The sequence below is a fragment of the Amblyomma mixtum genome, chromosome 4 (assembly GCF_055824585.1).
Source record: "Amblyomma mixtum isolate Tamu chromosome 4, ASM5582458v1, whole genome shotgun sequence".
Taxonomy (NCBI): Eukaryota; Metazoa; Arthropoda; class Arachnida; order Ixodida; family Ixodidae; genus Amblyomma; species Amblyomma mixtum.
The window spans coordinates 24,339,381-24,411,469 of record NC_143015.1 but is presented as its reverse complement, the minus strand read 5'-3'; the positions used below and the strand labels follow the sequence as shown (position 1 = coordinate 24,411,469).

General features: G+C 47.8%; 1 protein-coding gene across 1 annotated transcript; it reads right to left on the bottom strand.

Annotated features, from left to right (window-relative positions):
- Window positions 1–13,414: 13,414 nt before the first annotated feature.
- On the bottom strand, window positions 13,415–46,211 carry LOC149345907 (uncharacterized). Its single transcript, XM_089541220.1, has 4 exons — window positions 46,016–46,211; window positions 28,689–28,867; window positions 17,044–17,107; window positions 13,415–13,614 (listed from the first exon to the last, which is right to left on the bottom strand). The coding sequence occupies exons 1-4, from the start codon at window positions 46,209–46,211 to the stop codon at window positions 13,415–13,417; spliced, it is 639 nt and encodes a 212-aa protein (XP_089397346.1).
- Window positions 46,212–72,089: the final 25,878 nt, after the last annotated feature.

The window sequence follows — 72,089 nt, the reverse complement described above, 5'->3', positions numbered from 1 at the left end:
TTGTCTTTATACCCCCCACCCTGGCACTGCTAATGGAGGATCGCGAGAGTTCGCTCACCGTTGTCAGCGCTAACGCATGCAGCCCACATTTCTCACTCCTCACCCCACGTACCTAGAAGCGCGATTCAGGCGTTCACTGAGCCAGGGAGCCAGTTATGCGCACTTCATTTCCTTAAAATGGCACAATGCCAAGACACGCAGCACACATCTGTCACTACCGCCACGTAGCTTAAAAGCACGATTGAGGTGTCCACTGTTCCAAGAGAGCAGTTATACGTCTTTCCTTTGCTTTACAAGCTCCCGCTCCATTGGTATGGCAGCTTAAAGCGCGACTAAGGTGTCCACTGCTGGTTACAACGGACAACGGCGAAGCCGCGAAACGCAGAAATGGGCGGAATGGGCGGCTCAGTGGTTGGAGCGCCCGGCTACTGAGCCAGAGCTCCCGGGTTCAACCCCGCCCGCGGCGGCCGCATTTCGATGGAGACGAAAGGCAAAGGCCCCTTTACCTTGCGGCGCTGTTCGGGTGTCCAATGAGACGTGAGACAATTACTGCGCCATTCCCTTTCCTCAAAAACAAAACAAAAACCCAAACCAATTTCAACATAGAATATCACTTCCTTCCTTATCCCTTCCCTTACGCCAGATTAAGGTGCACACCGAGATGCGAGACAGATACTGCAACATTTCTCAAAACCATTTTTCAAAACAGATTGACGGTATTAAGGTGAAAGCCTTTAATGGCTCATACTGTCGTGACCAAGACGTGTTAGCAAATTTGTCCGCGTTTCAGATTGGTCGAAATGGTCGTGACGTCAATGTGCGCGAAATTTTGACGGGTGTCCACCGAAATATGTGAGACAGTTACTGCGCAATTTCCTTTCCTCAAATACAACTTTCATTTTAAGCCGAAAGCCTTTAATGCCTCATACTGTCGTTAGCAGACGCGTCGGCAGCCGTGTCGGCAGATTTGTCCGCCTTTCGGCGTCACTGCTTAAAAAGAAACTGCGCCGAGGGCGGGAAACGAACCAGGACCTTTGGCATTTGAAGCGGAGACGCTACCACTCCGTCACGAAGGCTCATGGTTCGGGCGTGAATAAAGGCGCATCTAGTGAATGCATGCGTTTCATAAATAAAATAAAAGGAACAAAGAATAAAGTCAAGAAAATAAAAAATAAAAATAAGAAAATAAACAAAAATAAAAAAATAGAAATAACATATGAAAATAAAAATAAAGAACTAAAAATGAGAAAATGAGCAAAAATAACATATATGAAAAATATAAAAGTCAATAAAAACGAACAGTGCGCCAGGAAACGCTTTCGCATTGCAGCCATTTAGAGAGCCAAAGTGCCCCCTAAATTTATTCTTCATTACGGCCCCTCTTTTTTCTTTCACTCCACTTCCTCCTTTCCTGTACGGTGCGGTTCAAGTGTCCACCGAGATGACAGAATTACAGCTCCATTTCCTTTCCTCAAAAAGCGTTGCGTTCAAAGGTGGTGGTGTTGAAAAACATTTATCGTGCATTAAATTTTTACATAGAGGTGATTGGGGTAGGCCCTATTGGCCCTTTCCCCTAACAATACTAGGTGGAGCCCCTATTTCGGGGGCCCAATTGGCAAGCAACGCCGCCCGCGTCCAGTGAACCAAGGCCTTTTGGGTCTTTAGGTCCTGACAGCCGAGCAGGGCCGCCTCCCAGTCTTCTCTGGTGGGGTTGGGGTTGGGGGGGGGGGGGGGGATAGATGGGTTTGATTGACACGCCCAAACCATGTGGAAGGTGTCAGCCACCTCCCCACAGAACTGGCACGTGCCATCAAAGGATCTGTTGAAATGTTTAAGCACCGCCGGGCACAGTACAGTGTTAGTAAAAATTTTGATGAGGAGGCTCGTCAGCGCGATCCAGACCCTTACAAGGGGCCGGGTAGCGCCGGTGCTCCTCCTTGTAGTAATCGGTGATGTGTTTGAATGTAAGGGCCAGATTGTCTGATTGGGAGTAGGCTTCCAAGGACAGGGAGATAGCCCGGGGAGAGAGTGCACGGGCGGCCTGATCGGCCTGATCGTTTCCTTGGAGCCCTTGGTGACCGGGGGCCCAAATCAGGTTACGTGGAGTTAGATCTTCGCACGCATCGCGCCGAACGGGTGGTGGCGTTTCGTGGACTCCCTGGCAGTGCTTCAACGCGTTCCACTTCTAAAGGCAAAGATTTAGCGTCATTAATTGGCAGTTAACGCACGAACAGAATGTGAAGTGAACAATCGCGTATCAGAATGCAGCCTTCAGGATTTCGCCTTTCACCACTTGAGCCGCAAAAGTTCCTCATAATTTTTTTAGCTCGTGGACACTAAGTTCTCTCGACGCTAATCGGTTTCTTACCAACAGCAGTGACCGCTCTTTGAAACTGGTAACAAACTCCTTTAGTAATGCAATTGTGTTTCTTTTACACCGTGCGCATTCAGTTTACACACAAGCGTGCGTCAGAAAAAATTTCTTCTCCCGTAATCGATAGTAGAATAAGCATGAAATGTTTACGGGCATAACACATTGGTTGTTGATGGTACTAGTGAAAATCTTGAAATGGGTCTAGTGTTCAACACACCACACCACACATACTGTGTACTGGTCCATGTGGACGTAATCGTTTCCTGTGAGTGCCTGGGCAATCTCTTCCGCCCTGCCTCGTCAGCTGTATCCGGTTTCTATTTGCCTTTCATCTGTGTAATCGTTGTTTTGATTCCTCGGTTATTTGTACCACTTTGCCTATGTCGCGCTGGTGACGTCCCCACTAGATTACGTCACACATAATTGATGGCGAAGTAATGACAAATTACTAATTAGTCACTAATAACTGATTAATGACTCAATTATAATTAACTGCTAATTAGTGATGCTCAAGGTTCGCCTTTACGAGTGGAACGCGACAGCGTGTTGTAGCGCTGCCAGTCAGTCCACGGAACGCCACCACCCGTTCGGCGCGATGCCTTGCCCTTTGAACGCGACGCTTTTTGAGGAAAGGAGATTACGCAGTAATTCTCTGTCATCTCGATGGACACCCGAACCGCACCGTACAGGAAGGGAGGAACACCACGACCGGTTCGGCGCGATGCCTTGCCCTCTGAACGCAAGGCTTCTGAAGCGAAAAGCTTCACTAGGCTAGTCAACATCGAGGCTAGCCTGGGCCCCGTCGTCAGAAAAAGCCACAGGTGCGCATGCGCGAACTGCGTGACGTCATGGTGGACACCGAATCGCGCCGTAAGGGAAGGAAAATGAAAAGAAAATTGGTTTTAAGGAAAGGAAACGACGCCTGTCTCTCTCATATCTCGGTGGATACCTTGAACCGCACCGTAAGGGCCTTAAGGAAAATGAAATGAAATGAAAATTGGCTTGAAGGAAAGGAAATGCCTGTCTCTCATATCTTGATGTACACCCGAAAGGAGTGACGTCACGCGCTGCACAAATACAAAAATAAATAAAAGACAAGCAGTGCGTGAGGAACCTCTCGTATCTCGGTGGACACCCGAACCGCGCCGTAAGGCACTTAAGAAAATTCAAATTAAATGAAAATTGCTTTTAAGGACAGCAAATGCCTGTCTCTCATATCTTGGTGTACACCCGAGAGGAATGCACGCCACAGTACAAGTCTCTAAAGCAATCTTCTAAGACAGCACCGCATTCACTACACGCGCGGCTCCTCCTCCGCCTTGCCGCAGCTTTTCGCTTCGAGATATCCAGGCGTAACCTTAGCTAAGCCACAGCCAATTTTTTGAGGAAAGGAAATGGCGCAGTAATTCTCTGTCATCTCGGTGGACACCCGAACCGCACCGTAAAGAAAAGGAGGAACGCCACCACCCGTTCGACGCGAAGCTACCGGCGCTTGTATGCCGGTACAGTAGGAGGGCTTAGAGACACTCGTTAAATCTCGTAAGGTGTCCGAATGTTCTCGTTTCAGTGCCCGGAAGAGTGGGATTAAGTTCCCGGATGTTGGCTCTTGGTCTCGGCATGACGTCACCACACTGCCGACGATGGGAGCTAAAAGCATTTCATGCTTAAAACGCTCTACCGACCACTCCTGACATTTATGTGCTAAGGGGTTTCGTTGACAGAGGGAAGCACCTGAACGACTGATGGAAAATGAAATTGCCTGCAAATGCCACTGGCGCCGAGGTGAGCGCTTACAAACGCTTCACTGGAGTGACAGATAAAATTCAGAGGGCACTTGGGATTGCTCAAGCGCTGTAGAGACAAGCATCATTGTGCCATCGTGAGCGTTCTACCTTGATGCAGGTTGCGTACTCAGAAATGAAAGCAGCCGCCGCGGTGGCTCAGTGGTTACGGCGCTCGGCTGCTGACCCGAAAGACGCGGGTTCGATCCCAGCTGCGGCGGTTGAATTTCTGTGGTGGCGAAATTCTAGAGGCCCGTGTGCTGTGCGTTGTTAGTGCACGCTAAAGAACCCCAAGTGGTCGCAATTTCCGGAGTCCTTCACTACGGCGTCCCTCATAGCCTGAGTCGCTTTGGGACGTTAAACGCCATAAACCATAAACCAAACCATGATAAATGAAAGCAAAGCGCGCCTCCGAACGCTAATTCCACGAAGGTCCGGGTGCAACACTCGGACACTAGGTTCGAATACCTGTCACGAGCAGGCCTCCAACTTCACAGACGTATGCTATGCGGAGCGAGAAATCAAAATAAAAGAAACGCAAAAGGCCCCCGTGTGCCGGGCGATGACAGTGCACGTCAAGGATCCCGTGGTGGTGGGAATTATTCCGGAGCCCTCCACTGTGGCACTTCTATCTCCGTTTCTGCTTTCAGTCCGTCCTTTATCCCTTCCCTTACGGCGCGGCTCAGGCTGTTTGGTTTGGTTTGGTTTATGGGGTTTAACGTCCCAAAGTGACTCAGGCTATGAGAAACGCCGTAGTGAAGGGCTCCGGTTCTTTAACGTGCACTGACATCACACAGTACACGGGTCTCTAGAATTTCTCCTTCCAAGAAATTCCGCGTCTACAGAGAGGTGAGGCAGTTACTGCGCCATCTCCTTTCCTCAAATGAAGCAAAATTAAGACACTAGCAAAGACGTACAAGAGTGTCACGAAATTCGGCGCCTTTTTGAAACAAGCAAACAAAAGATGGACGGTGGTATATAATTTTGCCCTTTCCGGTATGTTTCGCTGAACGGTGCGGAGCGCCCGCCGAACGCCGCTGCGTGGGGTTAGACGCGTGAGAGCTCGACGCAGTTGCTGGGCGGGGCCCAGCCAAAGATGGCGCTGGCCCAGCCGGCCATGGAGCGTTCGCGGCAGCGTCCGTAGACGAGCTCAGTCGCATTTGTGGCGGGACTACAGAGTACACACTATGCCTCTTCCGTAATCGAGAGTAGAGTAAGCATGAAATATTTACGGGCATAACACATTGATAATCATGGCGGCCTTGTCGCTTTCGGGAGCGGCCGCATAATCATGGCGTTGTCGGCAGGGGCGAGCAGTCTTCTGCTGTGGCGTATCACTCGCAAAGCGATCGCTTTCCGCAAGAAGCTTCCTAGCTCTCCTTTCATCAGGCTCCATTGCTCGGCATAAGCAGCTGTGACGGTGGCGGCATTGAAATGCAGGACGATGCGGAAGCGTACGCGGACACGACGAAACGCAGGCCTGACAAGAACGTATATGCAAGCGTTGAAAACCGTCTAAAGCGTGTAGAGGAGAAAGCGTTTGCCGTAGCACTTTGCCTACGTGACACTGGTGACGTCACCACTGGATTACGTCACACATAATTGATGACGAAGTGATGAGAAATTACTAATTAGTGACTAATTACTTATTGACTAAATACTAATTAACTGCTAATTAATGACGCTTAAGCTTCGCCTTTAGGAGTGGAACGCGACAGCGTATTGTAGCGCTGCCAGGCAGTCCACGGAACGCCACCACCCGTTCGGCGCGCCTTGCCCTTGAACGCTACGCTTTCTGAGGATAGGAAATGGCGCTGTAATTCTCTGTCATCTGGGTGGACACGCGAACCGCACCGTACAGGAAGGGAGCAACGCCACCACCCGTTCGGCGCGATGCCTTGCCCTTTGAACGCAAGGTTTTTTGAGGAAAGGCAATGGGCAGTAATTCTCTGTCATCTCGGTGGACACCCGAACCGCACCGGACAGGAAGGGAGGAACGCCACCACCCGTTCGGCGCGAAGCTACCGGCGCTTGCGTGCCGGTCCTGTGGGAGGGCTTAGAGAGTCTCGTTAAATCTCGTACGGTGCCCGGATGCTCTCGTTTCAGCTCCCGGTTGTGTGGAATTCAATGCCCGGATGTTTGCTCTCGGTCTCGGCATGACGTCACCACTCTGCCGACGACGGGAGCTAAAAGCATTTCATGCTTAAAACCAATTTTGAATTCTCGAAGGGATCGTGGGCTTGTCTTGTCAACTATCGGCCCACTTCATCGGTTTCATCGGCCCACTTCATCGGTTTCTAGCATGCTGAAGCAGCTCGGACTGACCAACTCTAACCACGACAGGGTATAGAAAAATCGAATTCCTAATATTAATTTTGCCACGAGATAACACGTTTAGAGAGAGGCAAACATTTGCTTTCCCAACTGGAAAGACTGTTACGCATCGACCATTCCAAGACAAGGCTCTCATATCTTGCAAGACCAAACTGATGCATTAATCATTTTTTCGACACACCATCAGACAATGGAACTGTCTGCATTCATCCTTATCTGTTGTTGAATGCGCTGATGTCGCTATGTTTGAGCTCTAAGAAAAGACGCTGCTCTTGTAACCACTCCTGCCAGGGCAGCGACTCTTCCTGCAGTTTTGAGAAAAAAAGTAGAGCTGTACCTACCTGTTCGATAATGGGTTGTCGCTGCTGCACCATTCGCAGTCGGGTTATGGAGCTTGGGAACTGCTGCTGCTCGGTCAGCTGAGATCGCAGGCCGAAGCAGGAAGAGTTGCACGCACTGCGGAGGCGCACCTTGGATGTGATCGGGGCAGGGCACGGAGCCATTGCCAGTGACTCCAGGATTAGCAGGCGTCCCGTCGTTTGCTACCCTTTGAAAATGAGACAAAGCAGCCAGCCTGCCTAGCATGGAGACTCGGAAACGAATGGAACACTTATTCGCTCGAGCGCTGACGGCACGTTCATTGCACGCGCAGAGCGAGCTTCCAAGAAACAGTCTTCGTCGTCGTTCGCTCGTGTGCCCAGTCCGCGAGATATAGTGAGACTTGACCGTTGAACCAAATATACGCAGAATCAGTGGAATATTAACAGTATGTTCGAGAAGAAAAGGACAGTGTATGGTTGCAAAAGCCAGCGTCAGCCTAACTATGCCTGCGGCAAGACAAAGTCCTCTAACCTATTAACCCTGCCGTGTCACAGCTGCGGTCAGAATATACACGCGCACTTCCTATGACATCTGCCCACCTAACTTTCTGTCACACCCTTCTGCACTTGTCTTCTTTTGAAATCCAATTCGTTAGAGTTAACGACCATCGGTTATCTTGTTTTTGCAATAAATTTCGGGTCCATGCCCATTTCTCCTTCAGGATTTCGACAAGGATGTCATAGCCTTCCTGCTTGCATACAGTGTTTTAGAAAAACTACGGCTCCTGAAAGACGTCTCTTTCTAAATCATTTAGATGAAATGTTAATTTCGGTAAATAGGGAGCCGTTTTCTGGACCTCGCTGTATTTATGTGCACGCGAAGCGCACACTGTACATCATGGCTGCTGAGGTAGCAGGATTGGCTGCACGATTTCTTATGGTGCGCTTCCGAGGACAAGAATAATACAGCCCTTTTTAAATACCTGGGCTTCTGGGGTAGCTTCAGCAAGAAGAGCAGTGGAAATGCACGTAATCCTACACGTGCTTGACGGCAAGCTTGACGGCATAAGCTTGCCGTCCCGTTTAGCCTTGTGTTTCCCTCTCGAGGATGGTGGAGCTGGGCTTCAACACTTGTTTGTTCACGAGCTTGTTTCAACGTTTTTCTGTTTTAAAAAAAGCAAACCATCTCTTCCTCCCAGGTGTGTTTAACAGACGATTAAGTGCTCATTTGCCTACTCTGTTTGCGCCCACTGGTCATAGGAGTAAGAGGCTCTCGCGGGGTTTTCTTAAAGAAGTTTCCGACGCATTCCATTTCAGCCAAGACAGCAGCTTGGGCATGTTGGTTATTCATTCTTGATGGAACAGCGCAAAACATCGGGACAAGAGACAAGCGCTGACTTACAACTGGTTTTTATTTCGAAGAAACATTGCTTCTTATACCTTCTTCACCCTCTCAAAAAGCACATGCGTCGCAACCATATCGTTCAAGCGTCCACAAAAAAGCATAAGACAAATAATCACAGATATTTATAATCACATTTTTAACATGTCAAATTCTTTCTTAGTCAAAGCAACAGACGGCGTGCTGACACAATCGTCGCGCAGACTCGCTATCGAAGCTGCCTCGATTATTTCCCGGACTAACTGGTCTTTGTGATTAGCCAAAGCTTTGCATTTTTGGAAAACCGGTGCACAACTAGTTGAAGGGCAATCTCTGCAATGGATTCCCAGGTTCCTGCAAGCTTGCTCGAAATTATTTTTGTGTTCTAGCAGCCTTTCATTCATGCACCTGCCAGTCTGCCCAATGTACTGTTTACCGCAAGTCACTGGCAACGAATAAACAAGGCCTTCGGTGCACTCCACAAAGGGGGTTCGATGCTTTATCGTGCATCCCTGCTTCTTTTTGGTCGGATCGGAGTTGACTCGTCTGCACAGACTTTTGAGTTTATTAGGAGCAGTCATCACTACATTCACGCCAGCTTTTCGACCTATGCCTTTCAGGCGATGGGAAATATTGTGAAGATACGGAATTGCTACTACCGGCCTCCTTTCTTTCTGTTTCTGTGCATCATCTTGCTGCTCGGGCCTAGCCTGCATCAGGTGCTTTTTCAACTGCTTGGCAACAGATACCAGCAGGTGCGAGGGGTAACCCGAGTTGCCAAGCCGTTCCGCCTGGCGAAGAAAGCTCACATTCATTTTGTGAACACAGGATTTCCTCAAGGCATTCGTGAAGCACAAGTTCACAATAGCCCTCTTGGTCAGCTTAGAGTGAGCTGATTGGAAGGGCATTGGCGCTTTCTCCGCTCTGGGCTCATAGGCCCAGCAGGCGTGCTCTCTAGTGAACTCAAGTCTCAGGTCTAAAAACCTGAGTGACCCTTGAGCAGGAAGCTCGTGCGTGATAATAAGTGGCTGCAAAGCCTGCGCAAAGCGACCCACCTCCTCCATTACTGCTTCTAGCGTATTCGCCCTTTGGACATCACAAAGAACTAGGTAGTCATCAACGTACCTAAATACCTTTTTAACACTAGTACCAGCAAGGGTTACGTTCAGGAACCTGTCTTTTCGCGCCAAGTACAAATCACTGAGTAGAGGCGCGATACATGAACCAATGCAAACACCGCGTTTCTGGAGATACACTTTTTCCTCCCAACAGACGTAAGTTGACCTGAGGTACACTGCTAATAGCTCCAGGAACCCTCTAATAGACATTCCGCAGGCGTTTTGAAATGCAACAGCACCATGCGTATCTATGCATTCTTCTACAGACACCATCAGCTCGTCATGCGGTATGGAATAATACAGTTGATGTAAAAGATTTGTATTATTCCATACCGCATGACGAGCTGATGGTGTCTGTAGAAGAATGCATAGATACGCATGGTGCTGTTGCATTTCAAAACGCCTGCGGAATGTCTATATTTATAATCACATGTTAAAAATGTGATTATAAATATCTGTGATTTTTGTCTTATGCTTTTTTGTGGACGCTTGAACGATATGGTTGCGACGCATGTGCTTTTTGAGAGGGTGAAGAAGGCATAAGAAGCAATGTTTCTTCGAAATAAAAACCAGTTGTAAGTCAGCGCTTGTCTCTTGTCCCGATGTTTTGCGCTGTTCCATCAAGAAGCATTCCATTTCTTCACTGTACGGTTTTCTTTAGAATTCCTATACTGTCTATCCAGAATACAAATGACAAAAGTTCTGACTGAGAGATTGTTTTCTGTACTGATGTATTTGCAGCCTTACCTCTCCATTATAGACTACAGTGTATTAATAAAGGGGTCAATGAATGTGTGTTCAAGCGGCCGCACACTTTCTTTTAACCTTCACACGTCAACTTTACCTGTGAAAAAGTGGCTTCGTGAAAAAGATACTTTTTGGCGACGACCTGTAAAATGTCGCTGGTGTCAGCAGCGAGAAACTATTGACCATTGCTTTGTGTTTTGTGGTTATGCCGTATTTTTTTTTTTTTTTGTGACATGCTTCAACGGACTCTCATATATGCCTGTGAACCCTTCAGTCGGGCTTGCATTCTCGCGACTCTGCAAAATTTTCTCAAATAACTGAAATATTGCCTTTTCTTGCGCCAGACCGTGCAGGCGTCTCGTGTACTTGCAGCGCTATGGTATCACCTCGCTTGAAACCACTCGGGGTGATGTCTGCATCGGTTGCACAGGTGATCACTACATGCTAGAGCGAGCTGCACAAGATGATGGAAACGAGGCGCGAAACGGCAGCACGTCTTCCAGAGCTTAATCGTGCTACGAAAACTACGGCTTTGGCTACCTCGCTTCCACGATGACAGGCCGTGAAGCTTCCGTTGGATTCAAAACTAAATTACATCGCTTATAAAGCGCACGCTTTCGTCTCTGCTAAGTGCTGAAGCACTCCGTCTTTTTCTGAAGACTAAAGGACAAATGTATTTGAGCATGCTGTGCTGGTCTGAGAAACCGATGCTGGTGCAGGAAAAAGGCACTCAATATCAGATGTTTTTGGTGTTACTAATAATCCGTTGTCTTCAAATATAGGAGTTTTTAAGATGTTAACTTTTAGACTTAGTAACATTATTCACTTCACTTTATTCAAACTAAAGATTCCCTTCAGAGGGTATTACATAAGGAATGGGTTTATATATTCATATATATTAAACACAAATCACTCTCTTCAGCTGTAAACGGTTTCAGCATGTTAAATTGCAAATGGGCGCGTAGTGGCTGCGATGAGCACATGTATGTGGTTCTAAGGCTTAGCAGTTTAGTGATAAATTTCTTAGCTTCCGATTCTTCGTCAAGATATTCTGCCAACAGGTTTTCACTGGCGACCGAACACCATGCATTTTGTGGTGATATCGTTGTTGGATAGGTTCAACCCGCAAAACCTGGCCACAATGCCTGGCTTGTCTGCAGAGAAGAGAGGGCGCACAATTACAACGAGGCTCAGAGGCAGAATAATGTCTCAATCTAAACAAAACTCTATGCCAACGACGAACTTGAGTTTGCCGGTGAAAATTACACCTAAAAATTTATTAGCGTGAATGAAGAAACTAACGAGAAGCGTTAGTGGGAAATGAAGGCGGCAAATAATTAAACGTGCTAGAGCTCACTTTCAACGAATGATAATCGTGGATACACCAAGAATGTTTTCCGAGTTTACTTTATGCCTCCTCCGCATTTATACCACACACTTCTAGGAACATATTACTTAAAGAAACGGAACACACCTAGACGTGAAGCCTTGCAGGCAAGCTCCGCAATGGGCAAGCGCTGGTCTTTGGCTGTCCCGTCTTTTATAAGGAAAGAAGTCATTTAAGTGCAGATCCCGGTGTTCTTTAATGCTCACTATTCGAGCACTAATTTCAGAATTTAAGTGCCCGATCATATATATATTGTGTGGGAATTCTGCGGAAGTAGTTGGGATGCACCACGACTCTAGAGTAAAACATCAATTTGATGTTTTACTCTAAGCCAAGCCTTAATACACGCCACAGAATTCAACTGGAGGGAGACAGTGGGTGAAAGTGGGTCTGTGCGGATGGTTGGTGTGCGGGCGGGCAGCCGCCCCGCCCCTTCTAGAGCGGTGGCCAGTTGAGGTGTTTCTGGAGGGCAGCTGGTTTTCGCAATCGAATTCAAAGAGAATTCGATTTGGCCACCTCTTAAAATGCGACAGCGTTACACTGCACATCATGGGATTTCGCCCTGCGTCTGTCACAAGAGTCGCTGTTAGGTCGGAGGAGGCCACATTATTTTGTGACGTCATCACAACCTGTCCACGAGACTGTGAGCAACCCGTATACCGGGACAGGTGCTACATTATTTCAAAAAAATTCAACACAACAGCCAACTGTCCAACATTGTACTGCACACAATGTGATTGCGGATCACGCCTTAATCACAAAAGTCGCGATTGGTCGAGAGGGCGATGACGTGACATGTTCGCGTGACTTTGTGATGTCAGCACAACCTGTTCAATGCACTATATGGTAGTTAAGGAGGAGGTAAACTTCATTCAAGACAAGGTCTTAGGCGCGGGTTGGGGTGGCATTCCCCTCCCTGCGCTGGGCTCCTCTTCTAGGCCGGACGCCAGGCGGCCGACCGACGATGTCGTTCGGCGCCCTCTTTGGTCCGCTCCAAGACTCCGAGTTGAACCTCCGGGCCCGAGCTGAGCAGCACGGCCTCTTACTGCTATTGGGTAGAGAGCTGCAAACTCTTCGAAGCACATGCGTCTCCCTTTTCCCCCAAGCGCCCAAAAAACTATATGGCAGTTAAATTAATTCAATAACGTTAAATTCGATTCAGAGCGACCCACCGTGGCGCAAAAATTAAAAAATGGCTGAGGCTTAACTTGGTTAAGCCTGGAGAATGCGAAGCATCATCGTGTCGCGTAATTTGGATGCGCACAACCACAGCGACGGCGCGAGGTGGGCCCCCGTTTCTCCGCTGTCGTGACGTCATCGTGTCACGTGTTGTGACGTCTTGTATCACGTGATTTGGAGGCGCACAACCACAGCGACGGCGCGAGGTGGGCCCCCGTTTCTCTACTGTCGTGACGTCATCGTGTCACGTGGTGTGACGTCATGTATCACGTGATTTGGAGGCGCACAACCACAGCGACGGCGCGAGGTGGGCCCCCGTTTCTGTACTGTCGTGACGTCATCGTGTCACGTGGTGCGACGTCATGTATCACGTGATTTGGAGGCGCATAACCACGGTGAAGGGCTGAAGTGGTAGCTAAAGTAGTATGCGTCGCATAAAAAGTGAAAAACAAATGGGAACGCGCCACCGGGAAAGGGAGATACAAGCAGGTTAATAGAAGTTCTTGGGGGACTCAGCGCCTGATTATGTGTGTGCAAATAAAGAAACAATGACAGCGAGAGCATTGCGCATGGTGAGAAAGAACTAACGCATAAACATGTGGCAGGAGACGTTGGTCCCGGCGAGGTGGAGCTGCCCACCAAGAAGTGAGACAGTACCCCAACTTTCATTTCCTGATAACCATCACATTTAGAGCGTAAGCTCTACTACGCGTTGTCTCTCCAAGGTCATTCGTCTGCGGCCCGGCTACCTCGAGCAGGCTCAGAGCGGCGGTGTGTTCCTGAGGTCACGGTGTCACGTGACCCGCCTTGACGCTGTAGCAGCTGCTTCGCGGCTCTGGATCCTCAGTCTCGAGCTCTCGCCGCCGCCGCTAGGGAAGCTGCGTCGGTGCCTGGCCGGTCCGCGCGCTCGCTTCGGCTCAAGTAGCTCAAGCGTCAGGCAGAATCCGATCATCCGGCGGATGTAGCTCGTCCGGAAGCCAGTCTCGCTAGCCACTGAGAACGCAACCGTGGGAGACATGGTGCTAAACCAAACAAGACACAGCGTAAGCTCGATACACTAGGTTCAAGAGTAGTTGAACCCAACCAATTTTTTTGGTCGCATTCCACTCTTTAGGTGATATCAGCGTTCTCATGATTCTATTGCGAAGAGAATACTACTCCCAAGAACGGCCTTTCCTGTAGCGGCGGCCACTTGGCGCGTTTGACTGTTAGAATGACCCCTGACGTCATACCATGCCTAGTGACGTCTCAGTATGACGTCATGCCTGGAGCGAGAGGCGGGCTACCAACTCGGCTCGTCGGGTAAGGCCGGCCGCTTAGCACGGCGCGCCGCGCTCCTTCCGCTAGAGGCGCTAGTGACGTTATGGCGTGACGTCATACAAGGAGCGAGAGCCGGGCTGCCAACTCGGCTCGTCGGGTAACGGCGGCCGCTTGGCACGGCGCGCCACGCTCCATCCGCTAGAGGCGCTGCATATGCAGTATAAAACACCTGCTTCCGCAACCTACCAGGCTTAACCAAAGCTAAGCCCCCGCCAATTTTTTTCGTTCTGTTTCTATGTGGATTTCTAGTAGGTATAGGCGTATGGAGCGTTGGTGGTGAGCGGCGCTAAAGGAGGGTGAAGGTGGGGCGGTGGAGCCACAGTGTTGGTAAGTGGGCGGGCCCGCTTATCGAGAGAAGTGTACGGCCCAAGGGGTTTCTTGTGAGGGCTGCTGCATACCTCGCTATGAATCCTCAGCGGCCATAATCTCTCTAAAGAGGAATGGTTTCGCATCCTAAATCCTTCCAAGTTTTGGACTGCTTGACGTGCTAGCGAGCCACGCTAAACAGCTTGAAAGCAAACCTCTTGGGCTGCTTACTTTTAGAAGGGGTGCACATGGTATGCTCCAGTGAACGCTGGCATGCTTTGCTCACTTCGGTCCTTTTCATCTCGAGTAAAGCGCGGAATTTTTCTTATTCTGTGCGGTAACTTTGCACGTTTTGCTTCTCCTCTTGGTTTTAGAATAAAACATGCGTAGGTCTGTTTGGGCCGCCTATTTCCAGATTTTTCCTACCGACAGACACCTGTGTCACAGGCTACGTACGAAAGACTCCGACGCATGGTGTGAGTTCAAGAACCAGTTGATGGACAAGGCTTTTTGCAGAGAAGCGACCAAATCAGTTCTGCATGTCATAAAATTTAGGAGGCCACTTAAGCCTAGTTATGTGCATTGAATGCGAGAGCATTCTTTTCATTTTTATATCTATTTTTACGCCCACTCATTAGCATACTGTCTCGTAGCGGTGACTGCAGTCCGGCGAGCAGCAAGACCCTGAGAATGGCCTCTAAACAAAACTCTTTATTTGGGCTGACTTGCGCTCGCAAAGAACAGAAAGGCTCAGCGGCGGCCTAGCAACAGGCGTGCTCGGTGGTCATCGAACAGACCGCCTGCTGCATTTAAAGCTGATAGTGAACTTTTGATATACGTGTGCAAAGTTACTACAACATTCTGAAACAACGTAGAATCGGCTAAGCCTCGGTGGGATCAGTAAAGATAAATCTGGTGACGTCTTGCATCAAAAACAAAGCGATAAAGCGGCATGCCGGCAGCTTTGAAGAGTGAACCACAAAGTTTCGCGGCAATACAGGGGTAAGGCAATGCGCATTCTAGGTTCATGTTTGTTCTCCAAGAAGGGACGCGGTTTTGTGGCCTATTGGATGCATGCTCGCCTCCTAATCTGAAAGTATTTCTTTCAATTCACTACCCCTTCGGAGGAAATCTTTTCTTTAATATCATGGAAATTGCATCAGAGATTTTTGGGACAACTTCTGCTGGTCAATGCCAGGCTTCGTTGCAGATGGGCTCAAAACATTGTTTTGAGTACCTAGCTTAGCCACAGCTCCTCAAAAAGTGCCTTCGAGGGCGAAATCTAGATTCAACGACTTCTTTCATCATGTTATCTAGGTGTGCGCACCAAAGAATGCCTTCTTTACATTGCACACGTACGAACTGCCACCTTTTATGCAGTTCTCACTTTATTGATCGCAGTATGGCGGGAGTGAACGTCTTAAAGACACCTGTAATATCAGCAGAGTTCTTTGCAGGGACATTGTTGTGTGATGTGGAGGGTCCTAAAAAGGTATTTACTTGGAAAGATGGAGGACAAATTGCAACTGGAACCCGAGAAGCAATGTGCGAAGAAACTATGCGTAAAAATAACAACGCTACTGAATACATGCGGCATGAATGCTTAAAAATATTGCAGTATATGTTGTTTCTGGACAGCAATGTGTATTTAGATGGTTTGAATATTATGAAATGCCATTATCTCACATTTGGCCCATTCTTGCAAAAGCGAAATAGAAACAGTGGGCTGATTTTTTTTTCACCTTCGTCTGAAAAGTGATCTCAACTTTCATCGGTCGGTTGTCATTAAGTGCTTTACCTGGAAGTTTAACTTTTCCGGAAATGCATATTGCCGGTGAAACAATCGGAAGAAGTGAATCCAACCGGAAGCGTTTGCGTTTCATTGCCCTGAGTGATCCACATTCTTACTATCAAACCAAGGTTGCCACTAGGCCATGATTAAGTAAAATTAGACGGCCTAGCTGGCACAGACGATATGCCTATTAATCGAACAAACCGAACACTTGCTGCCAGATTCCGAATTAAAGCGCTAGAAAAAAGCAGAGTCCTAGCTATCCGCATTTCGTATATCCAACAGCATATTCTGTGCAAGTGCAGAAAGTGTAAATCCTAGCTATCCCTATTTCGTATAGCGAACAGCATATTCCGTACAAGTGCAGCAAGTGAAATTTTTTAGGGAGCGGTTGGAGTGTCTCCACAGCAAATTAATATTATTGAAAACACAAGTAATTTATGGCTGAACAGCAATGTTGCAAGAGCAAAAATAGCTTGTTAGAACTGTATAATAACTGCATAATAGTTGTAGGCTAACGGCAAGGCTTGAGAATAAATTGAGGGCAGCGCACCAAGCAGTCGAAATGAAAATGCAGGCATAAAGTTGTGTCAGTGTGGGGTGAGAGGACATCGAGTCTTACCTTTTGTTCGCCTTACTTTCACAATTTGCTGCGAAGTTCTTGGCCAGTCTACCTGGCCAATAACAATGCCAAGTTGCGGTAATGTTTTTCTACTCATCAGGGAAGGTCTGCCTAACCTACGGGGGAGCTCATTATCCCGCCTAAACTGACTGCAGTCTCGATCGCAGGGCATAAGGTTGTATTAGTGTTCTGTTGTATATGCAAAAAAGCGCCACGAAAGGTTTGATGGTGCGTCTAAGGAATCCGTCCTGCTACCTAAAAACAAAGCTTTGTTGTCTGTGTTTTACTCAACGTTAAGTTTGGTCACAGCAATTCGTCAACATCCGAGAGGGCTCTTTCGTAGCGGAGTTACAACATGCCGCGCTCTTGATGTTGCTCGTACCTCTCGCAGTGGTTGGTTCTGCGTCTGTACCAGACTTAAGGAGAAGTTTCATGAGCAGTAGCACCTATATGACCACACAAGAGGGAAATTTTATCGCAGCACAACACAGCGCAACACCACCCCGTACACACCTAGAGCTTGCGGGCCCTCTTAGTAACTCGTGAATTGTGCATAGTTCACAAAGTAACAAGGCACAGTTTTCGTTTCAAAGATCCAAATGTATTTGTCTTGCTACTCCATCAAACGAAATTCATAACTCAAACGCGAGTAGCCTGTGACCGAAAGCTGTCAGTCATGGCGCACCAATGCCGGAAACCGACGTGTTTTGCGAAAACTACGGCATAATAATAAAATCGCCGTGTTAGAGTGGCCGAAGCACTTTTCACAGCGCGCAGTCCTCTCCCATTACTTCTGGGCGCTCCAAGGAGGTCGGACGTCTTCGCCTCAGAGTCAGTGGTGCCACTTCCGCGCTCCACGCTTTGGTTCCTGCGAGGTAATCGCAGGTAATTTCTTAAGTTTGTTAGAGAAGGTATACGTGCCTAGGTAACGAAACAGTGGTTTAGAGAAAGCGCTTTTGCGCGACTAGTCCTGCATGCCGCTCAATTGGACAGCAGTTTCCGATAATCTACATTAAACGGCTGCGTTTTCCAAACCTCAGAGCAAGTTGCAAGATGCGCAGTGATATCCCAAGCAGCCCAAGAGATAGAATAGAGACCCGCCTACTGCGCGGTTCTGCTTACAAAGATTACTTAAAATTTGTCAGCAACCCTGCAACACGGAAAAAACAACAAGAAACAATTTCAGCGAGGATGCTCTTTAGAAGTTTAAACAACGATCTGTACTGATATGCAAAGCCAAATTCAGCAGGAACACATCTGTGAAAACGAATCTGTCCTTGCGCCAGTTGCATACAATCTGGTTGCCGCCAATTTCAACAATTCTCAGTCATACTCGATGTCCTGCACTAGATGGCCGTGTGATGAGCGGGGCTGGACACTAATCTGAAGGACAGGTATAGAGCAAAATCTGGCGAAAAAAAATGGCTTGTTGCTAGGCACGAAATAATGAGCGAAAGCACGGTTTTTTGCATTTGGTCACCATTGCCACGTGCCACAAAGCTCAACTGTGGTGTCCACTCAAAATCAATAGAGTGTATGACGTTCTCAACGCCAACGCATGCAGCGCGTCTCTCTCACCACCGCCACGCACCTCTAAGCGCGACTGTCGTGTACACTGACCCAGGGAGCCAGTTATGCGCCTTTCCTTTGCTTTCGTGACTTACTCAGATGTTCACGCTCACATACGGATTTTACGGGGAGGCTAATAGTGCTCTCGCACTAAAATAAATGGCTCCGACTTAGCTCAGCCAACCCTGGTTATGCAAGCGAAAGCGACACTTGCACAACCAGCATGAAGTCACGCTGCGGCCTATTGCTGCAGTGCCGTGTGTCTGCCACAATGTTGCCAGCGCTAATGCATGCAGCCCAAATCTCTTTCTCACCACCTCACGTACAGCCGGCCAAATCTTTAGCTGGCGTGCGTGACGACCATGTTTTGCTTTCTCCTCAGCTTTATGACGAATCAAAATTTCGAAAATATCGGATCTAGGCAAAGGCTCCCAAGCCGGTGCTTTATATTCATCTTTGAGCAAGTTTGCTTCTTCGTAAAAAACAGGAGCAAGCAAAAAGCGGCCGTCACGCACGCCAGCTAAAGATTTGGCCGGCTGTACCTCAAAAAACGATTCAGGAGTCCTCTGACCCAGGGAGCCATTTACGCACACTTTTTTTCCATCAAAATCATCGGGTTATAGAACGTTGTCCATGCCAACGTCACATCCATTTGGCGGAAGAGGCCGCTACCAGTCATGGACTGCCAGCCAGCCTCTAGCCGCGGACGGCAAACTCCCCGTCTCCCAGGACTGCGTCCGGGGGCGGGGACAAACGCCTTGTATGATGGAAATGAAATAAAAGTTGTTCAATCAATCAATCAATCAATCAATCAATCAATCAATCAATCAATCAATCAATCAATCAATCAATCAATCAATCAATCAATCAATCAATCAATCAATCAATCAATCAATTAATCAATCAATCAATGACAAAATGAACGCCGATGGCCTATAGATTCAGTGCTGCGTTTCTGCCACGACATCGTCAACGCCAACGCATGCAACGCAGATCTGCCACTACCGCCACACAGCTTAAAGCGCGACTGAGGTGTCCACTGTCCCAGGGGTCCAGTTAAGCACCTTTCCTTTGCTTTCGAAGCTCCTGCTCTTCATCGGTTTTGGCTGCCCGTTTAGCGCGTTTACGCTCCTTATCGATTTCTTAAGCCTTCAGCCCGACTTCTACCCGAAAGACTCGGCCCGACGTCTGCGAGTACCCATTCTCGAAGATGTCGGTTCCGGCTATCCTGCTTCGTCGATAGCGATACGCGGGATACGCTGCGCGCAGCGGCCACGGCGACTGCGGAGAAGTCGCCGTGGCCGCTGAAGTCGAGTCACGTGGTACGTAGCGTGGTTGGTTACAAAGCTCCGCTCCTGTTCAAGGTTATTCGTGCAGACACGGCGATATCGGCATCACTAGGCTAGTGGAGCTCTCGCTTTAAAATTATTTGCCGAAAGAGTGTTTAGTTATTATAGACTTAAAAGCGTTTCCAACCATAAATCCACCTTTTGCGCGATCGATCTGCGTATGCGCAATGCCTTGGCGGCGCATGAGATAACGATCTGAGCGGCATTGTTCCGGGCCGCTCCCATAGAAAATAAGAGGGAAATCTAATCGGCGTCATGTATGTAGCGAAGATCGCCTCACATAGAAATGACGCGTCAGGAAGAGCTCCCAAGCGCTTTCACTGCTTAGGAAAGCGCTAAGTGAACTCAAGCAGCTGGTCCGGCTTCTGCACATGTTGTAGTTGCTGGTGTCGGCATCTGCACTTAGCCTTCTTTTATGGACTGCTTTGGAAACAGCTTCGACGGAGGCAAAATGCCAAATGCGCCCGTGTGCTGTTCGATATCAGTGCACGTTATAGATCCCAAGAGAGAAGAAACCTTTATTTAGTCCTGTAGGGCGGCATACACTGCTTTTCTAGGTGACCAGCAGTTCAAGCCTACTGGTGACCTCGTAGGCGCGTTTGAGGATCCGTTCTTGTATGCCCGGGTCTGAGCTGGGCAGTAGTGTCTCCCAGTCGTCTGGTAGCAGGATTTCCCATGATTATGGAGGTGGTGAGTCCTCCTTGCATCCCCAGATAATATGGTTGAGGGCAGATATCCCATCGCACAGTGTGCACTCGGGAGAATTGATTTGGGAGCATATGAAAAAAAAATTACCGGGCGAGGGAGGGAGTTTGTTCGGAGTCTATTAGAGGTGATTTCCTGCTCTTTATGAAACCTCTTGTGCAGTAGCGGTAACTTCCTTCATCCAAGGCAGTAGTGGTGGGTTGGATCATGAAATGAGATTAGGCTATCCTTGCCTGCCCCCGGAGCGGTGCATAGTGAGGAAGCCCTAATGCTGCTCTCAATGCACTCCAGCTTGGTTTTCTATGCCGCATAGACCTGTCAGTAGGCCACTGTGTAGGTGAAGCGGCTAAGAACGAAGGCTTGCAATAAACTTCACAGGTCCGTATTCCTCATGCCCCTTGTCCTGTTTGCAATTCGTTTAATTAGATGGATTGTTTGATGAGTAGTGGCAGAAAGTCTGTTGGTCGTTTCTTCGTTGTTGTCATTGCTCTGGATGAAGAGTTCCGATACCCTCAGTGTCTGGACTTCCGGTATGGATTGTTCGTTTACACTGGCTGTGATGGGTATGCGATCTTGGTGTGTCCGCCTACTTGGGGCCTTACCTCGAATGAAAAGGAGTTCAGATTTAGGCTCCGACCAAGTGAGTCCTGCTTGAAGGGCAGAAATATCTACCTGATCAACTGGCAATTAAAGAATGATTGATTGAAAACTCTATTGAAAATTTTTACAACCCAATTCTGAAACTCAAAGCACACCCGCAACACAACCCATCCAGGAGGAGATATATCAGCAGATCATTCAAGAACTCTAACCGGCCAATAGGAGAGTTTCCTCGATTTCGCTCTCGTTCACTATACTGGTCCAGAGGGTGATATCATCAGCGTCGAAGGTGAGCGACAAATTTTAAATTTCGGCTGATATACCCGGCAGACGAATAAGTGCTAAATTAAAGAGAGATGGTGAGAGGATGGAGTATTGTGGAGTGCCTTGTGTACGCAATGTTATTAGGGCGAATGTAATGTCTCGTAGTGTTATGACGGCTGTGCGTTTGAACAGAAATGATCTGCTACAATTGTGCGTTATGATGCCTAGGTTACTGCTACTTACATTCTCAAGGATTATTTGTGTGAGATGTTGTCAAAGGCATTGTTTAAATCAAGGCCCAGGACAGCTCTCGTTGTTGCTGTCCCTGTAGGTGATGCCCCTTTTAAGTAGTATCATCATATTCGCGTGGAAAAGTTTGCCATGAACATAATCATTGTGTCCGGGATGAGTGCCTTGTCTTCAGTGTAGTTCTGGAGCCCAGTACGGATAATGTGCTCCAGTAGCTTGCCCAGATCACCAGGTGGTAGAAATTACTCCGGAGCTCTCCACTACGGCACCCCTTCTCTCTCTATTCTATGACTCCCACCTTCTTACCTTTCCTTATGGCGAGGTTGAGGTGTCTACCGAGTACAGAGATAGTTACGGCGCCATTTTCGTTTCCCAAAAATTACTATTTGGAAACAGCTTGCGCATTATCTGATGGAATGTTTGAAGGCAATGCTACGTGAGAAAATACCCACGTGCCGAGCGCGAACCTTCGTCAAAAAAATGGTCATGAGGCCGATAGGTCGAGTGTTGGGGATAGGTGTTCGAGGAAAAGCGACTGATTGTTCTTTGCTTGACACAAAACGCAAGCGGCTTGTTACACATGAGAAGATCCGCCTCGCAATGTGCATGCATGTTTGGTTTTCGCTTGCAGATGAGAACAGCGTCCTGGGGGAGCGTAGCCCGTTGCTCAAGATCGAACTTGACACCGCCCTCAAACTCAACCTATAATCGAACCTATAGTGCAATGTGTCGTGTATTAAAATATATCTAGTGGCGATAAATGCCCGTCATAGGTACAAGCTCGTGCTTGTCTCGACTACGTACGCCGCATTTATTTGAATCTCGGCAGATAGGTTTTTTGAAACTAAGAGATATGAACTCTTAGGTAGGCTTATATTCGAGGATTTTGTTGTATTCAGGAAATAAAAAAAGTAGCATGCAGGTGGCGCCACTGCGATAAGCCAACAGAAGACAGAACTTTAGCTGTTACTATCTGTGGCATATGCCGATAAGAGCACACACGAGCATTGGCTGCCGTTTTGAGCTGGTTTTCTCCATGTGGTGACATGGGCACGTTCCGTGGCAGTGCAGGTTTTTCACACCTGGTTATTCACCGACATCATGGCACCAAGCAGACGGTGTCATTATAGTGACGCCGTAAAGCGAAAAATTGTGCTCGCTGCAGAGCAGTTTTGAAACCTGCAAGCTGGTCAGGGCTTCGGCGTAGGCGAAAACAATGGTCGCCGTTGGAGGGTGCAGCGTGATGAACTTTTAGCGCGCACCACAACGAAAAGGGCCTCGACGGGCCCGGAGAAAGACCACCATCCAGAAGTGGAATCATCACTGGCAGAGTTCGTGAAATCGTGGTGATCAGATGCACTCCTAGTGAACCAAGAAATGGCACAGGCGAAAGCTAGGGAGCTGGAAACAGAGCGAGACATTCCGCGTGACCAGTGAAACGTGTGACCTAACTCCAAAAGGTCGCATCAAGTGCGTGTCGCTAGAAGTTGCAGCTAGCTGGATCGCTGCAGCCTGGGATGACATCCCGGAAAGCTTGGTTGCGCGGTCGTTTCGAAAGTGCACCATTTCCAATGCGCTTGATGGCAGAAAAAACTGTGCAATGTACGAAGAGGACTGCGTTGATAAAGAGGTCAGCGATGAGCACGAGTGAGCGAGAGCAGGTTCGTAGAAGTAAATTCCGTTTCGGTGCTGCTCCTGAGGGCGTTCCGATTTGTTGTTTTCGGCCAGATTACATCCGAGGGAAGTTTTTTTTTTTTTGGCCTTCAACTTTTGGGTGTAGGCGTAGAATCTAGCCGGCCGAGATTCGAGTAACCATAAATATGGTATTTGAAATTATTTTGAGAGGTTTGCATTAGGTTTTGGAAGAACGATCTGGGAGAAATGTCCCCGGATTAAATATTCCTGTCTTCAGCGTATCTACATTTTTCAGAAAAAACTTCTTCGTCATGTTTACAATGTCCCCTGGGACTCGCCAAGCAAAGATCTCTTTCTACGAAGTGGTGTGCTAAAAATACACAACTTGTATAAATATCGCTTGAGTGTCCGGTTTAAACTCGAAACACGTAGAAATGTAAACCACATACGTAAACTTGCTGAACTACATACCCGAGATGCAAGCTACACAACAAGGTATGCGGAGACATGGATAGTCCCGACCCCACGGTTAAACTCGGGTAGAGAACGCCTGCAGTTCACTCTTCCGTCCCTGCTAAACGCGTATATATATAATAATTTTGACCTTTTCAGTTCGTCAAACAGGTCTTTGCGTGCTTTGTATGCTAGCATGTAGGATTTTTTGTCTTGTGCTTTTTTTTTCTTCTTTCCCTTTTTTTTTTCTTTGCTGCCATTACCTGTGTCTACCCAATGTGAATATTGTGTCAATATTGTATAATGTTCTTTCGTTTTCTCTTGTACCTGCTCATTATTGTATACTTGTTATCATGCTTTGCAACTGCCTTTTGTATTAAAAACCTTGCTGTCAAGCTGCTGCCAAGCGAAAGGGGGCTGCGGCTTAGTCAAGCTGTCTCTCAGCTTTTTCTGCGCCTCCGCTGTCTGTATCTTTACAAGGCAGAAGTAAAGCATTTGATTTTGAATTTCAATTTGAAAAAATTCCCCCGGCAAAAATAACCCCGAAAAAATGACCCAGTCTTCGAAGTAGAAAAAGATGTCCCGAAATGGGTGGCACTAAACGTCCCGTTACTCACTGATTTCGACATCTGCCTGGCGTGCCGGAGGTGGGGGGTTCGATTCCCACTGCTATCGGTTATCCACCGGTTTTCTAATGGGTACAAGCTTTCCCCAGCCCTGGTGCTCATCTTATCTTACGTCACGTGCAGTACCGGTATGCAGTGGGTTCTAAACTGGACACTTCTCTTTGTTGGTGCTGTACTGAACGAAATGGCAGATGTGTGTTAATTGGGGACCGTTCTACAAGAGATTAAGGTCAGAAGCTGACCGGGAAATACTGGACTGCTTTAGTACATGATATGTTTCCGGTATCTAGAGGCGTGCAACAAAAGCTTACACGTCGTAACTTTCTTGCAAAAGCCTTCTATCTACCTCCCTGCGATGTGGAGTGTCCATTCGGACACCATTGATGGCGGACCGAGGACGAACTATGCAAGTTTGTGCGATGCAGCGGTTGCATCGTTCAGCTTGGAGGTGAGTAAAAAACGAAGAGATTCCGGACGTCCATCCCCCCCCCCCCCCCCTCCCTGTAGCTTTGCCAAACGCAGTGGCTCTCTTTGTGTACCCTGCAGGTCTCCCGAACCGCCTGGCGATCAGTCTCGCAATCACTCTTGAAGTTGTTAGTGGACACTGGCCTCATTAAATAGTCGGAGAGCCAAAGACATTTAAGTCACTGACTCCGGCGAAGCATTTCTCGACAGGCCACTGTAAGGCTTATCATGCGTTTACATTTACACCACCGCCGCCGTCCACATGCCACCGGGCGGCCATTAAAAAAATGATGGCGGTGGAAAGGGAGTGGCCGAAGGCATAGGCGTCTCTGGATCGTTCGGCACTTACGCGAAGTCATCGGCGTAAGCGCTTCGCAGTGTCGCTTTTAAAGGCATTACCTGCACTACCAGGGTATAGAAGCTCTTATGTGAAAATACTGCTAATTATCTATAACGACTGCGCACCTAACCTAGTCCTTCATAAAGTCAGCAAACAAATTCCAATAAGGAAGGGTGCCGGCGAGGGAGACACGACCTCGCTAATGCTTTTCACCGCCTGTTTACAGGAGGTGTTCCGAGGCCTGGATTGGGGACAGTTGGGGATAAGAGTTATAGGAGAGTACCTAAGTAATATGCGATTCGCTGATGACATTGCCTTGCTAAATCAGTCAGCAAATGAGCAGAAAAGCGTGATAAATGAGACGAGCAGAGCAGAACAGTGTGTGTTAAAGATTGACATGCAGAAAAGCAAAGTAACCTTCAACAGTCTCGCATTGGGTAGCAGTTCACAATTGGTAGCGAGATGGTTGAAGTGTAAGGCAGTATATCTACTTTGGAATGATAGGGCTCGCTGAACCGGATCATGACAGGCAAATAACTAGAAGAATAAGAATGGGGTGAAGCGCATATGGCATGTTCTCTAAAATCATGGCTGGCAGTTTACCAATATCTTTCAAGAGAAAAGTATACAACAGCTGTATCTTAACGGTATTCACCTAGAGGGAAGAAACGTGTTGGCCATCGTAAAGGGTTAAGCTTAAATTAAGGACAACGCAGTGAGCTATGGAAAGGAAAATGATAGGTGTAACGTTAAGAGACCGGAAGCTGGCAGAGTGGGGTTAATGACATCCTAGTCGAAATCAAGAAAAATAAGTAACTTGTGCATGACATTTAATGCATGAGAAGGCAAGATAACCGCAGGTCCTTAAAGGTAACGCAATGGATTCCAAGAGAAGGCAAGCGGACAAGGGGACGGCAGGAACTAGGTGGGCGGATGAGATTAAGAAGTCTGCTGACATACGGTGGCCGCAGATGGCAAAGCACACAGGTAATTGGAGAGACATGGGAGAGGCCTTTGCCCTGCAGTGGGCGTAGTAAGGCTGATGGTTATGATGACGACCTACACTACATAGCCATAGTTTGATCTGGTACTGTAAAATACTTCTTGCTTACCCATTCTTACAGTCATGGAAGAGTGCAATAAAGAGGAAATATTTTCCCAGGTGGGTTCCCGAAGAATTTTATGTGTAATTCTTCGCATGAAGAATTTCTTTTTTCTTGAGGGCGCTTCCTCAGGAACTTTATTTTTTCTTTAGGGGGGGGGGGGGGGGGACTTTTTTTTCCGAGGACGTATATTCCGGGGACATTTTATTTTACACCCGTTTTCATGGGCTGCGAGCTTTCGAGCATCTCAAGCCGAGCTCCAATCACACTCTTGTGTTGACGGCAAAATACCCAGCACACATGCTTTTTGCACGCAGTGTCAGCCGGTTATTCAAAACGCGCATTTTAACATACTCCAAATGCAGTAATGAATCAGCCGCTTATTCGAAACGTGCATCTTAACATACTCCAGATGCAGTAGTGAACATGCCACACAGTTCTTTGTCGAACATGAAGGGGTCCTAGCTTGCGTTGACGAAGGAAGGACTTCCGCAGCAGGAGCCGAGCGCAACTGCAACTTACCATTTGCGGAACTCATCATGCGGGGGCAGCACAGGGGAGTCCGCCCGGGAGTGTCTTGGGGCAGACACTTGGGTTCGAGCACCTCGCGGTCATACATATCCGGCACACAGCGACTGCAGCCGTCCCTTCCGGAGCGGCACCGGTAGTCCACAGCGGCCCTGAGTAAATTGCGTATTGCCGCCAACTTTTGATACTCTGGAAGCGTATTATTACTTTCTCCGGTGCGTCTTGCCATGTTAGAGGGCGTATAATGAATGCTTCAATCGAGTGTATTTGGCAGAAGTGATCATTGCCTTCCTGACTCACTGCAAGACTGCCATCACCAGCACGTGACAATTGATATATTTCATGTTCTTGTAGTTATGTTAAGTGGGAATTAGAACGGTTTATTGCTTTAGGGGGGTTTAACGTCGCAAAGAAACTCAGGCTATGAGGGACGCCGTAGTGAAGGGCTGCGGAATTTTCGACCACCTGGGGTTCTTTAAAGATGCACTTACATCACACAGCACACGGGCCTCTAGAATTTTGCTTTCATCGAAATTCGACCGCTGCGGCCAGAATCGAACCCGCGTTTTTTGGGCCAGCAGCCGAGCACCGAAACCACTGAGCCACCGCGGCGGGCGGCATTAGAACGGTTAATTCACTTCAGTTTGGAAAACAATTTTAAATCATCCCATAATAGTGTAATAACTGTTTACCTGAAAGAGTGTTGATTATATAGTAGAAGAAAAAACAACCACATGCCGCCTTTAGTTTAAGAAGCCCTGCATTTTTACGGTTAGCGGCATCGGCGAGTATATAAGCCGAGAGTGACATCGAAAGAAGTGGAAGTTCTAAGTTGAGCAGAAATAAACACAAAAAAGCTGGTGTTTCCTTTCACGTGATGTTTTCTCGGAGTAAGCGTCTGCTGCATTCGAAGTTAGGCTGCTTTTGCGTTCTGTGCAATAATTCGGTCATTAGGCAATCCTCCACAAACGTGACCTGATATCCTGCTTGCATAAATAATGTATAGAGAGTAGCCGTATTTATGAGCAGTCTAATCAGGGCATGCCGGTGAATCCTACGCATGTAGAGAATGCATGTAATGAGGCATTTAGCTTGCTCAGTGTGACATAATCTACATTGAACTGAAAAAATTAGAGGGAACACTTCAGCTTAACCTTGACGGTATGATGCGATAGCGTAATGTGTTAATTCCCCTATATGCAGAAGGTCATGCTCTACATTCATCTATCCCTGGGAGTCCTCATAGCACTCCTGGCGCAGTGGTGCAGTGGTTAAGCGATTCGCCACTGTCCTGCGAAAGCAGGTGCTGTCACCGGTGGGGGTTGTGCGATCAGGTTGCTCTTCCCGAGCGTGCAATGATTAATTTAACTGCCACCTGCCACGGAAGGTATGTTGTGATGACGCCGGAAGGTCATGTGACTTAGGTGGCCCACAACAACCTCCTAAGTTGTTCTCTGGGGACCGCTTCATGAGCATGTTCATGATTTTTCGCTCACAGCAGCGACACCGGATTTTCTTCGCAGGGAACTTCAACGAACTCCCCCAGCACTTTTTAATGTAATGCGCACTGAATAAAAAAACACGCAAGGAGAGTTTCATTGCGCGTGAATCCCTAGAGGCTCCGTTTCAGCGGCTATGAACGTCCTAAGCACGGGTTTGTGTAATCGATGAGGTTCTCGTCGGGGTATGAAGTACATAGAGGGGCGAGCGTTCTGCACCCTAGTATAAGGCCAAGTATCAAGACCATGTTTCCTTAGCGGAGTACAGAAAACTCCTAAAGCTATATTGCTGATTGAGATACAAGAGATTCTGCGCACGGCGGACACCGGCCAGTGCGTGTTCTTTGTCTTTCTTTGATTTCTTTCGCATCAGTCTAAACAGTGACTGGGTACTTCGCGTTCCCAAGATGCTGCGACGGCTGTGCAAATCATGCCGCGGGAATGGTGTGCACTGCGAGCGCACTGGGGATCTCCTTTTGCGTTTTCTCGAATTCCCGAGATGTAACCCTGAAAAGGTCAGTTTTTGGCGTCTGTCACAGAATATTTTAAGCAGTAACGGCGGGCTTCCGCTTGTTAACAGGTGCGGCAAAATTTGCACATCTAAACGACAGACTTCCTGACGGGTAGCCTTTTGCTACTTACACCTGGCTGATCGTGGCGTCGGGTGGCACCGGAGCGGGAGCCGGTTGGGGTGCAGCTTTCGGCAGCCGGTTCGATCCGAGTGCTCGGCGGCCACACGTCCGGTTCGCCTTGCGTGGGTCCGTTCTTTCGGATTGACATGGTCCAGGACACCTCGGCTCCTTGCTTACGGGAGCTGGTATCTTGAGTGGTGAGCGAATAGAGGCGTTAAATGAACTAGAAGCCGGAATTGTTTTTACCGCCTTCAATCGGTGAATTTCACCAGCTGCAAGAAGAGCGCCCATGGAACCAATACGGCGGATAGACGACTGATTTTCACTGAAGCAGCGCGCCAATATAGCCACACCAAACCGGTTACTTTGTGAAACAGTGTCGCCAATGGTTTGTTAGTCGCCGGAACATCGGTTAGTTGGAATACAGTAGCTTGGTTTGGGCTAGTTAGTAACAGTTCTTCGAAAACATAGCGCAAAAAGGACACGGACGACACAGAAGTGGACAGGACAGGCGCTAGTTGGAACTGGGCTAGTTGGTAACAGTTCCAACTAGCCCAAACCAAGGTACTGTTACATCAAATTAGAATACAACCCGATGGCCCTGCTCTGTTACTACCAAGGGTTCTTTAGGAAATGGATGGGAACACTTCTACACATCCGTAAACGGTTTTATCAGAAGCAATTGTAAGATAGTTGAAATGTTGAATGGTAACATCTAGATTTCCTCAGATACATCCGTAAACGGTTTTATCTGAAGAAATTGTAAGATAGTTGAAATGTTGAATGGTAACATCTAGATTTCCTCAGATTTCCCTTAATGTGTGAGAGGTTCCTCAAAGATGCTCTTCGTAATGAATCGAACAAAAAACGAGCTGAAGTGAAAGGGCCGCTCAATTAACAGAACGTGGTCACACAATTATATGATCGAAAAATATATTTCAAATACGATTTCTACAGGTGGACGAAAAAGCATGTCATCAATAAAGGTTTAACATAGAAAACTTAGGGTTTCTGTAACCATACGTAGAAAAGTTGGTAGCATACGGGCGTCTTCTATTTCACCTAGAAGCTCTATATTGTTCAGCTGGAAAGCACAACTACATGCGATTAAATTATGGTCAGGAAATTTGTAAGCAACATATATGATTTCAAGGCACAAAGAGTATCGATTTTCATCGCAGCTGTACTCGACGGTACTTGCTGAACTGAGTCACACTGGGAATGAAAAAGCTCCTTTCGGCGCATGTTTCGGCGCATGGCAATCTGCTGGCTAGCCGTGCTTAATGCAGCTGTAAGACTTCTGAAGTGCACAATGTTACTGCTAGCATCCCGTCCAAAAACATAAAAGGTTCTGCCGTGACAACTGACTTTTTGTGTTCATTTTGACCAAAAAACTTGTAACAACAAACATGTGACAACAGGATTTTCTGTAGTTACTACAAGAAAAGTAGTAATGAAGTACAGAATACAGAAAAGTACTACAGAAAAAATTATAGTAGTATAAAAAATATACGAAATAACATAAAAACCTGTCGTTCAAACAAAACTACAAAATATTTTGTCGTATTGTTGAGGCGGTTCTGTCCTTTTCTTTCGACTAGGCAGTTTTTCACCACAATGAGGAGAGCTGAAATTTTCGGAAGACTTGTTCTAACAATTTTATTACAATCATATTCTTTTGAATCTTTTCTTTCAGTGGCATTCACTGCTGTCGCGCGCCCCGCTACTGCCGAGTTCAAGCAGACGCTGCGGTGGACGATAAGGAACATAATTGCTACGATGGTGGTAGCGGGACATGCCCCGTTGTGCCTCGCGTAAGAGGGCCGATGGGCACAGGCTCCATCAAAACAGCGAAATGTCGATATCTAGCTCTGTGGACGCTCATAATATGAGATGGTGCAGAATCGCCTGAGGTGGCCATTCGTCATTTAGCCGTCCAAAAGAACGTTCCCAGTATTTTCCTTCATTGTCTCTTGGATGCCTCCCCTTAATTTCCCCAATAAGAACAATTATCGCGAAAGAAATTTGTTCAAAGCCTTACATAAACTACTATGCTCATTATCGCAAGCAGTTGTGTAGAGCGAGCTCCAGCTTCGCCAAAAGCAATCCCCTGAGAATCTTTGCCAACATTGTTTCCTGCCTGGCTCCAGTGAAAACCTGTCCTGGGGCGCTATGCCGGAAGGCCCGAGTTTGGCGCTCGCCCGAGTTTCATCCGAGTTTGCGATGACGGCAGTCAGTGAACGAAGATAGCGCGGAACGTGCGCAGGCAGCGGACAATAAAATGTAGAGATAAAGCCTCGTAAAGGCGATACAAGCGCACCCTGCGCGCCATTTCCACACTCAAACACAATACACTGCGCAATACCAGGCCGCAGCGCTACCTGAAGTTATCAGCGCCATATCAGCAATCGCGAAATCGTGACTTTTCTGCTATCTATCTGCACACTCGCCGCTAGTTGTTTGACACGCCTTTTTGGGCACGTCAAAGGCGTGTCTTCTCTTTCAGCTCTATCTGTCTCTCCATTTCCGAAGACGAACAGTGCGCACTAGGTGCACACTTTTATCAACCCTTTCTCTTCTCTCGAATACGTTAAAAGGCAGCAGATAATATTATGAACATTTTGTTCATTTCCAAATGTATTTTAAAATCTGAATCCAATGAAGCGTTGTTGAAAAGCATAGCTTCAGGAAATTAACAAAGATTTGACATTTTCTGCCGCTAGAGGCGATAGTGAGGCCATTGCTTGCAGCATGCTTGCAGCGTGGCTTGCATATGAACTAGAGCGGCAGCCCACCGTGTCGAAAACGAGAGAGCTCCTGCGCTGACACGCCGCCGGTAGCGCTGCCTTCGACTGGAAAGACTGGGCAACTACTACACGCTGAATCCGTCTTATTTTTCGGCCATTGCGATAATATATTTTATTGTGCCGTATATCAAAATATAACAGTCATGCATCTTCTGGCTTACATAATAAACAAAAGCAAAAAACTGAACTTCAATGCACCCCCGCGTCACTGCTGCTCTCTGCAGTGACCTCAGGTGGAGCTCTCCGCTGCTACGGCCGCTGCCGCACCCCGCTCTGGCCAACCATTGCTTTTAGTACGCTCTTGGCGAATCTCAGCGGTAGAAATTGGCCGTGCGAGCGGCTGTGATGCGGTGTGAGAAAAAAAAATTGCTGTTTGGCTGTATTCAATGATTCATTACGTATGCCTGTTGTGTGTGACGCCTCTTTAGTGCACTGCGGATGCGAAGAGCGTGCTACCCAGCGACACAACTCATCCTATGTCATCAGACGCTGACTAAAAGCTATGAAGGGGGTGGCGCGCGTATCTGCGTAGTATTTGTTAACGCCGCGCACTTCAAGGTTTTGCGGACTGGTTTGGTCACTAACGTCGATCGCCATTGTATACCGCAGGGACATCGCATTAATATCATTCGAGCAGGCGAGGGATCCTGTTTGTAATAATGGAATCGGACTTATAACAGAGAAAGGTGTTACGGTTGTGAAGTACGCAGTGCTTACGTGCTGGAAATTACAAACACTTTATTGCACTGGGCCTGGAGCAGCGATCGTTTGTCGATCCCAGATGTGTTTGACACACTGGTGCTGAGCTTTATCACCGATGAAAGGACAGCCAAGCTAAACACCTGTGATGCGATGTTGTTGGAGTAGGACGTGCTCCAAGCACCGCTTCGTCGTCGTGCTCCGTGTTTGACGCGTTGCAAGCAGGTGTGACGCGCCTTCAGCGTTGTGCTGTGTCTTACGTGGTTGCAACAGGCTATAGTGTTGTGCAATCTTGGTATGCGAGCGAAGAAATCGGCGGCTTTCGCCACGTTGCGTGTCCTTCGCAGAGGTGCTTAGATTTATCAGCGATGACGTCCGTTTTGCCTGTTATATTTCGATGGTCAACATCGTCGATGTCTGTCAGCAATCAGCACAGCCGCGCAGCATACCTGTAGCCGGCAGGGATGTTGGGAGTGGCCCACCCATAGCGCGTACGCCTATAATTTATGTACGGCACGCCGGGGGCGTGACCAATGGTTTTGATTGACAGGTAAATTCGGAGCTAAACTCGTGAACGGTGAAGTGCCCCGAATTTATCTCGGGACTGTCATGGCGGCAGCAGCAGCAGCCTGGGTAATCGCTTCCTCTGACGGCAAATGTCAGTACGGCCGGCTGGACCCGTTTACTGCCTTGGCTGACGACGAATTCTAGCGACATTTTCGCCTCTCCAAAAAATCGGTACGATGGTTGTGTAAATAGTTAGGCGACGACCCACGCCTGCGGAGAGTGCGTACCGGGCTTCATTCGCTTTCGGTCCAAGAGCAAGGCCTCTGCGCCCTCCGGTTCTTCGCGACCGGGAGCTTCCAGGGGAGCGTCGGCGCAGACCGCTTTATTGGACGCCAATAAAGCACTGTGAGCCGCTGTGTGAGGGACGTCTCCGACGCGCTTATCGACGCGGCTGTGCAGAAGCGGTGGCTCGCTTTGCCCACGACTGCGGCCGAGCGTGCGTATGTTGAGGAGCGTTTCCTTCTGCGCGGCGGCATCACAGACGTCGTGGGATGCGTCCACGGGACCTAAATTGGCGTAAAGGCCCCTTCAAAGTCCAGCCCTGTCATGGTGAAGGCCAACTATTTCACGAGGAAGGCACATTATGCATTAAAGATCGCAATCAGTAAAAAATAACTGTTCTCGCCAAGTCCTTTGGGCTACTCTACAGCACAGTGCCAAAGTCGGTCCCAGACTCTTTTGGCGAACACTGGATCAGCCGCTAACCGGTTGCACAGAACAATTTATAACATGCCAGGTACCTTAAGGGAGGCCCACACAAAAAAAGCGGGCTCCTCGGCGACGGCGAAATCGAAAGTTGCAGATGGCCACTTGTTAATCGGGCCACTGCAGAGCACTCACCACTGTGCTAATTAAATCCGACGAATGAATGTCATCTTTCGCACAAACCTCTCACTTGCATCTAAAAAATATAGTCACAATGCTGCAGAATCGGGAAGATAACCGCCACTGCTGACCAAAAGCCGGTGCGAGCTCATTGACAACGAATTTCGGACAGCTCACATTAATGCGGTATGCATGAAATGAACAGATGCATGCAGTTCATTTCAGAACACGGCATAATATTCAAGCGATTCTGAACAAAACGAGGTTTCTCATTCAAGTCACGCGAAATTCAACTTGCGATGAAAAAAAAAATGTGAAATAAAAAAGTGTCACCATGCGGGATTTGAACCCACGCGCTCCCATTGCCTGTCGACTCTCCGGAGCGACGCGTTAGACCACACGGCCACAGAACTTTTTTTTTATTTATTTATTGCCTGACTTCGGCAAGAACCACAGTACACAAATACACTTACAGAGCGCAATGAGCAATAATTAACAACACTATCCGCCCGGGGGTGCGTGGCTTCATCATATTAAAACTCCTTCCATCATATTAAAACTCATATTAAAACTCATATTAAAACTCCTGCCATCGGCCATACCATGTTGAATACGCCGGTTCTCGTCCGAACACGGCCACAGAACAGCGCGTTCCATTGCGTTGCACGGGTACATCGTCGCCATTGGCGGTCAGCTGATGACGGGCGTTGGTAGCGTTCCCTCGCGGTACAAAGCAAAATTTAATAATGCATAAATCACTCCAAAGCGCTTTAAATCCAAATCTTGCACACTATAAAATGCTTATAAAGGTGTATTAAGTGCATTATAAAATTCAACAAACCTCGTTTGTCTAATTGCACACGCAGTGCACTTGGTGGAGCGACACACAAATGAAGTGCACCGGCGGTTGGCTCACGTGACCCGTTCTTTGTAGACCGCCCAAGACGCCGATGAGGTGGCGCCGATGTGATGAATAAGCACGGAATATATCCAGATAACCCAATCAAGTTGGAGGCGTGACAAGGGTGGGATTTTGTCTTGCTACCATTAGTTCACTCATCTGAGGGCGTCGCCAGAGCTCGGGAAGATTCCGAGTTTCAGCAAACTCGGGCCTTCCAGCATAGCGCCCCTGTCTACTGCCGGGGCGAAACACAGCATGAAACGAATAATTGAAACTCAAAGCATATGCGACAGCCTATTAGTTGACCAAGACAATGTTTCTGAGATTAACGTTTGCTTCAAGCAGTCGATGACCACTCTTGTAAATTGGTCGCTAAATTTACTATTACTTTCTCACGGAGTTGTGATTTTTCTTTGTTGTTTTGTTTTACCTGTTCACATTGTATATATCCTGGATTGCGCGTGCGCCACAAAAACGCTTTGGAAACCAGACTTGGGGTATGTATGACCGGTGCGACGGAAACTGGGATCAACTAAAACGATTGCAGAAAACCAAAAAAAAAATTATTGCAGCAGCTGGGAGCGCAGCTGCTCCTGCATATAGGCGCTTTAGTGCAGGCGTAGATAAGAACAACGAAGTGCGTACGACACAGACCGTACAGGAGGCTTCGAATGGAATACGGCTGCAGTTGTAGCAGCGGTTGACGTGGAGTGTTTGGGTTGGGGAATTTGTGATGTGCCGCAGCACAGGACACTTGTTGCTTGGGAGCAATGTCCCTTGTCCTACCGTCGACTTGACTTGCAATATCGAAATACTTAGGACGACGACGGTATTGACCTTCTGTGGAGGATGCATATGTGAAACGTGGCATTCAGTTTAAACAATCGAACCGAGCAGCGCGAGGTAAAAATTTTGGCGGGCAATCTGCATCGTGGGCATGCATCTCTTGTATACACTGAGCCGAATATGAAGTGCAAGACAGTGTTGAGAAATTTGAGACCTAAGAGACACGATTTTCTCTCTTATAACTTGTGTGCAGTACATATTTCATACCAGACACATATCCATTCATATAAAGAGTTTTTCATGGGGTAGCGCTGAACGCACACGAGCTGAATACGTAAGCACTTGAGCGAGCTCTGGAGACGCAGTTTTTCTCCTCGTTGCACTGAGCGCCTGGTATTTACGTGCCCAATGCGCGAGATATGGAAACATCGCCCGTTTAGACTGGAAACCTGGAAAAAGACTGGCGCACACGGAGTAAATTCATCAGAAGAAATGGCTGTAGTGTTCAGGAAAGTAAAAACAGCGCTAAATTCTCCACAAACCATACAGAAAGGCGGACAGGACGGGCGCTCTCTCTGTGTAGTTTGTGTAGAATTTAGCGCTGTTTTTACTTTCCTGAACACTATGTCACACCAACTAGCCGAGTAAAAAGTACTGTTAAGTGAAATGACTGTAATCAATGCAGAATGCGAATGTAACTAGCTGCAAGTACTGTGCATCCACTTGAGTGTGGTCATTATCTTGAAACAACAAAAAGAATACGGTAATGCTCTCCCAAATACAGAACGCGAATATCTTCGACGGACTTGCACGTGGTTGTGTTTTTAATGCAGATGGAGACGAGAATCAACCAAGTATTGAAAAAAAAGCCGAACGTTTCGGCTCCAACATTGCGGTTAGGCGCCTTCTCCTCGAATCATGGCATGTCTAACGCACTAAGTAAACAAACAGGTTCCCGGAAGTTGTAGCCTCCACATACGTGAACGGCCTTCATCACATCAGGAAGGACACGGCTCCCGCTACAAATAAGACCTGGCTGTTAATTGTAGAGCGAAATGAAACGAGAGAAGAAATCAAACGCGGGGAGCGAAATGACAGCATTTTAGCTGCCGTGCTTTACTGTTTCCGAGGTTGGTCGTTCCCTGGAGGTGGCGGTGACCGGTATTCAAAAGCAGTACGGATATCTTAGCGTTTTTTTCACTCATTTGTAACTATTTATTCCTGTTTAATTTTCATGGATACTTTTAGATTTATTTTTATTTTTTTACATTCAGCGCGTCTTTAAAACGTTATGGCGCTCACACTTGATACTGATGCAATGACGGACTCCTTGGAAAGAGGGATACACCTCAAGTTTAGAACTTTTGCTGGGCGAGTTGGTGCATGGCTATTGTTTAGAAAGAGTTGGGCACACATAAAGGACGAACAGAGGGAAGGCGAAGAAAACGGAGAGAGTTCAAACTATCAACTGGATTTATTCGGTTCAGTACAGCTTATATAGGCAGTGTATTAGGATGCCTAAAGGGGGGGGGGGGCGGCAAACCACGCCTGGGCACGAAATAAAATGCGTGCATAAAGTTTATTTTCACGTTATGCAGGCTAATAGAAGTGTCACTAATGCAGACCTTGCCCTTTACCTTGACGTAGTACGCTTCTAGAAGCTCACGGGCTACTTGGTGTTTCCTCCTGCCTAGAATCTTAATGCTCTTGAGCCGTGGCTCTCAACCTTTGCATTTAATGCAATGAACCAGCAAATTTGCTCCTTCCCTGTTCCGTATTGACCGCCCATGCGTCCTAGCGAGTTCATTCACGGAACGGCCTGTCTGGCTAACATACACGCGACCACACTTGAGCGGGATTTGATATAGCATGCCCGTTGAACATCTCGCGAACGTTTCGGCAAGTTTTATTCCACATCCGCTTCGTCGAGCTCCTTCGTTGCAGTTGATCCCAACAGAACGAGTTTATTGATAGTTTGTTATCTTTTGGTTGGTTTATGGTTTATGGGGTTTAACGTCCCAAAGCGACTCAGGCTATGAGGGACGCCGTAGTGAAGGGCTCCGGAAATTTCGATCACCTGGGGTTCTTTAACGTGCACTGACATCGCACAGTACACGGGCTTCTACAATTTCGCCTCCATAGAAATTCAACCGCAGCGGCCGGGATCGAACCCGCGTCTTTTGGGTCAGCAGCCGAGCACCATAGCCACTAGGCCACCACGGCGGCTGTGTGATCTTTAGGCCTTCATTAGGTCTTCATCGTCTTTCCTGTGTTCGTCTTTTATGTGTGCGCAACTCTTAACAATACACATGAATGGCCGTTGAAAAAAAAGGAAGGTATGTGTTTCTCCTAAAAATTTTTGTTCGCCGATGCTGCTGTTAACCCTTTCGGCCCTGGTGTCCTATAAAAAGGACACGAAGCAAAACGGCTATAAGTCATGATCAAAATGCCCAATAATCTGAAACAAGAACTGAGCCGACTCCCAACGCATCCCTATAAGCACAGACATCACTTTCTTCTTCGTCTTCCTCATCGTAGCGCCGAGAGTAAACAAACAAAATGGCGGAAGATGGGGACGGCGGCTGCAATGGTAAGTGCTATTTTGCCATTTTTTTACTCCATACCTAAGAGCGTGTTCGCGATTAGAATTTTGCAGGTTATTTCAAAGACACTAAAGGTATTAACAGCTGCAGAACATTTTCTGTGCGGTTAGTACATTTGTCGCAGCACGCCGCGATGTGTGTGTCCTATATATAGGACACCAGGCTTCAGTGGTTATAAACCACCGACGCGTGTTGCATGCAAGTGCGGAACATTTTTTTTGGTAATGCCTAATTTTTGTTTTTGTTTATTGCAGAGGCTAAAACTGTGACCTTACTCAATGGCAAAGCGGCCTCGATTAAGACATCTGCGTCTCCAGGATCCAGATGTCATGTTTGCTGCACTGAAGGATGGTTACGTGTCGGAGGTTGAAGACGCTGAGGAGCACGTGCATTTGAGCTCTCGGCTGCCTCCAGCGGTGATGAAGTTGACAAAGCAACACCGGAAGACATGTCGTGGTGCAGGAGAGCTTTCAATAAGCTAGCAGCCACGTATCACCCTCAATAATCTGGTGACGAGAATGAGAATGATCTTGATGGTCTACCGACCCCGTTCACGTATCCGTATTTTTCTCGGTATCGAATAGTGTTTTTTGCTGTTCTTGCCGAGGAAACAAACGTATTCTATTTATCAAGAAGGAAAATCCGTTGAGATGACGAAGAAGAAATCAGAAAGCTGGTTTCACAGCATTCAGCGATGGGTGTCTTTCGCTAGCCACGGCTAGAATCTGCTTGCACATTGTAGACGTGAACGGAGACCTGTTGTGAACGACGGCGAACGCTATGCCTTCACTACGGCGAACGCTATGCCTTCACTACGGCGAACGCTATGCCTTCACTACGGCGAACGCTATGCCTTCACTACGGCGAACCCTGTGCCTCACAACGGCGAACGCCAAGCGCATGCTCCTCACGCTTTCCCTCGACTCTTCCTCCCCTTACCCTCGCCCGTTCACGCTATGTAAGCTGGCTGATCGGGATGAATAAACGCCCGAGGACATCATCATCATCATCAAACGCTCTTTCTATCCTGAGCGTCCGTTTGTGTTCCATGGGAGCACGGCACGCGTAATGCGCGTACAAGCTTTGTAACAAGACCACACCAGCAATGATCCTTTCTGGAAGGTCAGGACAGATTTGAACATATTTCGTGAAAGATGCCAAAACCTCTCTTTCGAGGCGCATCATTGCAGCGATGAGCAAATCATTCCGTTCAAAGGACAGCGAGACATAATACATCAAAGGGAAACCAAATACGTGGGAAGTGAAAGTTTTCATGCGGTGCGCCGCCTCGGGGATTACCTACGACTTCGTCGTTTATCAAGGTTCACCCACTGAACTCATTCCAGCTGTATCAAAACTTTTAACACGAATTAGTCGACGTCCAGTATTAGCTGCACCTCAAGGCACCCAGCATGTATGTTCTCAATATTTTAATTTTTGTGAAAGTCTTGAAATAAAGAGTAACGTCAAACTTTGTTTTTTTTTTGTTCTTGCAACCACTAAGCCCTGGTGTCCTATATATAGGACACGGCGCCATCTTTAAAACCAAGGTTCCCCTAGAGAAATGCTTTGCATTAGTGTGTTCCTTGGGTGGCAGTGAAGCAAAATAACACTTTAGAAAAGTTCCCGAAGTAGCAAAAAAAATTCAGGGCTGAAAGGGTTAATGCCGTAAACAGCTAGAACCGCTACGGCCCTGTCTGTGTGAGGCGTTTGCAGCGAAAACAAGGAAGGAAGGAAGGAAGGAAGGAAAAACTTTATTTTACTCTAGTCCTTTTTCCTGCGGTTTGGGAGCACCTTCAGAGACGTTTTCTCCTTGATTTTACCCCCAGGAGTCTTCTCTGTCGAAGTCGTCCGCCTCTAATCAGTGGTCGGTTGCCCTCAGTCCAGGGCTCCGCTGGCCACTGCCGCCCGTTGAGCTCGCTGTACCAGACCTTCTTGGTCTTCACAGCGGTCGCTGGACAGCAGAGTCTCCCACTGCTCCGCACTCGGGTTTTGTATTTTGGGGACCACGTCTATCTTTTGGCAGGCCCATGTGATGTGATAGAGAGTAGGTTTTCCGTCGCACCAGGGACATTTGTCCGCGTATATGGTAGGGTGCATTTTGTTTAGTATATGTAGGTTTGGGAAAGAGCCTGTTTGTAATTGTCTCCAAGTGACAGCTTCCTCTCTGCTGAGAGATTTGTGCGGTGGGGGATACCGCAATCTTCTGCCTCTGTAGTTTTGTAGTATGGCCGAGTAATCCCTGGGTGCTGGCGCGAGTTCCGCGGGCTCATCGGATTCTCGGAAAGTAATGTATCCTCGAGCTATCCTGTCGGCCTCTTGGTTCCCTGCCACCCCCGTGTGCCCCGGTACCCACACAATTTTGTGTGGGATCTTGTCGCTTTGTTCTTCCTGGTTTTTAATTCTGTCGCTCGCTGCGAGGAGTATACGGAGCGCGTGACGACCTATCCTGCCATTCATGTAATTTCGGCAGGCTGTTTGAGAGTCGGTGAGTATTGTTAGCGACCGCCCGGTTCTATAGCCCTCCGCCACCGCTAGAGCAACGGCTACTTCCTCGGACTCTGCAGCTGTGCAGCCTCGGAGAGACGCGCTGGTCATTTCGCGTAAAGACGAATCGACCACCGCCGCCACAGCGATTTTGGTGTCTCCTCCTCTCCAAGACGCGTCTGCATACACGGTCGTGGCTTGAGGAGCGTATGTTCTTTCGATGAAGTCGGCCCTCGCTTCTCTTCTGCCTCGATGGAGGTTGGGATCCATGTTTTTTGGTATTGGCGCTACCTTGAGGGTCTTGCGAAGCTCGTCGGGGATCGTTGCCGTCCTCGTCATTTCTCGCATCTGCTCGCGGTATCCGAGCCTCTGCAGGAGCGCTCTTCCAGTCGTTGTCTGCAACAGCCTGAGTTTTTGCGACTCAAGCTGCGCCTCTCGTAGCTCCTCAAAGGTGTTATGTAATCCCAGGGCCATGAGTTTTTCGGTTGACGTGTTGCGCGGAAGTCGGAGCGCTGTCTTATACGCTTTGCGTAGCAGGGCATCCGCTTGTTGTATTTCGTTTTTGTTGAGGCACTGGTAGGGTAGGCTGTACGTGATTCTACTAACTACAAGGCTTCTGACTGGTTTGAGTGTGTCCTCTTCACGCATGCCATGTCGCCTGTTGGTGATGCGGGTGATCATGCGTGAGACTTGTAGTGTTGTTGCTTTGAGCAGGGTAAAAGTGTGAGTACTGCGCTGGTTGGATTGAACCCACATGCCTAAAATTCTTATTCTCTTTTCGGGTATGGGTGTCCCGTCAAGGTAGACGTTGAGTTTTAGGTCCTCGTTGGTTGGGACGGTCCGGTTTTGCTTGCCTCTCCAGACTCTCAGCAGTTCCGATTTCTCGGTCGAGCATGCGAGTCCTCTTTCTGCGAGGTATTGCTCTACACAAGAGGCCGCTTGCTGTAGCCTTTCTTCCTTCTCTCCGAGACAACCCGTGTTTGTCCAGACTGTTATATCGTCAGCATACATTGCATGCCTGATGCCTTCGATGTTCTCTAGTTTTCGAGCTAGGCCTATCATAGCTATGTTGAAAAGTAAGGGGGAGATAACTGACCCTTGGGGTGTTCCCTTATTTGGAGTGCGAATTTTCTCCGATCGAAGGTCTCCTATGCCGATGGTGGCAGTTCTGTCGGACAGGAAGGCTTTGACGAAGCCGTGGATTCTGCGCCCGCAATCCAGCTTGTCTAGGCCCGTAAGGATCGCTTCGTGGCTGACGTTATCGAATGCCCCTTTGATGTCCAGGGCCATTATGACATTTTCTCCCGTCCGAGGTACGTTTCGCAGGACATCTTCTTGTATTTGGAGGAGAACGTCCTGCGTCGAGAGCTTCGCTCTGAAACCGAACATGGTATGTGGTACACAGTCGTTGTCTTCCATGTAATTTTGCAGTCTTAAAGTTACCACCCGTTCGTAAAGTTTGCCAAGGCACGACGTGAGTGATATGGGCCTGAGGTTTTCAATTTGTAGCTTTTTACCAGGTTTAGGTATCATTATTACTTCGGCGTGTTTCCAATCTTCGGGAACCGTCTCCGCCTCCCAATGTTTGTTAAGAAAGCTGACGAGCTCTTGTATGAGGTCGTCGCTCAGGTTGCGGATTAGGGCGTTGTCGATTCTGTCCGCTCCGGCTGCCGTGTTTCTGGTGGTGTTTCTTATGGCCGCGTAAACCTCTTCCACAGTTATGGGGCGGTCGAGTTTCTCGTTTTCGGCTCCTCGATACGTTCCTTGGTATCGCGGGGGGTTGTGATCGCCGAAACATTTTTCTCGTGCCTTCTCCAGTAGGGTGATGTCTGATCCCTCGAAGGAGTGGATGAACCTGTGGAAGGCTTTATTGTTTTCTGATTTTATTTTGGTCGGATCGATTAGTGCTCTTAAGAGATTCCAGGTTCTGGCCGTGCCTAGAGTTCCCCTAAGCGAGTCGCTGAGTTGTTCCCAATTTTGTTTCGCGAGTTGCATCGCATATTCTTCCGCCTTTGCCGTAATTTCTGCTATCTTTAGTTTTAGTTTCCTGTTGTGTTTTTGCTTCCGCCATCTTTTGGTGAGACTGCGTCTCGCTTCCCATAGTCTGAGGAGGTGGGCGTCTACTTCAGGCGTTGCTGTCGTTCTCCTTAGACTTTTTGTGCATCGTTGTCGCGTTTCTCTCAGCATGCCGCTCCATTCCTCCAGTGATTGGATACCGCCTTCAGATTTGTTGCAAGCCCCGCGAAACGCGTTCCAGTCAGTGATTTTCGCCTGTCCAATCTGGCGTCTTATGGTGTCAGATGCTATTCGTGTCCGGAGGATAAAGTGATCGCTGCCTAGATTTTCCATCATGTTTTCCCACTGTGACTCCCTGCTCTTCCTTACGAAGGTGAGGTCCGGGCATGTGTCCGTGCTCACGCTATTTCCGATTCTCGTGGGGGTCGCAGGATCTGTGATTAGACTGCAGCCAAAGTACTCCGCTACTTCCACTAATGTTCTTCCCTTGATGTCTTGTTTCTGGTATCCCCAACTCCTGTCCATGGCGTTGAAATCTCCTACGATGATGAGTGCATTTTTTTGGCCAGCTTGTGCGCTCCATAGAACAGTTCGAAGAGTTTGGCTTTTCTTTGTCTCGGCGGGCTGTACACGTTAAGTAAGAACGTGCTGCTTCCCTGTCGCTTTTTCGGAATAATTTCAACAAGCGCGTGCTCGATGTCGGTGTCGGCGATGGTATCGTGCCTGATGGCGGTAATGGTTTTGCTGACTAGGACGGCCGCTTTACCTTCGTTTTGACTCTCGTAAACCTCGTACCCTTGTAAGGTCGGCTTAATTCCAGTCTCTTGGAGCGCAATTACATCAGGAGGTGTCAGTTGTGTGTTTATATATTGTTTTAAAAGGGCCTGCTTTTTGCGGTAGCCTCTGCAGTTCCATTGCCAAATATCTAAGTGTTCTTGTTCTTGCCGATACGTATTGATCATGTTTACGCGTCACTGCTGTTGCCTTGTTCGCTTGCGAAAGCTGTTAGCGCTGGACGGTTGTACGCTTTTTCCCTAATGTTTTCGGTATGTTTTTGTTTTCGAAAAGCGCTTCTGATCTCTGCGATCTGCCCTTGGAATTGTACTTGCATCTGTTGCATTTGCGATAGGATTTGCTGCGTGATATCCTGCATCATCTGCTGCATCATCTGTTGCATTCGTGTTTCGAGGTCTCCTTCATTCGATGCCTGTGGTTGTTGTTTTGGAAGGGCTCTAGTCGTGTCGAGTTCCCGCTGTTGGTCCTTTAGTGTTTTTGTGAGTTCCTCAACTTTGCGTTCGAGCTCGTTTTGTTTGATTCGAGCGAGTTCTAGCTCGCGTCTGAGCGCATCGCTGTTCGCGTCCTTCGGTTCTGTGACGCGACTGTCTTTGTTGTTTGTGTTGTCTATGTTACTACCCTTTCCTACCGAGTGCGAAGCAGTGGTAGAAGCCCAGCTCACCTTGCTGCCGCTTGTCTGGGAAACCTTCTTCTTTTTCTTTTTCTCTTGCTTCTACCCCTCCTGTGGGCCGGCTGGTGGTAGAGGCGGGAAGGAGTTGGACCTCGATCGGCTCCTCGATGTCTCTCCCTCTGAGCTGAGCCATCGCTTGGGTGGTCGCCCGCGTTGGTCGCTCCGTCCTCTTCCTCCTGTGGGTTTTGGCCTTGCTTTTTTCAATCTCTCTCGGAACTCCTTGGATCCGGTCCGGTGTGCCTCGCCACAGATTATGCACTTGGGCGCGCACTCGTGGTCGGCGGGCGGGTTTGAAACTCCACACAGTCCGCACACAGTAATGTTCGGTGTGGGGCACACGTCGGAACGGTGTCCTTGCTGGAAGCAGACGTAACACACTTGCCTAGTGGGGCGGTACTGGTAGCATGGTACTTCACCTCCGTAATAAATGACGAATTTCGGCAAGACTGGGCCGTCGAACGTGAGCACTGCCGTCTTGGATTTTCCGAGCATCCTTGCCTGAAGTATGGTCACTCCTTGAGTTCTGACCCGTAGGTGTGCTTTAAGTTCTTCGGGAGGGGTACCTGGCTCTACACCGTGGATCACGCCGCGCAGGACGTCTTCCGGTGCTGCCAAGTAAGCGTTTACATCATAAGGCTTTCCGTCGAATTTGAGACGGGTAATGTGCCGCACTAGCTGAGCCGTTTGCTCGTGCGGAGTGCTAACGATAATGATATTGGATCCGGTGCGAAGCCTTACAAGTAGGTCCTCGTCCTTACATTGCTGGCCGCACGCCATGACAATTGCGCGCGCTACTTGGTGGGTGGTGAGGGACTTCACCATGAGTCCTTTCTTGGGTCGAATAATGATCTAGTAGTCGCTTCTGGGGAGTGGCGGCATTCTTCGCCTAGGCCTGCTCTGCTCCCTTGATCCATACTTGTTGCAGCCGGTCGCATCACCCGGTAACTTTCCGTCTTGAGGATTGGCGTCCGGGCCGGTTCCCGTGCCTTTGCGTTTCTTTCGCCTTTGAAGTTTTCTCTGGCGCTTGGATTGTACAAGCTCCCAGCTGGCATCGTTGTTGTACCCGGCTGGCTTCGACGAGGAGTCGGACGGGATCTCGTCCTCACTTCCCAAGTCGGCGTCTCCGAAGTCGTCTTCATCCATCACTTGGAATTCATTGAGAAGGACGTTTGACGATTGTGCTGGCACATCGTTGTCTTGGCTGGGCCCCGCCATATGGTCCGTCTTTGAAACGGCGTCGATGCTAGGCGTCGGCGTCGTCGACAAGGTTAGCGGCCCATGCTCTCACGATGTCGAGCTGGGTGGCCCGTTAGGGTTAGCGGGCCGGCGCCCGCTTTATAACTTTCAAGTCCGGTAGAAAGCCGAAAACTGGTCCTACCTCTTGAAATTTCTATCCTGGGGATCCAGCACTTGATATCTTTCCGTTCCGAATAAAATCCGGTGGCGAGAATGATTTGGTCCGGTGGAATTTGCTCAAAATGTGCGGAACCGATGCGACGCGCGTCCGCTTGCTTGAACCGCCATGTAGCGTCCGCGAAAACAAAACACTCGTCCAAGTTCAGCGTTGGTGTTGCGCGGTTTATGGGATAGGGTACCGCAAGACAGAGATAGTTCGACTTCACCTTTGTAGAACCATACTGTGAAGTTAACATAGGTGAAAAAGAGAGGGACGGCTAACACAGTATCCGCGTTAGCCGCATAGGTTATGCTCAAGATACAGCCCGCGCTTTTAAGCGGAAGCGAGAAACGACAGTTAACTGTGCGCTGTCGTAAATCCCAGGTATCAAACAGATCTTGCACCTGGTGCCAAGGCTGAGAGTGGGACCATACGTAACGACGAAAGAGTACCGTGGTAAATTGGAGGAAAGGAAATGGCGCAATATCTGTCTCACATATATCGGCGGACACCTGAACCGCGCCGTAAGGAAAGGGAGGAAGGTAGGAGTGAAAGAAGAAAGAAAGAGGTGCCGTAGTGGCAGTCTCCGGAATAATTTCGACCACCTGGGGATCTTTAACGTATCACTGACATCGCACAGCACACAGGCGCCTCTTGCGCTTCGCCTCCATCGAAATGCGGCCGCCGCGGTCGGGTTCGAACCAGGGTACTCCGGCTCGGTAGACGAGCGCCTTACCACTGAGCCACCGCGGCGGGTGAAAGAGTACCGTGAAGTGTGAACTTACGTTCCTCTCTGGTGAGGGGGCCTCGATGTCGCACGAACCAGGTGGTGCCATGGAGTTCGATGACCACAGCGACTCCTGCAGCAGCGACCAAAACAGGAGGAGCTGCACGTTCTTCGGAAGTGCGCCTGCGATGAGACAGGAACGATACGCAAGGTAGTAGACGTGAGCGCGGCGGCTGCGTAATCTCCTGGTTCATCGACGATGTGAGACTGAGCAAACAGATTTTTCCTTCGAACGCTGAGCGCACGTTCACTGCACGTGCTGGGGCGAGCTGCCCAGACGCGGTCTTCGTCGTCGTTGGCCTGAGCAACCAGCGTCCAACTTGGCGTTGCGCGAAGTGTCAAAACAATCGCTAGTTTAGGTAACTATTCGCGAGAAAACTTGGGAAACATCTACTACAAGAGAAGTAAACTCGGAAATACACTGAAAATTGCGAGGACACTTTGGCAACTAAGTGTTGAGAGGTGAAAGCCGAGGATGGATGGATGGATGGAAAAAACTTTATTGTTAATAAATTTCGAGTGTTCTTGACCCTTACGGGTCACTGGGCGCAGTGGTCAATCCTTGGTCCAGGATTCCGCACTTGACTGCTGCCATCGTGGCTCGGCGCACGAGAAATCGTTGCGCTTCCTCGTCCTCGCTGGCCAGGAAGTGCTCCCACTGCATCACACTCGGGTGGTCTATTCTGGGCTCTAAGTCTCCCTTAGGGCACGTCCATGGGACATGCTCTAGTGTAGGTTTGCCCTGACACCACGGACATTCGTCTGCGTATTGTGTAGGAAACTATGCCGTGTCGACTTCCGGTGGATGTGACGTCACACCGTTCCCGTGGCTATATCGATACCCAAATTATGCATCTTTCGAAGATCTTATTTGTTAATTGCGCTTAATTACACATTTTCCCATCTAATTTGACACAAATCCGACATTTTTCCGACCATTCTGTGACAATTTTCACTATGCCGTGACGACTTCCGGTGGATGTAACGTCAGACCGTTCTTGCGGCTATATCGGCGTTTACGCTATTTCGACGTAATTTCGACATTTTTGCTTGTAATAATTAACTAATTAATTTGCAATCATCAAACTTGGCTTATAGGTTCATTTGTCCCTCCTCTATCTGAAGCACCATTGGTTTTCTTCTATATTTTTTAGTTCCCGAGCTAAACGCATGTGACATGCTTTGTTAACGTACGACAGTATAAGCCATTAAAGGGTTTCCCCTTCGAAAAAATTGCCTTGCTCGTTTGAAAGATAGTGCGGATTTCGGCTCTACTTCAGCCTATACACATGATTTTACTGATTAATACAGAAGAGGAGGAAGGAAACGGTACTAAGCATTTCACTCCAATTCTGGGCAGAAATGTACAAATTTAATCGGTCCAAGCGTGGTAATGGTACCGCTAATTTCTACAGCCTGGACGACCACCGACAACTGGTTAACAGGGCCCGCTCGACAGCCAAGGCCACAGGAGCCCTGTGAAGGGCTCCCCGCCCTAGGGCACGACGAATTACAAATCATTTCAAATGTAACAAAATAGATTACTAGTAGTACTTCTACTCGCGACGTCAGCGAAATCGTTCCGCTGACCAGACATTCAAAACTGAACGAGTTGAGTGGGAGCTGGTGCTACAAGGATTAGTGGCACTCTCCAGGTTTGCCGGTCTGTCACGTCTGGCAGCTTAGCTTCGCGGGTACGCACTTTATAATCTTTGAGACAATGTTGTCCCATATTCTAGACATCGCCAGCACGCGGTCGTAATCCTTTCGCTGCTGATGCTTTCTGCTCCTCTTCAACGGCGCATATGCGCAGACCGGTTCAGTCGTACACGCGGGTCGCGCAGGCGCACGGCTCGTCGATCTGGCAGGTTTTTTATGTAGTCAGTCTGAAAGGATGGATAGAAGATAAGAGCATCCCCTTTGAAATGGAGTGGTGGCAGTAGCCACCATGTTCACCTTTATTTTCTTTACATTTCTTTCACGGTGTAACTGATCGGTCTATCAATGCACTATTTTTTTTAAACACAATTTCTATTCCTGCACTTCTAACGTTATGTCACCTCGCTCCTTTTGAACCACCGATCTTCCAGTCGGTTTCGTTGCGAAAGCAACACTACTGGAGCCCAGCTCGGATCGTCGCGTATGCTCGTGGCGGTGCGGCTACCAAACGATCTTGTGCCGTTGCCTAGCAACCCGAGCTTACACGAGTTACTCGGGTAAGCTCGGGTGAGTTCGGACGACCGTCGTGCCATCTGCGCGAGAGGTTGCTCGGGCATCGGTTAACCGCTGCGCCACTGCGCTGGTACAGATATATGAGTACTCGCCGCCATCTATGAGTAGGAATTACGAATTCAGCATACATGGGCATTAACCCATTAAAGATGTCGTGCCACACCCATAAGGCGGAGTTTAAGTGCCCCTTCCAATTGGAGAATGAACACCTGCTTTCGCAGGTCTACTCGGTTTAACTACGTTAAAGGGAAACTGCATATGTTCTGGAAATCGACGCGCTTAAGAGGGTCGATTGTGTGAAACATTCAGGTAAAGCATGCGAAGTCTTTTTGGGCTAGCACTTGGAATAGTGAAGTAATCGCCGATTAAAATCCGGACGCCCTTCAAGCTTCTCCGCAACGCACAACGCCAAGTGAGGGGGCGCATGATGACGTCATCGAAGGTATCGGCACATTTCCAACGCAGAAACGCCTGCTTCGAAGGAAAAAAACCAACGCCACTGAAGGGAAACCCTGCCGAGAGTTGTTTGGCAGCGTCTAACGAGTCGGGGCAGGGTGTGGCTGACGACAGCGGCAATTTGAAATCATACCTTCCATGACGTCACGCTAAATTTCTCTGCACTCCTACGGTGCATTGAGGAGAAGCGCAAAATTCAATCGTCGATTACGTCACTATTTTAAATGCTAGTGCAAAAACACTTGGCATGCTTTATCTACAGCCTAAATAGATTTGAATCCTTGAATATCGCGAAATTCTCAAAAAAGTGCTGCAGTTCCCCTTTAAGCCCCTATCAATTTTTGCTAACTTCTACCGTAACATCATTGACGTGACCACTGTTATATCTAAACCCTAGGGCCTCACGGAGAGTGACTCTGCCTGCATCGTCCTCGGCTGTATACCGCCATATTCTACATAAGATGTTCAGTTGTTTATACAGATTTACCACACACATATGTGTCATCTTCTTGGTCAAATTTCTTTCTGTAGCTGCGCTCAAAGACACACTGACCTATCTTTAAAGAGTAGGGCACTGCTACTTGAGCTATCATATAAAAATTCTGTCCTGATCTTTCTTTTCCAATTTGCCTGTAGCTCCATATCCTGCTCCTTTCAATTCAGTTATTGCAGTTTTTACCTTCTCAGTTTTTTACCTGTAGTTTCGAAGTCTCTACATCTTCATGTCCTGTACTCTACTTGTTTGTTTCCCACCCGATTTCCGCCACTGCGAGCCTGCGCTTTTTCTCCATAAGTATTTATATACAGTAGCTGCCTACCTGTTATCGCTCAGTTTCCACATGCATTCTTCACGGGACATTTTACTCTGAGCTTGCCGTTCTTCCAACGATACCTGGTTCATACCCCCCTGTACTGCCTCATTTGTGGTTTTGCCGGGGGCACCTAGTGCTAATCTTCCAAAAGCTCTCTGATTCATAGCCTCGATTGAACTTCTGCCGTTAGGCACAAAACCGCATTCACGAAAGTAAGCCGTGGCACCATTATTTCTTTCCAAATACCTCTCAGTACTTTGTATTTGTCGTGCTCCCATAATGCCCTGTTTCATTATCCCGGTATCTCTTAGCCCTTTTGCCCTAACAGATTGTGCATGCATTTCCGTGTAAATCTGGAACCCAAGCACAACCTCTTAGATTTATCAAAATATAGTGCCGCTCCCGGTACAGAACTCTGCATTCAAATTGAAATCTTCAAGCACAAAAATTTTATCTGAACAGAAGGTGGCGTCATCTGTATGGGCTACAATCTTCGTTTCAAACTGATCAAGTGAAATCATGGAATATATGCGGATCTAATAATAGTAAGGCATAAGGTTTCAACCTCCACTGTGTTTTATGTACCACTGTTCTCACTGATATGTCACTCTGCACCATCTGCAGCGAAGTGTAAAGCGGGTGTTAGACCTCGTCAGGAGACACTATAGTCTCCTTTAGCCTCTCCCCGCGGACACCATGTATTGTTGTCCGAAATAAAATGAATTGAATTGAATTGAAAAAAAAGATATAAAGCGAAATAAAGAGCCGTTAGTGGCCAACCCTGCCGGACAGATGTCTTTAGTAGAATCGTCTTTTTTTTTAATTTCGTTATGCACGATCAACCTTGCACAGGACTTATGTCATCAAGCAATATTTCCCCATTGTTTTTCCGCTCCAAAGCGACAAAAGCCATGCCGCGCCTTATCTAAGGCCTTCGCAAGATCAGTATGAATTGAAGTAACCTGCCCGGCCTCATCTGTTAATGACTCCAAACCCGAACCTGCAAGCTGCATATTAGTTTGGATAATGCGGCCTTGAATATTACGTGATGGATGCAAGCCTGTTAAGCCCAGTGCCGCGATCTGCAAACAGAAAGAAAAGTTCTTCGATAACATTCTATAGTCGACGTCACACTATGATATGAAACGGTGTACTTCAATAGTATTGTTCACACTGCGCGTACAATTCTTGAATATTCCTCCAGCTCTCATAAACAGCTTGCTCTGCTTCAGATCAACCTTGCGAAAGCAGTTGGCCGTGTTCGCCATTCATTTCTTTTTTCACTTCTAGAGCGAGCAAACGTGGGGCCTACTTTCTAACCACAACTGTTGAACAAGATTAATTATTAATGGACAACTCTCGAACCCCGTGCAAATGCGCTCTTCCGTGAAGCAAGAATATCCGATGTCTCCTCTCCTTTTTGCTCTTTACCTGGAACCGCTTTGTTTGAGTGTTTTGCATAGCAACAACCTCCATGGGTTCCCTGTTTTGGGTAATGGAGTCAAATTGCTAGCATATGCTGACGATCTTGCATTTTTCTGCACTGACAAGCCCAGCATTGATGATATGTTGACCATGATAGATCGGTTTGGCATCGTTTCTGGTGCTCAAATGATTCACTCGAAAAGTTCTGCCCTATGGTTTGGTTCATGGAGCGGAACTCCCCCCTGCCCCCCCCCCCTGCCCCCCCCCCCCCCCCGTATGCTGGAATAGAAAGGTCTTGTGTTGCTCCTAAATATCTTGACGTTCCACTTCATGCCTTTAAATCAAGTTCGCATTACTGGAGAGCGCGAGTTCCGCCCGTTGAGCGTTATGCTCAGACTTTTGAACCGCATCGGCTTTCAATTTTTGGTCGAGCCCAGGCTTGCAACACATTTCTGGCAACAGCAATCTATTACGTACTCGAGGTCCTTCACTCCGCCAGACATTACATACACCGTTTCCATCGTATATTCGCGACGTTTATTTGGTCTTCCAAATTTGAGCCCATGCGGCGTTTTCAGGCGTTTTCAGGCCTTTACGTGCAGGTGGACTGGGCCTAGGGTGAGCACCTGCATGTGAGACAGTTGGTTGCCCGTTTCTGCTTTTTTCGTGATTGTTCCCATCCGATTATTTGAGGATTCTTGCAGGTTAACTTCATGACTCTACTTCCGAACTTAGTATTTTCTTCCTATTTTACTGAGCGTCCCTGTTTACTAGACTTTATGTAGGTAGCTTATGCCTCCGTGCGGTTTTTTACAGTTCGGTTTTCAAATGAGTTATTTTCTGTTTTGCGCAAAAATCTGTTCAAGGATTTCATAACGACTCTATTCCCATCCTCACTTTATCATTCTGTCTACTCACTACTTTGGGTTACTTTGGGCTCATGGGTCATAATGTTCTAAAGCGAGTGCGTAAAATGCCAATTTCTCCTTGCACCAAAACATTTTTCTATAAATTACGCACCGCAACTCTATCTGTCAACACGTGGCTAGATAGGAAAAACATTTTTGTGTCTTCTGTAAACTGCCGCTTGTGCAATGTGCCTGACACAATTTAACATTGTTTTATAGACTGCAAAGACGCGATTTTGTTTTGGGGTGTGCTGCAGAGGACGCTATAGAAAGATTTTCTTCTAAATTCCTACAGTGTGCGCTACCTTATTGTTTCCCAACCTGACTCGAAACCCTATGATACGATTCTTCTGATTGGACTTATAGCCATTGGAAAACGCGCATGTAAGACCGCAACGTTAAACCTGTTGTTTCGCTTCGCCCAGAATTCATTTTAGCCGAATGTTGCTGCAGGTAACGGACATTTACGAAGAACCGGACTTTTTACTGGATTGGTTTCCTCTCCTGATGGGCTGTGTATCCTTGTCGGCCTTTTATTTCTGTTGTGTTCTCTATCAAGTTTTTGCCACGTAGCGCCTACCTAAGTGCTCTGTAAATAGTTTTTGTGCACGCACACACGCTCTCTCTCCCTCTCTCTCTCTCTCTCTCTCTCTCTATATATATATATATATATATATATAATGCAAAAAAAGGGAAAAGCTTGGCACGGTATGTAGTAGTAAGAACGTAGAGCAACGTTTGAAACGCTTGAAACAATTTATTGACGTTTCGACCGTGGAACGGCCTTCGTCAGAATGTCTGGATCGAAAGGGATGGCACAATATATGTAGGTAAGAACAACGCACAGGATAATGGACCCAAAAAAATTCGATAAGGAGAGCATCAGGTGCATGGTTACAAAACGATAAATGAATCACAGTGTCAATCACAAGACGATAAATGAACCACAATACACAACAGCTACTTTGCAAATTTTGTCTATCTGCTGTGTTAGCTACATATAATGAACATGATAATGTAGTTTGCTTATAATCAGTCCTAAGATAACAAGTCACCATCATTTTCTCATACGTATTCTAGATCTACAATCAATTTTCTTGACGTCAAAGTCTCACTAAACGAAGAGCGCTTAATTACAACAGTGTATCGTAAACCTACTGACCGCCAACAGTATCTGCACTTTGACAGTAGCCATGTCAAGCATGTTAAAACCAGCATCCCCTACAGTCAAGTGGTCCGCTTCAAACGCATCTGCTCGGAACAATCTGATTTTGAACGCAACTGCGCTACACTTCGTAACTCGCTGACTAAGCAGAATTACCCACCACAACTGATAGATGACGTCATTAAGCGTGCTGATACACTACACCGAACGAGTCTACTTGCCAAAGATAAACCAACAGTTCAGCACTTTCATACCAACCTTGTATTGACCCATTCTGCATCTGCTCCAAAAATTTCAACAATCCTAAATAAGCACTATAACATTCTTATGCAAAGTGATCGCCTAAAGAACATATTTTTAGAGCCACCCAAAGTAATTTACAGAAGGTCAAAAAACCTACGCGATATACTAACATCGTCAAAGTCAAATTCCCCCGAACCCGTAGGCTGCCATCCATGTAACAAGAGTCGCTGTAAAGTATGTCTGCACATCACCACATCTTGTAGCGTCAATAGCACCGGTTCACTCTTTCGTTTAAGCATTCGCGGTGATTTCAACTCCGATACTGCAGATGTCATCTACCTGCTGCAGTGTACCGTATGTAATTTGCAATATATAGGTCAGACTGAAACCCCCTTTAGATTACGCTTCAACAACCACAAAGCCCACGTTCAAGCCCTACCGAACTTACCGCTATCAAGGCATGTCCAACTCACCGGCCACTCATTTGATCAGATTTCTGCTACCATTCTGGAATCAGGCTTTAAAACTAATCATGACCGGGAAATTAGGGAGTCTTACCTTATCTATAAGTTCAATACAGTGTCTTTCGGTTTAAATGGGCAAGGGACCAACCAAAGAATGCAGACGCGGATAACCTGGGTCGTCTTTTTTGCGCAGGTTCTTGCTGCGTGCAATGAGCCGGTGACATTTCAAGAATTCCACATTGGCAATCCATCACTAATCTTCAAGCTTCATCAAGTACAAGTTGTGTCGCTCGACGGCAGTGATAGCTTGCGGGCTGGAAGAAATGCCTCGAATTTCGGACATTTTCCTGTTCTGCAAAGGTACATCGGAGCAACATCGTAATCACCCGAGCCGTCCGGCACCGCCCCTCAAGCTTTTTTCATCAGTGGGCAAGGGACCAACCAAAGAATGCAGACGCGGCTAACCTGGGTCGTCTTTTTTGCGCAGGTTCTTGCTGCGTGCAATGAGCCGGTGACATTTCAAGAATTCCACATTGGCAATCCATCACTAATCTTCAAGCTTCATCAAGTACAAGTTGTGTCGCTCGACGGCAGTGATAGCTTGCGGGCTGGAAGAAATGCCTCGAATTTCGGACATTTTCCTGTTCTGCAAAGGTACATCGGAGCAACATCGTCATCACCCGAGCCGTCCGGCACCGCCCCTCAAGCTTTTTTCATCAGTGGGCAAGGGACCAACCAAAGAATGCAGACGCGGCTAACCTGGGTCGTCTTTTTTGCGCAGGTTAGTAGAAAATCAAGCAGTCACGACTTTAAAAGCGATTCCTTGTGTCTGGTTGTAGTCCCTTGCCCAAGGGTGTTGTGTGAATGTGTCGCGAGTTGTTTTGAATCTTTGTGCTTTCTTGTTCTTCTGTTAAGTGGGGATGTAGAAATAAACCCAGGCCCTGGCCCTGCGGTTTCTGAACAGCTGGCAGCTATTCTTGCCAGTCAACAGGAGGCGTCAAATGAGCTTAAGACTATACGGGAAAGCTTGGAAAGTCATGTTGCTGAAACTAACAGAAGGCTCGCTTCTATTGAGCAGAAGCTGCTGTCGTTTTCAGAGACCGTAAAAAGGGTGGAAGAATGTGAGCGTCGGGTTTCGAAGTTCAATGAGCAGACTGAATTTCATTTCTACTAAAAAAAATCGATGATCTTGAGAACAGAAATCGGCGCAATAACTTAATCGTTTACGGAATCGCTGAATCTGCATCCGAAACTGTGGTATCGCTCAGGGATGTTGTTTTTACAGAAATATTTGAAACGAAACTGGGAATAAAAGTAAACAGTCTTGAGCGCATACACAGATTGGGAAGAAGGGGGCCAGACAAAACGCGCCCAGTGATAATGCGGTTTTTTGATTTCAATGAAAAAATGGAGCTCCTGAGAAATGCAAAGAAGCTAAAGGGCACTGATTATTCGTTGTCGGAGGATTATTCATTCAGAATCCAAAAAATAAGAAAGCAGCTATGGTCGTCCGTTAAAGACAGTCTCACGCCTGAAGATAAAGCGTATCTGAAGTACGATAAGCTAGTTCTCAACAAGGTGACGTACGTGTGGGATGAGGAAAAAAACGAAAGACGGGAGCTTGTGGGGCCCGGTGCAGATTCAGACGACCGCATTGCACAAGATAACGAAAACCAGGCTTTGCCTCAAAATAATCGAGTGAGAACCCGGCGAATGGCCGCAAACGGTGCACCCAAATGACCAGGAAATAACACTTGTCAACTAAGGTTACTTTCTTTAAATGTGCAGAGTATTGTGAATAAAAGTGTCGGATTTGAAGCGCTGCTCTATGACCTTGACCCGCATGTCACGCTGCTGACGGAGACCTGGTTGCATGCCGGTGTGCTCGATAATGAAATCATCCCCCCATCGTATAAGATATTTAGATGTGACAGGCAATCCCGAGGGGGTGGAGTTGCTATTGTAGTTAAGGAAAACATTAATGTGACAATTTTACCAGCTATTCCTAAACACGAAAGCATCTTTTGTAAAATTGATTTTTACGGTAACTCTATAGCTCTCGGTGTTGTATACCGCCCTCCTACGGCAGATCTTGCATTTCTCGAGCAACTCTACGATTATGTACAGCGTTTCCGGGGTGAGCACGTAAAGTTTTTCTTAGCTGGGGATTTCAATTTGCCGAACATCGGTTGGTCAACCATGAATACGATGGGCATGAATGTTAGGCACTCAGAGATTCTTTTGAACACTGCATTTTCATGTGGTCTAGCTCAAATTGTTACTGACCCTACCAGAATAACTGCAACCACTAGGCATATTCTTGATTTATTGTTTATAAGTTCCGCTGTCAAATGTGACACTGTTGATGTCATGAACGGGCTCTCTGATCACAATTTAGTATTTGGCACCTTTTCCTTTGAAAAGTTTTGTGGCAAAAGCAAGCCTGCGATTGTTGTGAAAGATTTCAGCAGGGCAGACGATGAGAGCATCCTGGACTGTTTAGAAATGAATTTGGACGGTTTTAATGTTGACGTAGATGTGAATGTTTTGTGGTGTAAATTCAAGCAAATTTGTCTTCATTGTATTGCCATGTTTGTTCCTGACAGGATTAAGAAAAAGAAACAAAACCCCTGGGTTACGAGACAGATCATACACATGAAAAGAAAGCTTAAGAGAATGAGACGATCAGGTCGGTCTCGAGACCCTGCTATTAACACTCTAAGCGCAGCGCTGAAAACTGAAGTCAAAAAGGCTAAGGACACTTTCTTCACTACAACTTTAGGCAATTTCATGAAAGAAGCAGCAGGGAAATTTTGGAGGTATATAGGTGGCACCAAATCCAATAGTATTTCGTTGATGGTTGACGGCTGCCCAGTCTCCGAGGCAAAACCAGTTGCCGATGAATTTAACAGGTACTTTCAATCCGTATACGCCCAGAAGGATAGTCATCTTGTTACCGAGCCTGCTGGGTATTTTTCTTCTATGCCTGATGTCATTGTGAGTCGGGAAGGTATTTTAAACTTGCTCCTTAACCTTGACGCTAAAAAATCGCGCGGCCCCGATAACATTCCTAGTCTTCCTGCACCGTTACGCGGAATGAATTTCACATTACTTGTTCCTCATTTTTAACGCGGCACTAGCACAGTGTTCTCTTCCGGCAGACTGGAGGGGTGCTCGTATCATTCCCATATTCAAGTCAACTGATCGCCTGAGTGTATCCAATTACCGTCCTATTTCCTTGACCTCAACTAGTTGCAAAATATTGGAACATATAATCTGCCGACACTTGACCGTATTTCTTGAAGAAAACAAACTGTTATCAGACGCACAGCACGGGTTTCGGCGTGGTTTGTCGACTGTAACGCAGCTCCTTAGTGCATGCCATGATTTTTCACTCGCGATTAATAACAAAGAACAGATTGATGCTATATTTTTAGACTATGCGAAAGCATTTGATAAAGTGCCACATAATAAATTATTACAGAAACTTTACGACATGGGAATAAATAGCAGACTTATCGAGTTCATTAGGGCTTACCTAGAAAACAGGTATCAGTACGTCCAAGTTGACAAGTACTGCTCGGAGGCACTGCAGGTGACATCAGGGGTACCACAAGGCTCGGTTCTGGGGCCGATTTTATTCCTTATTTATGTTAATGATATCGTGAAAGTCATACACAGTGATGTTAAGATAAAGCTTTTCGCAGATGACTGCGTTCTTTACACCTCTGTTAAATGTGCAACTGACCAAGTTAAACTTAACAAAGCCCTTGCTGACGTTTCAGGTTGGTGCGCAAATTGGAACATGTTTTTAAATGCTGATAAGTGCTTAGTCCTCCGCATATCCAGGAACAAAACCGTTTTACAACATTCTTATTCTGTAAATGGCACTGCACTTAAGGAATCACCGTCTGTTAAATACCTCGGAGTTACTATTACACACAATCTGAGTTGGGATTTTCATATTAATACAGTCTGCACCAAAGCCTTTAAATCTCTCTGGTTTATTAGACGCAAGCTTTCCAAAGCCCCCATGCACGTGAAACTAGCAGCCTATAAAGCGTTGGTCCGGCCATGTCTGGAGTATGCCTCGTGTCTGTGGGACCCTTATACAAAGAAAAATATTTCCAAATTAGAAAGAGTTCAAAGAACCGCGGCCAGATTCATTTGCAATAAATATAAACGCACTGACAGCGTGACAGAAATGATTGATTATCTTGGTCTCGAGACACTACGAGTGAGGCGTTCCGAATGCAGATTAAAATACTTGTATTTAATATATAACAATATAATAGACATCAACAATCATAATTTCATTACCCCTCACACACTACGCACAAGCTCGCGTTTTGATAACGGGAAAATGATTCATGAATATAGCCCCCTAAACGATACCTTTAAGTATTCATTTTTTCCGAGAACCATACACGCTTGGAATAAATTACCAAGGAATATTGTCGACAGTCCCAGTGCGCAAGAGTTCGTTAAAAACCTGAAAATGCGGGGGTGAAGTTGTACTTGTATTGTTTCTTGTATTCGTTGTATTCTTGTATTCTTGTATTCTTGTATTTTTGTATTCTTGATTCTTGTATTTGTTTTTTTTTGTGTCCACTCCTGCTTGGAGTCAGCCGACTCTGTAGTATTCGCAAATAAACAAATAAATAAATAAATCAATGAAAGCACAGGAAAATTGAGTTCCATACCCTCTTAATGCCCAAATATTTCACTTTTAGGTCAGTGTATTCTGGTTCGTCATCAATTTGTTTTCTAGATTTAGTAGTAGATATTGTCACGTAGCAGTTGGTACAAGTAGCGCCGCGTCCAGACGGCAGAGGAACGCCAACACCGAGATGATGCCAGCGCACACCGAGACGGCCAGGATGGAACGTCCGGTTTCGTCTTCTTCAGCAGCGAACAACGTGGCGCACGAGCTGCGTGCCGAACAGCCGCCGAGCGGCTATTGTTGTAGACGCGGCATTACCCTCCCTCTCGGAAAGAGCATCGGCCCGATGCTTTAACAAGAAAATAGGGAGAAAGATAAAAAAAAAAAACTTACCGACGATTACGTTACTTCCTAATGCGAAATTTGAGCGCAGCAAATAAGCTGTTTCACCTTTTCGATAGATTGAGGCAAAGAAATCGAGCAACACATGTATGCGCTATCACAGAATTTTTTTTTCATTTTTCACACGTATTCCTTTAACAAAGACTCCACTAACAGTTCTTGACAGTCATGAAGGAAGCTTTGTGGTCGGATAAATAGACTGATATATGTTCGACTTGGTACACCAATGCTTGATTCTCAAAGACGAGATCTATACAAGTGCCTCGCGAGGTTGTCACAGCCGTGGGACGCGTTACGAGCGAGAGGAACGGGATGTTCTCGCGCATAAGTGTTAGGAAATTGCTGTTTGTCTTTATGTCAACATTAAAGTCCCCCACTACTAACATCGGTGTGGATCGATGGACGGTTAATGCGAGTTGCAGGAAGTGCACGACGTCTTTCGTGAGTGCGGTAGGGGCGAAGTAGGCAGCTACTACCAGCAAGCCGTTGGGCAACTTTGCGGCGCACAGTTCGCCAACTTCATGTGACGTGCCAAACATTTCGACTGGTATTGCAGAGAGACCTGTGCGCAAGTAGATAGCGACTCCGGCCGCTCTGTTGTGGTCTCTGCGAGCACCACAGCAGTATAGGAAATCTATGATTTCGAGAGGCTCTTCGGGATCCATCCAGGTTTCAGCAAAGCAAAGTACAGAGGAATGGCGCAGAATGTGATCGTGGTGTACGTCCTTGGCATGTGCGGCAAGGGAGCGTACGTTAAGAATGTGGTTGTGAATGATGAATCAAGTGCTGCCAGCGAATGACGCGTCCATTGGCTGTCTGCGTGTGTTACTGATGTGTGGTTAACATGTTAAGCTTCGCCTGTAAGAGTGGAACGCGACAGCGTCTTGCAACGCTGCCAGGGAGTCCACAGAATGCCATCGCCAATTCGGCTGTACGCCTTGCTGGACGGTAAATTTATTTTTTGAGGAAAGGAAATGTATCTCTCTCGCATATCTGGGTGGACACCTGCACCTCGCCGTAAGGGAAAGGGGGAAGATGGGAGTGAACGAAGACGCCGTATTAGCTAGACGCGCCTTTGTTCATTCCAAACCATTCAGCTGGTATTACGGAGTGGCTAGCGTGCTCGTATCGCACTCCGGAGACCCTGGTTCGATTCCCCAACTCGACCAATTTCGTTCTCGGTTTTATTGATTTATGCGGTCTAACTAGAAAGGTTAATTAGGCTATTTCATATTTATATTATTGTATTTCTATCCATCGTGTTCTGTCATTAACCTGTCAATTGTTGGAACTGTCTAGGATGTTCGACACAACGTATATGAAACGAGCAACGTCTTAATGAGTGGGGAAGTGCGTGGTGGTGGAGGGAACACGGCTTCGTACTTATCTGTTTTTTTTTCAGCAGCGTCTCCTTCCGCGGACGCTGTTGTCGCTGCGGCGCGCGTCTTTCTTTTCTTTTCTTCTGACCTCTTCATTCTCCTCTATATTAATTAGGCTAATTGATTAATTAAGCGATTAACTAAACTCAGTCCAACTTAGTTGCAGCATCACTATACGATCCCTTTGATTGGTTGCATGGTTACTAGCCAAAGTACAATTGGCCCCATTTGAAATTCGCGCACTGTGACGTCACGAGCATTTCGACCAATTGAAAAGCGTGACATTGGGGGCGGAGCTGGTTACGAGGCCGACGCCGACGACGACGCGAAACCCAGGAACGGACGCCAAAGAGCTGCGCTCTAAAAACAGAGTAACACACAGCACTTAGTCACTGAATGTCTCGCGAAAAATAGGGCGTCTACAACAATAGCCGCTCGGCGATATTCTTCTACTGATTATGCTGTTCATCGCCTCCATGTGTTTCGTTGATCATATAACTTCTTCCTTCTTCATTCTCGCTGTTCAAGATGGTGACTTGTTATCTTAGGACTGATTATAAGCAAATTACATTATCATGTTCATTATATGTAGCTAACACAGCAGATAGACAAAATTTGCGAAGTAGCTGTTGTGTATTGTGGTTCATTTATCGTCTTGTGATTGACACTGAAATTCATTTATCGTTTTGTAACCATGCGCCTGATGCCTTTTTTATCGAATTTTTTTGGGTCCATTATCCTGTGCGTTGTTCTTACCTACATATATATATTGTGCCATCCCTTTCGATCCAGACATTCTGACGAAGGCCGTTCTACGGTCGAAACGTCAATAAATTGTTTCAAGCGTTTCAAACGTTGGTCTACGTTCTTACTATATATGCATATATATATATATATATATATATATATATAATCCTTTCTGTACATAGCCATGTAGAATAATACCATGAACGAAAAAAAAAGTCACCATAGCTCAGTTGGTAGAACAGCGGACTCTGAATTCAGAGGGCGTGGGTTCGGATCCCATTTGCGGCTTGTGATTGTTTTACATCTGACTTTTTAAATCTCACATTGATGATAAAACTAGAAATCAAAGAAAAAAAGACACCCCTATTCTCTTAGGTATCTGTCGCTGTTGGCTTCCTTCATGTCTGCCATAACGAGCACCTCTTTTCCCATCAGTTGTATGCCTAATATTTCAACGAGAGCCTAGAACCTGACAGTCTTGATTCCATATGTAGCACGAGGGTTATCGCACAGCTACCTTCCTCAACGTTCCACCACGTTTCTACGCGGCACTCGCGGTAATACAGGACGTACTACGTTCGCCGCTATGGACAAGGGTGGCGCTGGCGAATACTCTGAAGTTTCGCTTGCACTACACATGAATAGCCCCGGAAGCAGCGTCTCTTGTATTCATTAATGTCTCTTTCCTCCTCCTCCCCGAAAGCAGCACATTGGACAGCCGTCGCCATATCTGAGTTGGTAGAGCACCGGACGCGAAACTCTGAGGTCGTGGGCTCGTATCCCACCGGCGGCTTGTGGTTATTTTTTCGTGTGCTTCTATAAATATCCCTTTGATGCAAAACTACAAATAAAAAAAGACATCCCTTATGCTCCTTGGTTCCGGTGCCTGTTGTCTTCTGTAATGTATGCCATAACGAGCACCTCTTTGCTCTTGAGTTCTATGCTCATGGTTCGTGGTTAGTTCTCCAAGTCCGCAGGATTATCTAGATTTGTTAGTGCTCTGAAACAAGTATACATAATGAATGCCAAATGCACACTGAAAGGAAAGGAACATTCGTGCGTTGAAAAACCGTGGTTGCAAACTACTTACAAAAACGTTTCTCAGTTCTATTTCAGCGCGTATACCGAGAAGAATTTCACTCTGGAATGCTTAACTATGAAAATGCGGGATTTCTAAGCACGCCTAGATAAGTTGCTTAGATAAGCTAGTAGTTTTGTGGCTGTTTTTATTTAGCCTGAAAATTCATCTTCATCACATGTATCATGATTACATCCGTGTAAAATATGATCAGTCAGTTCGTCGATAAGGATTATGCTCTTAGGGGAGCCCTTAAAGAAATACTTCGTGGGTCTAAATTGATGTTTAATTCAATATGCTGAGCAGAACCGTTCTGTAAAAAATAAACTCGGTATCGAGGTTTTCTATAGAGTTACCATAACAAATTGGACACCACGTTCAAATTGAAACAATACAATTTAAATGAGGCTCTATTGAGCTCGCTTGATGCGTTCTCTCGACAGGAAATTAAAAGCGCATTGAGTCGCTTCACTCAATATGCTGAGTGGCAAATCCTACATCGTCACGCGAATACGTTATCAGCATATTATAAAATTATTTATTTGGGCAAAAAACAATAGAAAACTAAGTCCGCCATAGATTCTAACCATTCTGGAACATCACGCACGCATTACAACATTACGCTCTTAAGCTTCCATGAAAGCGACAACGCGTGCGCAGCTTTCGCAGAATAACCAAATTTTACACCAAATACCCTCGGTGCAAGCACACTGAAAGCAGCAAGTAACAAGATGGTGGAGACGGCATACCATGTCCATGGAGTAATACTCGCTATTAAATCCGTTGCATACCGCATTAGTGGTGAGGTGCTAATAATGGCAGATTTCGAAAAGAATTTTGGAGCCATTGACACAATCTGATTGTGGCAGAAAGCAGGGGGCTTAACTGCAAAGTAGTTGCTAGTTGAGGTGAGTCCTTATTTCATGAACAACAAAAAAAAATTATAGTTAAGTAAAGGCATCCAACTTAGAGGTTAGATGCCTTTGTCAGAAGGCCTCTCTGCGCATGCGTGGCTCTTCCGCAGCTCCACTGGCTATAGAACAAAACCTCAAGCTCCTACTGCGCATGCCCACTTCATGTAGTGGCAGGCGCATGCGACAGATGGCGGCAGCTGTGAAGCACACGCCACTTTCTTGAAGAAAACAGCGCAGCTACAGGGACAAGAGAGAAGAAGACGACGGGACAGGCGTCTTCTCTCTTGTCCCTGTTGCTGCGCCGTTTTACACGCCACTTTGCAGGCGCATCTTGCTGATTGTGGAACCGAATCGCACCTCCCGTCTTTCCCGCGTGCGTGTGTACTCAACCAGCAGCAGACGAATTTTCGCCACTCCCCAGAGGGCGCCACATCTTGTAAAAAAGGCGAATATATCAGTAGAGAATGTTCTGACGTCTTAACGAAAGAGCACAATAAAGTTTAAATTTTTATTGAAATGTAAACTTTACAAAGACTCAATAACCGGCCAATTAAGAGTCAATATGCAACTCGAACGAATTATGGCCGCCAAATGCGTTTCTACACTCTTCTGTGCTTATTAAATACACTGCATCTGAATGATATACATTTAATACCTCGACAGAATTGTGCCATTGTGATTTGTACTCGTTTTTTGTTTTTTGCATGCGTGCTCACCACTGATCTCCAATAGGTTTCTAGATGCCGCATTCCCGCTTTCTGAAGTGGGTGCTAGTGAAGCCACCAGAAGTTGTGGGTGGCATGTCCCGGAATACCGGTGCCTGCTGTGTATTGCAATGCAGGAAGTCGCGTATTTCGCCCTTCCGTCCTCAGTTTTTCGCGTTGTTCTTGTGTAACGTCTGCTGTAATGTAAAAGGAATAAGCAAGATCAGCACGAGAAATGTGAGCATTGTTTGAGGAACCGAGTGATTTCAGAGAAACCGGAGAAACCAGCCATGCAGGTCTCATGCTGCCGCGGCAAAGGGGTACGTGCATTGAACACTAGGTTCTTATCTGGTTCTTTTCTGCCGAGCGTAAAAGAGAATTACTGGAATGACGATAAGTCTAAGGCATCTTAAAACCGAATTTTTTTGCAGCAAATCAAAAGCGAATATGCACGGAACTCCTGACACTCGAAGAGCCACTCGTTATACAGCTGCCGCAGTTTCTGTTTCGAGTTTGTGGCGGATGATGACTATAACAGAGTAACAGGATGATGACTCTTCACATCGGCGGTAGGTTATGTCTATCGCTTTAGGGTGTCATTTACCTTCCAGACGCGCTTTTAGCATAACTACAGAGCACAGCCACGTTTCAGCTGCACAGTGCGAGAGAAACGACTGACGAAAAAGACGAATGCTGCAGCGTGCGTGTCAAGCGCTGTTAGAGAACTCAACTGCACCAAATATCACGAATACAAGTCCATTCAGACATAACTTGCTTCAGTACGAAACAGTGCATGACACAATCCGTCGAAAAAGCAGTGCCATACCTTTTAAGGCAGCTAATGTGAACCAACCGAACACCGTCGGCCCCTCACCAAATAGTAGCCTCGCTCTCACCCTCGCTTCGGTTCGGTCTAAACATAGTTCGGCAAAGTGGTCACTGCAGAGTCGGCTGCCTGTTGAAGGTTTCCGCCTGTTCTTTCATAAATTTATCCCCCATTGATGGTATAACTTAGGCTTGCGTGTAGCGACGTCCTGTCGTCTGCTAGTGGCGTCCTGTTGCGATGCAATGGACCCTTAATTTTGAAACGTCTTGCCCGAAGACCTTGCTGGTCTCCTCTCGAACCCGCGGAAGTAGCGAGGGACGTAACAAGACCTCAAGGAGCACAACGCACGAGATTGACGTAGTGGCCGCGTCGCGGTAAAAGCTTGTCCTCCCTGCTCGGAGGGAGCCTAACCGACTCTGCAGGCTTTCTAAATAAAAGTTGTTCTCTCTCTCTCTCCTCTTGCAGTTGACTGCACAATATATATTGCTGTGAAAAAAAAAATCTTTTCTGCCAAGCCTAAGGATAGGATTAAGAAATTACTGCCACAAATCCATGCTCTACGACATGACAAAAATGTCCATGGCTGACATACTATAACGATCACAAAATGAACAAGAGAGGGGAAAACCTCAGGTTGCTTGAGCTGTAGGATGGGGGTTTGTTAAAGGCACTGGGACCTCAGGAGCAGGGCGGCAACAGTCCGTGCTCGGCGAAAGCGAGAACACAGCACGCGCAGCGATGGCAGCGCCGCCGCTCCACAATTGCCCCCGGGGAAAAGAGGAGCCAACCTGGCGACTTAGGGCGCGGGCAGGATGGCTGGGTCGTAGAATGGCTTGAGGCGCTGGACATGAACAGTCTCGCGTCCACGGCAGCGGCGATCAGAAGACGGCACGAGAGGTTCGACTGTGTAATTAACTGGAGATGTACGCGCCAGGACACGGTATGGGCCATGGTATTTGGCGGGAAATTTTGACGACAGGCCCGGAGTATTTGTCGGAACCCAGAGCCACACAAGGGAGCCATTGGGGAAGTGTGGCGTTGTTTGATTGAGGTCGTGGCGGGATTTCTCTCTGCACTGGTTGTCAGTTGTGAGAGCACGGGCGATGCGGCGACAGTCTTCGGCGTGCTGGGTGGCTTCAGATAGAGGCTATTAAGATCGACGTCAACAAGTCTCGCCGGGTGGCCGCCAGTACGCCTGCTTCTACTGTGTATGGCTGCGAGCAACTTGAGTGTGATTACCTTCGGGCCTGCCGCCATGGACCGCACGCACTGAGAGGACCCAGGTGACAGCTGGCTTCAATTACGGAGTTTGCCCGGTTGGAGTGCAGAACCAAAACCAGACCCCCTTCACAAAGTGCCTGCACATGTAGAACGCCGCCGCCGCCTCGGGGAGACGAACGTTCTCTTCCCCATTTGCCGTGACCGTGCTAGGGAACAAAGGGCCTCGTCTCCGGCTGCTCTTTGTTGTGCCAAGCACCGCGACAAGCTGGCGGGCATCATCTCCGACCCAAGCACGAGGAACCACTTTCGGCCTTTTCGTGACCTCGCGTCCGGCCTCGAGCGGCGGGTGGCATTTGATGATCAACAGATGTCGGTGACCCGCAGAAACCTTCGGCTGGCCGGAGGCCATCACCTACCGCAGTCAACGCTACCTCGACGACAACCTTCTTTCCCTCAGACTCCACATGTGAAGGGGGCGTGACCCTAGGTGCAGTGGTGTGTTTGTGCGCTCAAGTTTGTGTTGTTTGTGATCTGGGCCCCTCCCACTCGAGCGTGGGCGTCAACCTAGGGACTTTGGGGAATGAGAAGGCTATAAATGTCGAGAACGAATGCGGCAGATCAGCTCACTTCAAGCCTCACTTAGCCTCCCATAGAGCCTCCCTTAGAGCCTGATTTTGGAACCTCACCTCTAACGATGATGTAAAAAGATGTAAATAAACCCTCTTGTAATCTTCCTCCCATCACGTTAACTCTTCGCTCAACGGCACTCCTGTCCTGAACCCTCAACTCCAACAACTGGTTGGCAGCGGTGTGATGAACCTGGTGACATGGTGCTGCATCTGCGGGTGAGTGTTTGGCTTTTGCTTTGGATCCTCCAGGCTTCAAATTCTGGGTTAATAATTTGAACTGCTGGTTGATCGGGTGTTTGTATGTCCGTAGCACAGGGGTAGTTGCTCAGAATCACCATGAGCGAGCAAAGCCAATATTTAAAAGCAGCGACCGTGGACCTGACGAGGTTGTCGAGGACAGAACTGTTGTTCTTGTGCGATGAGTTAAGTGTGGATGTGGAGGAAAGAGCGAAAGATTCGGATATTATCCAGGCAATCAAAAGTTTTGAAACGGAAGAAGAAGATGATTTTGAAATTGCTTGGGATAATACGCACAGGTGGGCAAAAGAACAGGAGCGTAAAAGAGCTGAGGAAGCGGAAAGAGAGGAACGAGAGGCACAGCACCAGGAGCGTATGGAGAAGCTAGCAGCGGAGCTAAAAGAGCTTGAACTCGAGGCTGAGAAAAGGCGGCTCGCAAGGCTTAGTGTTCTTAATGGGAGCGAGGTAGCAATGAGCGACGCTATCTCCTTCCAGACAGGGCCCTTAACGTTCCAGTCCATCGCCGGGCTGGAGAGACATGACGCCATAATACAGGATTTCGAAATGGCGCAAAATCGGCATGGATGGTACACGACAGAGCGCGGCCAAAGTAGAGAGGCTACAGACACAGTCTCAGAGTTAGCTAGGTGTAACTCCGCTAGAGCTCGTTCAGAAAACGAGTGGAGAGGGCACGGATGGCGTCGGACAAAGCCGAGCCAAGAGAGACCTCCGAGGCTAGCTAGCCAGACCACTGCCCCAGTCAGATAGTCGCAAACCTGCGATTAAGGGCCGAGAAACGGAGTCTAACCGGCACCCGCGGTTTAGAAAAGAGAGAGCTCCGAAGAGAGGCTGTGCAGTGAGAGTAGGAACCGTGGCCGATTTGGTTAAGCGCGAGGACGCTAGAAAGGGGCCTGTACAGGCGACTAACCGGCACGGGTGTGAAAGGGATAAATTCCCCAAAGGTAGACGTTTCGAAAAGGAAACAAAGGGAAGCCCTTTAGTGATTGAGAATCGTGGCAACTGTGAGTTAAAGCGTCACTGCAGTGCCAGTGACAAAGCCAGGGTTATGGCTACCTCGGCGAAGCTGGCGTATCAAGAGTGTGAAGCTGCTGTTGGGTTACAACGCAGTATTGAACGCCATGCTGAGACAAAGGACGAGAGCCCGATTGTAGATGAGCAGTGCGTTTCAGAGGAAAGCACTGAGAGCGATAAGCCAGCTGCGGAGGACTACCTTCAGGGGAGCGAACTGCTAATTTCCGGGGCAGCTGAAGGTCCGTCTGTCAGCTCTGTGGAGATGACCATCTGTTGCGAAGGCAAAGAGGTCAATTTTGTGACTAATGAAGGATCACGCGGTGCATGTCAAGGGCTGGAGGAAACAGTCTTGGCTCAGGCGGTGCACGCGGAAAGTTCAAAGAGAAAAAGGAAAAGGGCAAGAACCAAAAGGAAACGGTTGAAATGTGAGGCCCTAAATTCACGTGAGCGGACAGGTACTAGTGTTAGCACAGATGAAAATGCGGCAGAAGGGAAAGAGAAGCCTTCCCGCATTAGAGCTGGCAAGTTTGCGGCTAAAGTTACTGGTCAGGCGACACGCGCGGATTATTCTAAACCTGACCGCAGTAACAGAAAGGGAAGACCGCATCCTCCAAGCAGAGCAGGAGGGGGGTTTTTCAAAGGGCATCGGCCTGCGGGAAAGCCCAGACCACCCCTACCTGACAGAAAGGCGGCAAGGGAAAAGGCAAAGCGGCCCGAGAAACCGGAAGGCGCTAGGTTGCGCGACCGTCAGCGCATGCGAGCACAGGAATTCAACAGAGACCCGGCACGCAGGCGTGATAGGCGCGCGCAGTTGAAAAGAAGGATGCGTCCTTCACTTTCGGCACTGGATTCCGGGAAGCGCGCAGGGCGAAAGGGTAGACGAGCTTCGTTCTGGGGGCGAGAACAAAGAACAGCTTCTCGCGCTGGTCGCTGCTCGTCGCCAAGAGCCGGTTCTCGACTTTGCATGCGCTACCAAGGCTTTTTGAGCGTGTCGAGGGGGCGCGGAGACGATAGAGGGAGTCGTAGATGGCTTTTTTCAGGTGCCTTTTGTAACGTAATGACAGCAGTGTCATCAGTCAAAGCGCGACCCCAGCGGGCGTGTCTGAAGGGCTAATCCCTTCAACGCGGCGGAGGTGAGTCACCTTTCGCCCCCGCGAAGCCATTCGAAGTAGCGTTTTTTTTTGTTCCTTTTTTTTGTGGGCAAAATCAAAAAGGGAAAGGCTACTTTGTTTCGGGCTAAAGATTTGGAGTTGACGAATGTTACTGTGTTTTCATATAACTTCGGCAAATGTTATTGGGGCCCCTGAATTAATAATTGCGAGTGTTAATTTGCCACGCTACGAAGTTATGAGAGCACTCACAGGAGTGTAGCGAAGATTCCTGAGTAGACCATGTGCTGTTTGGAGAGTTGCAACCGTTCAGAGCATTCAAGTTTTGCTGTGTTTGAAGATTGGCACAGGTTTCTTTTGTATCTTTAGTATATTCAGACGTGTCAGACTTGGTTGAGATACCAAGATGTTGTTGCTATATTAACGGAAGTGTAGCTAATGCCTTGCGAAGGCAAAGAAAGTGCGCATAGTTGTGCATATCTGCGTACTGTTGTTTACTGGCGAGTGGTTAATCAGCCGATTGCGGTATTCGGAGATTAACCGAAAGAAGTGAAGGTGCAGAATTTTGTGGAGAACAGCTGCAGCAGCTTGTGTACAGGTTATGGTGCCTGACACAATGAGGTTAAGAGAAGTTTTGCGCCAGTACTGGAATGAGTACCGATTTTTATGAGCAGTCGCATTTTTGTGAGTTTAACTGGAGCAGTTGATTCTCAGTCTCGAGCGATCAAGGTTCTTTGAGAAGAACCAGGGGATTAAACTGAGCGTGGGCCAAATTTTAAGCAGACTTTCGATATTCGGGTGGTATTGGGAATCAGAGCTTGATTGATAAGGAATGGAGTTCCTCTCAAAATGTGTAGGCTTTGACACACCACCGCTTGTCGTACAACGTGGCAGTCTGTCTTTGGCGACCTCAGATGCGACGCGTACGCTCGCTTTGACCCTAAATTCGGGCAAAATTGAGGGGTCAGTATTCTGGAGCAGGATTTTGTTGGGCACTAAAGGGAAGCCTGGGGGTCTTGAGTGAATTCCGAGCGCTTGCGCGTGGAGCGGTGCTTTGTTGTTTGGAACGTCCCATCTGTGCTTTCCTTTGTTGGTGGTTTGGTGTTTTGGGCTTGCCTTGGGAGTTGATGTTGTAAGCCAAGATATCAATGTGGACGCGAGCCCATCTCTTCCTGCCCAGCGGTGGGGAACGCTGGCCATTCGAGATTTTCCAGGCCGCGGAGGAGCTATTAAGATCGACGTCAACAAGTCTCGCCGGGTGGCCGCCAGTACGCCTGCTTCTACTGTGTATGGCTGCGAGCAACTTGAGTGTGATTACCTTCGGGCCTGCCGCCATGGGCCGCACGCACTGAGAGGACCCAGGCGACAGCTGGCTTCAATTACGGAGTTTGCCCGGTTGGAGTGCAGAACCAAAACCAGACCCCCTTCACAAAGTGCCTGCACGTGTAGAACGCCGCCGCCGCCTCGGGGAGACGAACGTTATCTTCCCCATTTGCCGTGACCGTGCCAGGGAACAAAGGGCCTCGTCTCCGGCTGCTCTTTGTTGTGCCAAGCACCGCGACAAGCTGGCGGGCATCATCTCCGACCCAAGCACGAGGAACCACTTTCGGCCTTTTCGTGACCTCGCGTCCGGCCTCGAGCGGCGGGTGGCATTTGATGATCAACAGATGTCGGTGACCCGCAGAAACCTTCGGCTGGCCGGAGGCCATCACCTACCGCAGTCAACGCTACCTCGACGACAACCTTCTTTCCCTCAGACTCCACATGTGAAGGGGGCGTGACCCTAGGTGCAGTGGTGTGTTTGTGCGCTCAAGTTTGTGTTGTTTGTGATCTGGGCCCCTCCCACTCCAGCGTGGGCGTCAACCTAGGGACTTTGGGGAACGAGAAGGCTATAAATGTCGAGAACGAATGCGGCAGATCAGCTCACTTCAAGCCTCACTTAGCCTCCCATACAGCACTCACTAGAGCCTCCCATAGCCTCCCATAGAGCCTCATTTGGAACCTCACTTCTAACCATGATGTAAAAAGATGTAAATAAACGCTCTCGTAATCTTCCTCCCATCACCTTAACTCTTTGACTTGGCGGCACTCCTGTCCTGGTGGTGGTGGGAACGGGTTCGAAGCTTGACCGCGGTTCCGTCAAGCGAATAGCGAGCAGCAGCAGCGAGCTGGCAACGACTCCGAACGGACCCATCTTCGCCAACAACTGGTGGCAGCGTCAACAAGGTGTATACTCGGAAGCGTCGGCTTGGTACGGCAGAATGGTGTCGATGGTAGCAGAAGGGTGACGGCCGTAAAGGAGAAAGAAAGGAGAGAAGCCAGTAGTGGACTGCATTGCGGTATTGTACGCATAGGTTACATACGGAAGCACAAGATCCCAGTTAGACTGGTTTGAAGAGACGTATATAGATAACATGTCACCGAGGGTACGGTTAAAGCGCTCGGTGAGATCGTTGGTTTGCGGATGATATGCGGAGGTGGTGCGATGAATTACATTGCACTTGGTGAGCAGTGCCTTCACAACATCGGATAAGAAGGCGCGGCCTCTGTCGCTCAGCAATTCGCGAGGGGCGCCATGACGAAGGATGAATCGGTTTAAAATAAACGAGGCAACTTCGGAGGCTGTGGCAGCTGGAAGGGCGGCGGTTTCGGCATACCTTGTCAAATGGTCAACCGCGACGATAGCCCAACGGTTGCCGGCCGAATTGTACGGAAGGGGGCCGTATAAATCAATGCCGACGCGGTCAAATGGGCGTGGCGGGCAGGGTAGCGGCTGCAATTCTCCAGCAGAACGTTGAGGTGGCGGCTTGCGACGTTGACAGGTAAGGCACGAGCGCACGTATTTGAGGATGAAGGTGTACATGCCACGCCAATAATATTGTAGCCGGATGCGAGCGTAGGTCTTGAACACTACGACATGACCACACTCCGGGTCAGCGTGAAAATGGGCGCAAACTTCCGAGCGAAGGTGACGGGGAATAACTAGCAACCACTTGCGGCCATCTGAGCTGTAGTTGCGGCGATAAAGGAGGTTATCACGAATTGAGAAATGGGAAGCATGGCGGCGAAGAGCACGCGACGGAGAAGCAGCGGTAGGGTTTGTGTGGAAGTCAAGAAGAGAAGAGATCCATGGGTCGGCACGTTGCGCCGAAGGCATGGCGCTAATGTGAAGCATCGGTGAGGAGGCGTCTAAGGTTGAAAGGCTCGAAGTATTGGCTGGAAGTGGGCAGCGCGATAGAGCATCGGCGTCTTGATGTTTGCGGCCAGTACGATACACGACGCGGATGTCGTATTCCTGGAGGCGAAGGGCCCACCTCGCGAGGCGACCGGATGGGTCTTTCAGAGAGGACAGCCAGCACAGCGCGTGGTGGTCGGTGACGACTTCAAACGGGCGGCCGTAGAGGTAAGGGCGGAACTTGGTAAGGG

Excerpts from the sequence above, each read along its gene's own strand:
- LOC149345907 (XM_089541220.1), bottom strand. The coding sequence starts at position 46,211 with ATGAACCAGGAGATTACGCAGCCGCCGCGCTCACGTCTACTACCTTGC. Across the intron at positions 28,868-46,015 it reads CCCCCTCACCAGAGAGGAAC|ATACCAGCTCCCGTAAGCAA; the intron begins GTAAGTTCACAC and ends TCACCACTCAAG. Across the intron at positions 17,108-28,688 it reads GACGCCACGATCAGCCAGGT|GTGCTACTGCTCATGAAACT; the intron begins GTAAGTAGCAAA and ends GTGGTCATATAG.